Source organism: Dermacentor variabilis, chromosome 2 (assembly GCF_050947875.1).
Source record: "Dermacentor variabilis isolate Ectoservices chromosome 2, ASM5094787v1, whole genome shotgun sequence".
Lineage (NCBI taxonomy): Eukaryota > Metazoa > Arthropoda > Arachnida > Ixodida > Ixodidae > Dermacentor > Dermacentor variabilis.
The window spans coordinates 162830702-162891649 of NC_134569.1; the positions used below are offsets into that span (position 1 = coordinate 162830702).

The following is a 60948-nucleotide window of genomic DNA, read 5'->3' on the forward strand; positions in this document are numbered from 1 at the left end:
GTGTGGCCTCGGGATACGGTGCACGCCGCTTTCCTTTGTAGTTGAGGTCATCGCGGCTTGCGTTTTAAATACCCTATGAATGTGTCGCTTCCTGGTAACTTCAACTTTCACTTGTCTAACTTTTGTTCTGTTGGGGTTTTAGAGATCACACGAAGTGCAATAGATGAAGGGTACTCATAGTCGAATAGTGAAAATACTGTAGGCGGCTCGAAGGTCATTTGTTCTTTTGACTGCTTAAACTCTTCTTCGCAGCTCTCTTTCTCAAAATGGTCTCACGCCAGAATCGATCGTAAGAGCAAATCACAATCAATACAGTTCTCTGGACATATTAATAAGCAAGGCGACCGACAACTAGACAAGATCACCTGCGAACGAAAACCTTCGTAAATTCTGCCTCATATCAAGAAAATTCAAATACTTTACTCTCCTCACAAACAGTAGTGCTACACATCAGCGTTGCAATAATACTACAGGCAACATCCTGTGGGCAAAGCGTAATTGTAATAAAAAGATGAGCTGGGTATCACGGTGCACGTTTTCGCCCACAGCTTCCTCTTCCGTGCTGGAGAAGAATGAGCCGGCATTGGACGTCGTAATAGACCAGCAGTCGCGTAGCGTGGGCGTGGAAGCTATCCAAGTAGGCGAAGTGCTCCGTGCCATTTCCCAAGGACTGCGGGACACTGCGCAGCCGTCAAAGCAAGTGGAACATGAGGTAAACTGCGGCATAATACTGAAACTCATATTTGTTTTCGTTTTCTAAGATCCGGCCAGTGCAATTGCGCTTACAGCTGTAGAAAGATGAGCTGGGCAAGACGGTAAAGGAATTTGTGTTAGGCAATGACGAGCCTGCCATACACGGACCGAAGTAGAACAAGATCCGTAGAAGGGCGTCTGTGTGCCATACTTCTCTTTCCTCTGGTTTTCAACTTTTTCCCAGACACCCTTCTTCTACCATGTCACTGGAGCCTTGACAGAGTGGATACCGAAATATTTACATCAAGCGGAACTCCACACTTGCGTGAAAAGCGTGCAGAATTGACGTAGTAGTTCTGCCGAAACCCCCAAGGTGGAGAGACGTAATTACTAAAGGAAAAATCAGACATTACCTTTTTTCCTTTATTAAGCGTACAGAAGTGATCATACTACTGTGTTTAACTTTTTGATGCTAGTTCTTACTTTTGTTTGCCATTTAGTTAACGCCATCATTTCGTTATTCAGGCCTCATTCAAGGCAAAGGTGATCGCCTTCGTGTGTTACTTTTGCGTGCCAGAGCTTTTAAACAGACCGGCACACCAACTCAATCAACGGGCAATAGCTAACAGCGATATAAGACTGAAAGTTTCGTCAAGGGGAGTATGGTAGCGCGATTAAAAGACAGGACAAAAGGAGAAGCATAGTTACACACACAGCGATAACTTCCAACAATGTTTATTATCGAAAACCAGGTCGTACTGATACACTCAGACAACATGACTCACAGCCACATGAACAGATTAACAATCAGAGCGATACATTTTGTGATATGTTAAGCCATGCGCAAAAATTTCAGTTCTTTTTCAGAGAGAGCCAATGATGGTTTGCTGATACATGAATGCCCTAGGGCATCAGTCTGCTCGGCTTCTATTATAACTCTAGTGAGTTCGCACTTATTTCTACCGGTAATGATTGTTGATTCGAAGAGAGGGGAGCACTTATGTTGCTTACAATGAAGAGAGAGAAACCCATCTGATACAAGTTTGTCGACTTTATTTTTATGTTCTCGCAGTCTGTCATTAATGCATCTGCCCGACTGTACGACGTAATACTTCCCACACGATAAGGGTATACGATATATAATTGAAGTCTTACATTCTCTAAACTTCTTCCTGTGTTTAACTTGGCAGCTAGGGGCACTTTCTTTCTTTTCTGGTCTTGTTTGCCTGCACAGGCTGATCAGTTTGTTGGGTGCTGAAAAAAACCACATCAGTGTTACGTCGGCGGGCAATTTTCTTTAGGTTGTGCGACAACCGGTGGATATAAGGTATCACTGTTGGTCTCTTTTTCTCTCGGTTATTATTTCCTTCCGCTCGTTCAGCAGTCCCTGATTGCTGCACTTGCCTAAGTATTCCCTGTGCAACGGATGCCAGTACATGATTGGGATAACCTGCTTCCTGTAGCCGCATGGCCTGTTGTGTGAATGCTTCGTCAGTGCAATGATGGCATGATATAATAAGTGCGTTAGTAAAACACATTTTCGCAAATCCTCTTTTTTACCAGTTTAGAATGGGCTGAATGATATGACAACAACGGTTTATTTGTCCTAGGACTGTAACACCAGCAAGTTAGATCATCACCGAAGGTAAATTTAACATCCAGAAATTTCATCTTTCTTTCTATAAGCACTTCGAACGTAACTTCTAGTGGACAAAGGCACTCGCGTATAATATTACTAATAGCTGAACACTCTGTGTCATAGTTGTCTAGATTAACATTGACAAACACCAAAAAACATCACAAATCTAAATATTTTAACAACTTTTGTATCATTGATGCGTGAGCACAGGTCTCTGTCTAGCTTGGCTAAGTACAGGTTGCTTAAAAGAGGCGCTAAGTAGGATCCTATACAGGTCCCTTGTTTTTGAAGGTACGCAGTGTCATTTCTGCGCACAAATGCTTACTTCATGTACAAGTCTAAAAGTTCTAAAAAATATTCAACGGTTGTGCCCGCCTTCGTACTAAATCTTACTGCCCCAAATTCATCTGTACATGATTGAACACAACCGAACAATTCATTCTGCGGCAAAGAATAATGCAGGTCCTTCACATCTGCTGAGACAGCCTTTAGTCCCGCGTTACAATTGGCCTCTACAAAGGCTAAAACTTCCTCGGAATTTTCGTGATGAACGGATCTTTAATATCGAGTAGGTTAAGTTTGTCTAATAAATAGACTGCAATAGATTTCTGCCACGTGCCTTTCTCAGATACTGTTACCCTGAACGGGACACCTTCTTTCTCTAAAATCTAAAATATGTAGATTTGTTGATGATATTATGGTGTTTGTCAATGTTAAGCTAGACAACTTTGACACAGAGTGTTCAGCTATCAGTAATATTATACGGGAGTGCCTTTGTCAACTAGAAGTTACGTTCGAAGTGACTATAGAATAAAAGATCAAAGTTCTGGATGTTCGATTTACCTTCGACGATGATCTAACTTGCTGGTGTTACAGTCCCAGGACAAATAATCCGTTGTTGTCATATAATTAAGCCCATTCTAAACTGGTAAAAAGAGGAATTTCGAAAATGTGTTTTAATAACGCACTCACTAAATCATGCCATCATTGTACTGACGAAGTCTTCACACAACAGGCCAAGCGCCTACATGAAGCAGGTTATCCCAATCATGTGCTGGCATCAGTTGCAGAGGCAGTAGTTAGGCATGTGCAGCAATCCGGGACTGCTGAATAAGCGGAAGGAAATAGTAACCGAGAGAAAAAAAACTAACAGTGATACCTTATATCCACCGTTTGTAGCACAACCTAAAGAAAATTGCCCGCCGAGGTAACACTGATGTGGTTTTTTTCAGAACCGAACAAACTAATCAGCCTGTGCAAGAAACAAGACCAGAAAAGAAGGAAAGTGCCCCTAGCTGCCAAGTTAAGCACAGGAAGAGGTTTAGAGAATGTAAGACTTCAATTATATTTTGTATACCCTTATCGTGTGGGAAGTATTACGTCGGACAGTCGGGCGGATGCATTATGATGGACTGCGCGAACACAAAAATAAAGTCGACAAATTGTACCAGATGGGTTTCGCTCCCTTCACTGTAAGCAACATAAGTGCTCCCCTCTCTTAGAATCAACAATCATTATCGGTAGAAATAAGTGCGAACTCACTAGACTTATAGTAGAAGCCGAGCAGATTGATGCCCTAGGGGATTCATGTATCAGCAACCCATCATTGGCTATCTCTGAAAAAGAACTGAAATTTTTGTGCATGGCTTAAGATATCACAAAATGTATGGCTCTGATTGTTAATCTGTTCACGTGGCTGTGACTCATGTTGTCTGAGTGTATAAGTACGACGTGGTTTTCGATAGTATACATTGTTGGAAGTTAGCGCTGTGTGTGTCCCTATGTGTCTTCTTATGTCCCGTCTTTTAATCGTGCTACCGTACTCCCCTTGAAGATGCGTTACCAACGAGCCCATATTGCAACCCTCGTGAACGTTTCACTGCGTTTTTTGCGCGCTGCTTTAGTACTTGGCGTAACCGACGTACACATGTATGTAGAATGCGGTCAGCCTTTACAGTTGTTTTTTTACGCAGCACTTTTTTAAAGAACTTCCCGAGCTACAAAATGCAAATTTACAGTGCTGGTATGTGGGCAGGCGGATATATCTTTACAAATAAAGCACAGTGTTCATTTCTTTATTTGATCAGACAGCCCAGGGCGACTGTCTCATTACTGCATTTTGAGCCTAAGTTTTCGTTACATACTAAATGTGTAGGGCCGCATTGCCAAGGGGGGTCTATTTCATAAGTGTTCATTTCCTGTTATATTTCTCGCCGGGTGCCCAATCCCGGCGATAGCCCGAGGTGTGGATTCTTACAAGCCAAAAGCGATGAAAAAATTTAATGAAGAAGATATTTCGTGTGACGTCCCTTTTGTTAAGGAGCAAAAGTAAAGAGCACCTGTTTATCGCGTGAGAGCACTCCTGTCGCATTATATATTATTTTTATTTTGTATAGATATTTAGTTTTAATACTTACGATAACAGTAACACAACTTAATATATCACCTTGGAACATTGTCTTCCTCTCATCGCCGTGAGAAGTGATAGCAAATGAATAACTCGCCGTTTGGTCTCCAACTCATCACTACATTGTGCGCTTTAGCTACTCCGTCCCCGGTCATTGCCCTTATTCTTGCGGAGATACTGAAATGTGTTCACTTGATGCCGGTAGTTGAAGCACTTCAGCTTTCCTCAGCAGCATGTGAAAACCATAAAACCAACGCCAGTATTGCATATTTGCGGAATGCGGATGGTAGCCTAGGCTCAATATATAACGTTGCAATAAGACTTTTTTAAAAGACAGCTTCCTAAATCGAAATCCTTTCTGAGAATGGTAAATACCTGCTAAGCAAAGCAAAACTCCCACATGAAGATCTCTTCTATCAGTGAAGTGAAGACATAACGTTCGTATTTGCTTGTATAGTTGTTTGATAACTACCGGGCTCCTTTCTCTATTGTGATATACCCTGGCTTTTCAGCTGTCGGTTACCTTATTTGTTGCATAAAAGAGGCCATTGGCCATATTGCTTTGGCAGCCATGACCAGTGAGCGCGTTCTGTTACAATACAATATTGAATACTGCCTACTTGACCCAACATGAATTGATAAATTGTCTCACTTGGGCTGAATGTTCAATGTTCATGTCCTGCGAGCATCACAGTTATTCAGTGTGTACAAGTAGTTTAACGTGTGACCAGTGTGCAAAATAACTCGACAGAAGTCCCTCGAAAAGGTATTTAGGTTTTGAGAAATACTTGCGTCCCCGCAAGCAGTTCGCTTGGGGTATTTCTGGCGAATTCGTAAGACGCAAAGTGCGTTTCTTTATCTTTGGGCGACGAGATTCGGGGAGTCCAAACACAACGGACGAGCCTTTGCTTTTTATCTGGTGTGTCTTTCAGGGTGAAGAGTATTTTATTAAGAAGCTCTGGAAGAAGGCAAAGAACGCAGTGAAGCAAGTCGGAAAGGGTATTGAGAAAGGTGTGAAGGGCGTGGTCACCTCCAAGGCAGCTGACATCGTGAAGAAGTTTCTCGAGGAGAAGCTCGGCGTATACGCCCTAGAAGACGACAAGACATACAATGATTTCCGCCATGACCTGGCCGAAGATCTCGAGCGCGTAGGAAGTGCCCTGATTGAAAAAGGAACACAGCTGTGCGCATGTCGGGGCCGTAGGTTTCTAGACGACAAGGAGAGGAAATTCGTCCAGGGAGTCGTCGAAGCACTTTAATAAAAATATATCCTGACAAGTAATCAAAATAATATTGCGCCTTCTTTATTAAAGATCTACTATATTTGAACGGTACCTTTCATTTTACTTTAGCTCAAGGCAGCTGCGAACGTTTGATTACTGCAAGCTGCCTTTCTATACCTATATGCATGGTGTGCCATCATTATGAGTTGTTCGCCGTGCCGTTAATAACCTGTCTATAAGCCATATGATGTGACAATTTAGTCAATAAAAATGTTCAGGTGCGTTTCAAATATCCAAAATCCTAAATCTCTCGTTACTAATTTTGGGCTAAAAAAATTCCACAAATATTATCTTATTTTCGCATGTTACACGCATCAAGCAATGTAAAGTAGATGGTACTTTTGTTATTTCTAATTCTGCGGATGTCTACACTGAAATAAATAACTTTAGGAAAACACTCCATATAAAAATAGCACTGCTCTAGTATTTTAGACCAGTTTCCACACCTGAAGATATCCTACTTTGATGCAAACAAAGACTTGGAATTGATGATGACGATCATGATATTTGTGATTTCGAATAGCATCCACTTTGAAAAGTGGCGACGCCCACCTGCTTTCACCGCGCTTAGAATACTTATTGCGGTCTAACCCATTGCCCATAATAACTCGATATGTAAGATTACCTATGCCTGCCAGAACACCGGACCTCTTCTGCCTGCTTTTGTCCCACCAATAACCTAAACGTCTCTTCTCTGTCTGTACCACTGAACCGTTAACGTTCCTATCATCTTTGAACCGTGTAACGTTCACAAGGTGCGCGTTCCCTACAGTTCTGGCTAGCTGAAAATCTTGGCATTTGATTACAATGTGAGTAAAATACAGAGTACAATACTTGCGCTCTTCCTAACAGCTCGGAATCTGCCCCAAATTACTAAAAATAACTATACCAGCGATATCTCGCATTTTCGCCGCTCTTTTTCAACAATCTATTGATTCTTGATGCGTTCTTGAAGAATGTGAAATAGCTAAAATAATTCCAATCTTTAAGTCCGGTGACCCATCATCTGTTTCTTAACTACAGACCTATTTCACTGACGAGTATATCATGTAATCTATTACAAGACAATAAATGATCAGCGATTATGAAATACCTAATGGAGCACAATCTTCTCTTCATGAACGAACACTGGTTCCAACAGGGTCGCTCATTTGAGACGCAGTTATTCGAGCTAGTCGCTGACCTGCACCAAGCTATTAACGACTCATCACAAATACACGCAATCTTTATTGATTTTGCGAAGGCTTTTGACAAGGTAGCTCATAACGGTTTATTAGTGAAACCGTTATTTTAATATAGGTAGTAGGACTACAAATTCGATTAGTACATTTTTAACTAACCGGTACCAATTTGTAACTACTAACCAGTTTTCTTCGCTGCGATCACTAGTAAAATTTGCGGTGCCGCAGGTCTCGGTATTGGGACCAATCTTATTCCTGCTATATGTCAGCGCCATCAGCAGCAGTATTAAATGTACAATAAGACTATTTGCAGATGATTGCATATTTGCAGATGATTGCAGACGAATATTTAACTCTTCTGACATTCACACTGTGCAATGTGGCCTCACGAAAATTACTGCTGGCGTAAACAGTGGCAAATGGAAATAAATGTTTCAAAAAATAAAGCACTATAAAGCATAAACTTTCTATAAAGCTAGTAAACCGAGGTTTACCCATTACTCGATGAATGGCATTAGTATTGCACTTGCACACACAATAAAATACTTGGGAATTCTTTTTTCTTCAAACGTTTTATGGAATCATCCCATCGAAGCGATTGCTACCACTGCTTGCAAAACTCTTGGCTACATAAGGCGGAACCTTTACCCAGCGAACAAGCCCACTAAATTACTCGGTTATAGGGCACTGGGTCGTTTGAAAATGGAGCACGCGTCTTTTATTTGGAAGCCACATTAGTCGTACCTCAGCAACAAGCTCGTCAATCCAAAACAAAGCAGCCCACTGCATTACGAAAAATTACTCACGAACGTCTAGCATCGCTAACATTAAGATATTTCTAAATCTCCACTAATCGAAGACTGACAGGGCTTTCCCATTTTCAAAAGCTATGTACTACAGGCCGTCTTTCAGCGCATGCCACAACAGTCCCGCCCATCGTATCTTCCCGCGCCTTGATCATTCCTTTAAAGTGCAGCTAGTTCTTACGCGCACTGAGTTCTTGAGTTACTCGCCCCTCTTTCTCGAGATATATCACTGGAGTTTGTTACAAAATGAAATGGTATCCGCTCTAAGTCTTGATGATTTCCTAGCAAAACCAAAACATTATTTTAACGCACTCACGTAGGATTCTCTCGCTAATTCGTTATAAACATCACTGTGTTCTTGTGCTCTTTTTCTTACTGTAATTTTTCCCTCACCACATTTTGATGTTCCTTGCGCAAATGTTTTGGTATAGGCTAGCACCGACTTCCTTGTACTGCATACAGTTTTTTCTGCTTGTGTTTCTTTCATTGTTACAAGCGGTATCAGCTGGTATGTGTACCTTTTTTAGTAAGCATTTGCTTGTATGAAGTAAGCAAGTAACGTTGATAGTGTGTAACACGGATTTTAATCCTATAGATATCTTCAATGTTTACAATGAGACTTTGTATGCTCTTACGGTTTATTTTTCTTCCCTCTTTATTCGCTTGTGTCCTTTTTATTCTAGCACGCAATATCTGTTTAAATGCGTATACTGTAAGTTACACTGATTTATTGTAAAAACCCTGTGTAATGCCCGTATGTTCCTCTAAGGTACTTGAATAAAAAAAAAGTGCGCTCAATCGTCCCCAAAGTTCTCCTGCAACAGCCACATGTCGCATCCTGTTGTAAATATTGGCCACTGTATGCTTTTCCTCTCTGGCAGCCAGCTTGGGCATCGAAGGACAAGCCACTTCCCATTCTCCTGTCGTGCCAATTTTCTTTTCCTAGTTTCTTGGGTATGCAGTCTTTTTAAATCTTCGTGGACTTTTTTTTGTTTCCGTCCTTGCATTCAATTTTACCTCCCGTGTTTCTATTACTTTCTTTTTATAATTGCGGGTTGTCGGTTTCGACTTCCGATTACCCCTGTACCTGCTTGCAAAGGTCTTTTATCTCTTCTTCCATTCGCAATCCATGCATTTGAAGCAAATATATTTGTGCACTTTAAAACGCCATTTCATTTCTTCCTTTATTTAGGTTTCACTCAAGACTATTTTGCCTCTGTGACTCACTGAAATCAAAGGAGGCCCAACAACAGTCACCCTTTACTAATTCATTTGTGGCTTTACCATAAGCCGTGAATACCAATCTACATACTTAGAAACAATGGAGTGCACCATTCATGAATAACTTTATGTGAAATATAAGCAAAGCTAGCTAGACCTGCGGCCTCACATAAGAATATACAACACATTTCTAAATGCACTGTACTCAAAGTCAGGAACATCCGTACGCTGTACACGACATTGTTTATAGCACACAAAAAACGTTTCTTGCACAATTTATCTACATTACCAGCCCCATGCTTAACAGCTCATCTGGTCATCTATAAGTGCACGCGTTTTGTGCCAGAAATGTGTTTGCTGGTCATTATTGTGGAAGGTAGGGCAGGTACATAGGGCACACTTGAGGCAGGTAGTGACCGCGGATCAGGATCATGAGACGGAAATAATCAGAAGAATACGAATGGGCTAGAGTGCGTTTGACAGGCATTCTCAGATCATGAACAGCAGGTTGCCATTATCCCTCAAGAGAAAAGTGTATAACAGCTGTGTCTTACCAGTACTCACGTACTGCTCTTGCCCTGAATGCTGCTCTCACAGGGCAGAAACCTGGAAGCTTATGAAAAGGGTTCTACTTAAATTGAGAATGACGCAACGAGCTATGGAAAGAAGAATGATGGGTTTAGCGTTAACGCACAACAAGAGAGCAGGTTGGGTAAGAACACACGCGAGTTACTGACATCTTAGTTGAGATCAAGAAAAAGAAATGAGGGAGGGGGCATGGGCCGGACATGTAAGGAGGAGTGAAGTTAACTGATGGTCATAAAGGGTTACGAACTCGATTCCAAGGGAAGGGAAGCGCAGCAAGGGGCGGCAGAAAGTGAAGTAGGCGGATTAGAATAAGAAGTTTACAGGGACAACATGGCCACAATTAGTACGTGACCGGGGTAGTTGGAGAAGTATGGGAGAGCCTGGTTACGCCCTGCAATGGGCGCAACCAGGCTGATGATGATGATAATGATAATGATGTTGATGATGAATGCGGCACGTATTTCTCTTCAATCACGGTGCCAATACATTGTAAGTTTCCACACGCTTGTTCTATGTTTAAGTTCCATTGTATACTTTATTTTTGAAAAGACGGAGCCCGTTGAAATTTAAGGATATTTCTACACTGTAATACTGTTGAAACTTCAGACAATATACTTACGTTTTATTACATGATGTGTTCTGCAGTTCATAAGCATCATTGTAATCTGATTTTATGCGTTTGTCAGTATGTTTCTCAAAGTATTATTCAGTTTGTCTTATGACTGATTAATAAAGATTTTGCCCTTTTAAGAGAAAAATGTTTCACTTGAGTTTAAACTCTGCGACTACAGATTACGTCCCATTCACCAAACACAAGTGCAGAAGCTGCTTACGAAGGAATCAAATACTTCCCACATGTAAGTATTGCGAATCCCTTCAAACGTGACCATGGATATTCATCACTTTCACACTATGGGGAAGAGTACTCGCACTCTGTGCTGAAGGGGTACAAGCACCCTGTTTGGGGGAGTACAAACACAGCTTGGACGTGTATAAGTACTCGGTTTACAGGAGTAGAAGCACTCGGCCTGTGTGAATACTATTACCCCAGTGGGCAGAGTATTAGCAGTCTGTGGAAGAGCACTAACACTCCCTGTAGGGAGAGTATTAGCACTCTGCGGAAGAGTACTAGTACTACCTTACGGTGGGGTAACAAAACTCTGTAAGGAGGAGTTGACCTACTCTCTCTCAAAGAAGGTCGTTCTACTCTCGAAAAGTGAGTGAAATATGGGACAAGCAGATACTCCCTCAAAGAGAGTGCCCGGAACTCACCTTGTCTTTAGAGTGTGCCTATGACGTCTGCAGCTTGGTAGGTTTATCATTCTATTTCCGTCGATGTGTCAGGAATGTTGCGTATATTACTTGGCCTCTGCCTGAACTTCTGAAGAAACTCGCCTGCTTTTCAGGGGGCTCTGACCAAGCTGCTGCCTTCCAACGCATTATCGCCCTGCTCACTGCTCCAATTATTGCTCACTTCGACCCATCTGCCCCAACAGAGGTCCGTACATATGCTAGTGGCTATGGATTTGGCGCGGTTTTAACTCAGTGTCAACGTGGCCATGCCAAAGTGATTGCGTACGCATGTCACCTTCTTTCACATGGTGAACGAAATTACTCCGTTTCAGAGCGCGAGTGCCTAGCACTCATGGGCAGTGAGCAAATTGTGGCCGTACTTATACGGTCGACCTTTCACTGTTACCACGGACCATCACGCTCTCTGCTGGCTCTCAACACTTACGGATCCAACGGGCCCTCTAGGTCGCTGGGCATTACGGCTTCAAGAATCCACCTACACAGTGGTTTAAAAGTCAGGTAGGCTACACCAGAATGCCGATTGTTTGTCTCGGCACCCTGTCGACGCTCTTGACTCCAGGGATGCAACTGCTGGAATGAATATTCACGCTCTCCGCCTTCACCACATCAGCTAGGAGAAAGCACGGGCAAGCTCATCAGCCGCCTCCGTTCTGACTTGTCAGACCCCTCGCTTAGCTTGTTCCTTGTTTTGGACGGCATCTTTAGCCGCCGAAATATGCACACAGAAGAACATGAACTGCTGATAGTCGTTCCTTGTCATCTCTGGGAAACTGCACTCGTGCAACTGCATAATATTCCCACGCTGGCCACCTGGGTGTTTCCAGGACCTATGACCATGACAGGCGACGATTCTTCTGGCTTGTGCCCTACGGTAACCACTGCTTGCGAACCATGCCAACGTTGTAAGAAGCCTGCTTCATATGCCCACGCAACCGCTTAAACGTGTTGGCCTCGACCCGTTGGGCCCTTTCCCTACCTCCAGAGCTGACGATAAGTACATCTCCATTGCAACAAATTATTCAACCGGCTATGCCATCACACGAGCCATCCCGACCAGTTGTGCTAACGACGTCGCATACTTACTGTTCTAAGACTTCAGCTTGCACCACGGAGCTCTTCGCCAGCTTCTCACAGACAGAGGCCACCACTTTTCATCTCGGATTATTGAAGAACTACTTCGCTCTTGCACCCCTAAACACAAGTTCACGACAGCATACCACCCTCAAGCCAACGGCCTCACTGAACGAACGCTTAGAGATATGCTCTCGACGCCCGCCGTGGTTGCTCAGTGGCTATGGAGTTGGGCTGCTGAGCACGATGTCGCGAACTCGAATCCCGGCAACGGCGGGCGCATTTCGATGGGAGCGAAATGCGAAAACACCCATGTACATTGATTTAGGAGCACAGTAAAGAACCCCAGGTGGTCGAAATTCAAGGAGTCTTCCACTATGGCGTGCCTTATAAGCAGAAAGTGGTTTTGGCACGTAAAACCCTGTAATGTTTATGCTCTCGACCTATGTCTCCTCCGATCACCTTGACTGGGACGGCGCGCTTTTGTTTGTGAGGTTCGCATACAACTGGTCGTTACGACACTGCTCTCTACTCCCCCTTCTATCTACACTTTGGCCGTGACCCGCCATTGCCTTTCGACACGCTCCTGCCAACTGCTCGTCCCCGTCTGAGTACACTCGCGACGCTATAGCAACAGCCGCGCAGGTATGCCAGATTTCTCACGGTGGCCTTTCTGAGTCGCAGCCACAACAGAAGTCTCTTTATGACGACCGTCATCGTGATGTCCAGTTCTCTGCCGGCAACTTCGTCCTCCTTTGGACTGCTTCACGGTGACGTGGGCCTCTCAGAAAACCTGCTCTCCCGGTACTCTGCCCCTTACCGCGTTGTCCGACAGCTCAGTGATGTGACTTCTGAAGTAGCTCCAGCCGATGCTTCCCCGTCGTCCACGTGAACTGATATCTTCCCCATGGGTCATCTCAAGCGCTATCATCGCATGGCCATACTGGTTCTACGGGCCATATCTTCTGCAGAGTAAACACGGTCCCATTTAACCTTAAATGTCTGCACGTCTCAATACTTTCCTTAGAATTGTTAAGGAGAACGAGGGCGATAGCTACCTGCTCAGCCTTAGTAGGAGTGGCCTTCCTGATAGAAGTGGAGTGGAAAACAGGACCTGTGATGTCAACCCTGACGGCCAAAAAGTTGGCCGATCGACCGTACTGCGCTGCCTCTACGAAACATGCAGGCTGCGGATTTGCATGAACGTCTTTGAGCAAGACTTCACCGCTGGCTCTATGCCGCCCCGCATTGTGCTGCCGGTGCGCGTTGCGGGAAAAATGAGACACCGTAGTGAGAGCCCTTTGCTCTTAGTGAGATTATGTTTGCGTTCCTCTTCTATAGCTGGACTACATCCTGGGACGGCCAGGATGCTCCTGCCCGCGGCCGAGGAGGAGAGCCTGGCCATCTGAGCCGTATGCTGTGCCTCTATTTTCTCTTGCAACGTGTAGTGAATACCCAGTTGCATGAGCCGGTCCCTGCTAGTACGCGAAGTGACCCCTAACGCTCTCTAGATGCTCTTTCGGATCAGGAGATTGAGGTTAGTCTTTTCATGACTCTGCCAGCAGTGCATGGCAGCAACGTAGGTAATGTGGCTCCTTAAAAAGCGCGGAACAACCTTCGTAAATTGCCCTCCCTGAGGCCACCTCGAAAGTTGGCGACTCTAGTGATAAGTCGAACCATGCTTTCCGTTTTATCTGATCTAGTTCATGGTCTCCTCAATAGTGCCCTTGGCCTCTATAAGCATGCCAAGAACTCTGATGACCCCTGCCCATGGGATGAGGTGACCAGAGCTGGCATGAAACTTTATATAGACGTCCGGGAGTGGTACCCAACCTTTGGGTTTCACACTCCTTCTCTTGAGTCTGTAGAGCATAACTTTCGAATTGCTCGGAGTGAGACGGAGTCCAGTTCCTCTGGGGAAGGTCTCGGTGTAACCCACAGCTTGCTGAAATACCTCCTCTACTGTACCCTCACTGCACCACGTCCACCAGACGGTGATGTCTGGTGGCGTGAAGGGTATGATATATGCCCTAGACTTGCGAAAGCCTCTTGTAAAGCTCACTACGAGCAATATTGAATAAAAGCGGTGAGACCACCGAACTTTATTTCGGAGACAAAAACGAGGGGTTCTGATTTGAGACGTATCCTAATTGTAGTCCTTGTGCTTTTGAGGAAGGAGCTGATGAATGCATGGACTCTATGCCCCAAGCCAGAATATGCACATGTGCGCGAGGTTGTCCAAGGCTTTCTCCAGGTCAAATCCCAAGATTTCCCTGACATCTCTCGTCTTAACATGAATAATCTGCTATTTGCTCTCTTTCATGGTGTCCTCGGTCAGGAGTACCGGCCGGAAACCAATCACGTTGTACGGAAAGAGACCGCGTTCTTCAATGTATTTAGAATCGCGGGTGCTAATGACGTGTTCGACAACCATGCAAGTGAGATGGGCCTGAGATCTGTAAGCGATATGGGCCTGACAATAAACATACTCAGGTGATCCCGGATGCGGGAGAAGGATGACTAACGCCAGTTGCCACCATTCCGGGACGGCTCGCTGTTCCTATACCTTGTTGATCTCGTCTGGGAGTGTTTGTGTGTAATCATCGTCCAGATTACGAAGGGGCCTATTAGAGATTCAGTCCGGCACGGGGCCGAGCGCCTATTCAGTCCCATGAGAGCCTCCTTCACTTCAGCCATGCAGAAAGGTTCGTCTAGAAACTCTGCATGCGAGCCTTCTTAAGGAGGAAAGTCGACGTCACATGAGAGATCAACCGGCAGATATGTGTGCGGTATTGTTCGAGTATTTTTTCTTCTGAGTGTTCCTGATTTGCCACATGAAAGATTTTGTGGATCGCCCCCCTGTGGTTGGATTTCGAGTTTGATTTATTGAGCAGGTGCTTGAGCAAGTTCCACTTGCCCCCCGTGCGCATCTGGCTATAAACCGAGCTACAAACCTCGTCCCACTGTTGCCTGGAGAGCGTCTGACAGTGTTTTTCAATGTCGTCATTCAGCTCAGAAATCTTGCGGAGCCTACGTTTGAACTTTTCTCCTTTCCACCTCACTAGAAGGGCGTTTCTAGCTTTGAGCAAGTGTGCTAGAAGGCTTTCCATCCTGTCAACCTCAAGATGAGTAACTAGAAACTAGTTAGATCATTACTAGTTAGATCAGTTAGGTTAATTATATCAGTAACTAGAGATATGGCTGCAGCGACATCCTCTTTGAGTTGTGCTACCCAGTGGTCGAAAGATTCCGGTGACTGGAGGTCCTCAGAGCCCTGCTCACTGATTTTGCGGAAAAGGTCCCAATCCGTGAATTTGAATCCCCTTGAGGGCCCGCTCGGTACTTCCATCGAGGAGGCGAGAATATAGGGATCTCTACTGAGAATTTCATGTGGCTGCAAGTGCGCCCACTGCTATTTCTGCCGCGACGCTGACAAAAAGGCACAGCTTAGAGCCGAAACTTATGCCTTCCCTCCATTCCTGTACGTTGGCAGGATACTGTGCACCATTGCTCCAAGAAGAAGAACGCACACTTTTCCAAGTCAATTTTCTACCTAGATTTTATACTCATGGGCAGTGCGAATGTAAAAATTCTACAGAGTTGTTACCTTATTATTAACACGACTTTACCACAAGGAGGAAAAGCAAGTACCGAACTTGATAGATAACCACAGAAATAAAAATAAAAATTTCTTTACCTCGAGATGTGCTCGCAGAATCACTCCAAGCTATATAAGAAACAGATGTACGGATATGAATTTTAGCAGGTATATTATAACTGCAATTCATTCAGACAATGAAGCATTAAGCCTAAGCCGAGTTTATCTAATTACGCGCATGTGTGTACAGCGTACAAGGGCAAAGCTGTACCGTTGCAGACAGCCCAGCAGCTTTTGCCAGCCATCGGGCCACAATGCACAATGCGTATCATATCTCACTATTTCATGAATATAGCATCTTTGAGCAACGAAATCCTCTTTGAGCAACCTAGAATTCTTTCCTATTATCGCCCACCTAATTACCTTCTATCATTGGCTGCGTTTCGCTTATCCTGGTACGTATTTGTTTTTTCGAGTTTACCACCCGCAGGTACATCCACCAAACTGCATTTTACAGCGAAACTCGTAATCTTTAGTTGGTTGGTATTTATGGCGGCGTCGATCGCGGATTGGTATTTCTCGCAGTGAACAGCGCAAGCATTCTTTGATATCACGCATACAAGATAAAGCAAAGCCTTCTATTAAATAAAGAACAAGCACCAAACAAGCATCCAAAGCGCATAGTGATAAGGCGCTTATGGTAACTATGCGGAGAAGTAAGCGCTCGCCACATACCTTTCCTGGTAAATATTACTATTGCGCAAACTGCCATGACTACTGCACCATGAGAAGTGGAGCGTGACGTCACTAGCCTTTTATATATGAAAGAACTAGCCTAGAAACTCACTTCATTGTTGCTGCAGCACCACTATGGGTTGGCAACGTATAGTTAGGACTCCCGACGAGTAACGTGAATACGGGGAGCGGCAAAGTAAAAATAAATGGCAATACGAACAGTGGCTGCGTGCTGTGGTCGGTCGTGTAGCCGTGGAATTCCAAGACGGCGAAAGTCCGCGCCTCTACATTCTCTTGCTGCTGAATAATGCCCCGTAGAGGGAAGTGAGCAATATAACATTGCATACGCCAATCAGCAGTTGTAGTGGTGGTTTTCAGCAGCTACGCTGGACATCAACTTTCGCGGGGCCGTGATGCCGAGTCCATCTTACTCATAATGTCAACTAAAATATGATATGCGCCCATCACTTGCCAATTGGTGACGCCGACTCTCATCATATTCCATTGCACTGCTAGCTTGCACCATGCATAGGAGCGGTTGTTCCTCTGTTATTGCCTACTTTTTAGCCAGTTTGGTTAGTAGTAGTATAACGCAATAGTTATACGCACATTTTATTTTCAAGGATATATGTAAGCTGTCGTTCCTCATTTCAGTCGGCCTGACCGTACTCGTTCCTCACCATACCCGTTTCCCTGGACATCTGCATCTCATTATGCATCCTCATGATCACCTCCTTTGACGTAATCTACATGTCAATCTGAAAATGCGTGCCCTGATGCAAAATATGTTGGGGCGACCTACCAATGACCTATTGATCTCTTTTTTTATGATTTGTCAGTATCCTCACAACTGGATACTGCATAAAAAACACACGACCCGCCTTGAAATTGACTTCAGTTGCAGATTTGTTGGCTTAATTTAAATGCTGGATTTCTAAATTGCTGATGGCTAACTGAGATCTTGTAAAAATCGATGATGTTTATCAATGCGTAATGAAGCAGGCGCGCCTCGTCTTTTCGGTGACAACTCAATGACGACAATTACGACTCGTGCTGCCATAGCGAGATAGGTTCTGCTCTGCGCTGCTGCTAGCCTGGTCTCCGACGATTATCGTCTTTGTGGTTAAATCTCATTGCATTCAGCTGAGGCGGTGGATATAGATTCGCAGCCACATCCTTGGCTCTAAACTACTTGCGTCGTTCCAAGGCCCTTAGCTTGTCAACGGCGCCACTTCACCTGTGAATTACAGCGTTGAATCGGTCACGAAATCGCAGGAATTTTGCTGTCGTTCGCGCGAGGCAGTGTACGTTAGCGGCCTCAAACCATATTACGACTTCATCCTTTTGTGTGCTCTCTGAGCCGGCAGGATGACTGCTTCTCGCGCCCGGGGCTAATCTAATCGAGCAGACGCGCTTTGTGTCTCCAGCGGAAACTTGAAAAAATTTACGAGAACCCGTGCCATGATGCCGAGAGAGCGCGTGCTGTTCGCTGCTCCTGGAATGTACTGCATAAATTACTGTCTTTTAGTTTAAATCTTATTACACCTTGTATATTTCTTAAGGTTTCTCTTCAAAAATAAAAGAATTAAAGTGAAAACCATTCTTGGAGTAAGTCTTTGCGTCAGAAGTGTTTATGAAAGGTGTGCACAGCGCAAATGTGGGCAAATATTGAGGGCGATGGTATGACGATAACGGTGTGATGACGATAACGGGACGGCAACCTGATGCTGATGCTCGAGTTATGCCGATGGGATGACGATGCTAAATTTACTAAAATTTTATGGCGACAATGGCATCATGACATAGGTAGGATGAGACGATTGTATGCCCACATCCGTTTGTCGACGTTGGCAAGATGAGAATAGTATGATGAAGGTGGAATCACGATGAAGGCGCGATGACAAATGTACGAGGACGATGGGTTCATGACAGTGCATAAACTACGAGAAAATGACAGCAATGTAGCGACTACGGCAGCACAACGTCAACTTTCTGGTGACGACTAGAAGTCGATAATTGGGTGACGGCGATATAATGATAACGACGGCAAGTAGGCGGCTTGATTACAATTGACAACGCAATGGCATCAACACAATAAAAGTGACGTAAAGATTACTATGACATGACTGGAAACGAATCGTCACAATGTCAAGAAGGAAATAAAATTACAGCTCTCTAAATTACAACTACAGCACGAAAACCATGTTATGTTGGTGCTGATGCCGCGGTCAGCCTTAGTTTAATTTGTATCCGGGTTTGCGCGTCTGGCTGTGCGAATTGTAATTTTTAAGACGGAACGGGATAGGAATCGGATAGTGCCAGAAGTAAATCGCATCGAATATAAAATATTGTTTGAGTAGTTTTATGAATAGACGTTATCGCAATGAATATAAACGACGTTCACAACCCAGTACTCTTAACGTTAGCAAGTTTGTCATTACATAGTACGGTATGAAATGTTCTTTAGTAACAGCGCAAATATAGCATAAGAAGCAAGCAAACCGTTACTTTTCATGCACAGGGCTCCTCAGAGGGTTCGAATGATCGCTGTACAGGCTGAAAAATATGGCTACCTAAGTTACGTAGCCCGGTCCACTGCGTAAGTCCTCATGTTTTAACGCGATTGGATTAAGGAGTTCGCGTCGCAGGAAAGCCAGTGTCGTCGGCATCGGCGGCGTTGGCCGTGAGCGAAAGATGGCGGAAGGCCCTAATTCATAAATAAAACCAACTTTCAAGATGGGCTGGCTGGGAATCGAACCAGAGTCTCCCGAGTGTGAGACGGAGACGCTACCAGTCGGCCATGTGTTCGATGCTTCGTGGCGGGCCTTCATGGCGCGTCGCGGCCCGGCTGTGCGTGCCGATCACGACGTTTGGCTCGAGTAGATTGTTTCTCCCTCCGAGACACCGACTTCCTTGGTTCCTTCCGCTTGCTCAGGCGCAAATTTCGTCTTCGTGTGACTCAAGAGCATGCCGAGCGAATGAGTGGGCGGTGTAAACGGGGTGCGATAATGCTATCGCGTTCCACTGTTGAAGGCGAAGCTTAAGCGTCCTACATTATTTATGTCTATACTATGCCCACGGGTGTGAAAACTTACCGTACTTTTTCTCCCATTTTATGTTGATTTGCGCGCACTTAATATTCAAGAATTATTCGAAAATTATATGGATTTATGAATAGGGACTATGCCGAATAGATTAAGGGAATATTTTATTCGTTCTTCAGAATTTTCGAATATTCCCACACCCACAATTACGTTCCCTCTGTTCAGCAGCTTTTGTAGCTACACTATTTGCGGGATCCGCACCATATTTTGCACACAATATGGCCGCGTTATTCCCACTATGTCAAGGACCGCCAAAAAAGCCTCACTTTTTTGGAACAAAGCGTTTCTTCATCGTTCGTTTCAGCACAGAAACGCTGAAAAAAGAACACTTTCACAAACACGTATAGTTGTGATTCTATGCTGTGCAGCCTACAATTCTAGGAGCGACGATGTAAAGAAATTGACAGCAACGTTTTCAAGCGCCCCTCATTGTATGCTTCGGGTTCTGCTTTCAAAGGCAGCACCGCTTTTCAATGTAGTGGAACGCAGGACAACTCTGCGTTTTCGTCTTGAACTGCTCGTGTCTGGGACTCCACGAAGCCTGTGAAACCGCAAAATTGTTGGCGAGGGCTTTGTATTTATCAGACGCTGGCAGCTATGGCTTCTGGTTTGTCTCAGGCACCTGCATCTTCCATTTGCGAATGAAACTGGGCGCGTATTCACGAAAACGTTCTTACGCTAAAGGCGTTCCTGCCAGCCAATAGTGATGTGGAACAAATTATTAGACAAATCTATCGGCACTTACGCAATCAGCAATGACAATCACCACCTAAGAAAGAAAAGCCTTCCGAATTCGGCCCCGCCTTTTAATTTCAGATGTCCATAACAAGTTTCCCAACACGCTCACAAGTGCATGTTTTCTAAAACACAGCTTATGTACGAACATAGGTGAATATCCAAGGAGCCGTGATTGATTCTAACACGCATGTGTCTTGCGAGACTGACTCAGACAGGGTGAACTTTTTCCGATTTATCAGATTGGCATTATTTCATAGAAGACAGCAAATGGTTCACTCCATTTCCTTCGCGCTAACTGTGAAATTATCGTATGCATTGAATGATAAAAAAATTACCGACGATTACGTTACTTCCTAATGCGAAATTTGAGCGCAGCAAATGAGCTGTTTCACCTTTTGGATAGATTGAGGCAAAGAAATCGAGCAACACATGTATGCGCTATCACAGAATTTTTTTTTATTTTTCACACGTATTCCTTTAACAAAGACTCCACTAACAGTTCTTGACAGTCATTAAGGAAGCTTTGTGGTCGGAGAAATAGACTGATATATGTTCGACTTGGTACACCAATGCTTGATTCTCAAAGACGAGATCTATACAAGTGCCTCGCGAGGTTGTCACAGCCGTGGGGGAAGCAGAGGCTAAGCGCCGCCGCCGAGAAGACCCTGCCGTTCGCGCCGCCGAAGCGGAGGCTCATTGCCGCCGTCGAGAGCAACCAGCAGTAAGCGAGGCTGAAGCAGAAGCTCATCGCCGCCGCCGAGAAGACCCTGCAGTTCGCGCCGCCGAAGCGGAGGCTCATCGCCGCCGTCGAGAGCAACCAGCAGTAAGCGGAAGCGGAGGGGGGCGGCGTGTACACCCAGCGGCAAACGATGGGTGCAGAAGCGGACAGCAAGCGGCAGCAAGCGGACAACACGATAAAGGGAGGAGGGAAGAGATAGCAGCGACTGACTGATGCCTTTGACTGATACTCTTTCTGCATGGCGGCGACGGTGTTCTATGCAGTCACGTTATCTTGACTCTCTAGCGGCGTCAGCGGCATCCAGCGGTATCAGTCGGTCGCTGCTAGCGCTGGGGGGATGAAAGGGGGGCGGAGCTGGTTACGAGGCCGACGACGACGACGACGCCGACGACGACGCGAAACCCAGGAACGGACGCCAAAGAGCTGCGCTCTAAAAGTTCAGCAGCATGACACACTCCCGTAACTTGTGAAGAGGAAAGCCTGCTGCACACTTGGTAATGCATTGTCATACGATCAGAGGGGTGAGACTTCTTGCAAGACATTACAAGCCGTAGTGAGAAGTACACGTGTGGCGCTTTAGGTAGACCCCCTCAACGGCGCATATCAGCAATGAATGTCCAACATAAGTGGGCTGCATGCTTGTCGCCAGTAAGTGTTACAAGTCTTTAACACAAGCTGAACACAGCTAAGTTGAGTCCTCTCAACAGGAGAAAGCACCACTCACGGTCGAACGCTTTGCTCCCGCCGTTTCGCGCACCGCACCTTGTTTCACGCTTGGTGAGCATCCGAGGCCTACCGCAGATTCCGCTGGGGCCCGGGTGAGCGTCCTCCATCGCCGTCTCTGTCCCTTCGCAGTAAACTGCCGCCAGGGCCGCAGCTGCCGCACTTGACATAAGCGACGCAAGACTTGCTTGTCTGTCTGCGTGCACCACTCGTTCCCCTCTCCACCCGCCGGTCACTCGAAGGTCACGGACATTTTTTTGTACCACTCGATTAGACGCCGCGTCATTCCCAAGGTCATCACGAAACGAGCTACTAGAGGCTTTTGCCTTAACATTTTACTCAAGGAATAATAAATATAATGTGTTTGTACTTCAGTTTCAAGATTTCTCAAAATTTCCCTTGAGCATGACGTTTTTGCACCTTCGCTGCTTCACATTTAGAGAAATTTTCACAGATTGGCAGAATAGACTAAGTGCTCCGAGATATCGCCTTCATAATAGGTGAATAGTAAACCATGCCGTCTGTGAAATAAATAGAAGCAAACCTCCATCCAAAATTGGTAGCACGAAGCCTCATCAAGATAGCCGAGCGAATTTTATCGCCTGCGCACCTCCATAAGGGTGGAAAAAAGACATTAAACTGTGATCTCAGGATGAACGGTTACACAGGGACGTATATTCACCCCGCCCTCAGCCCGCGCTACCATGATAAAAGGAAGATGGCGACTGTCGCACCATCTAGGCAACGGCGCTCTCTCAAGCTTCGAAATGGTTGAGACGTCAGCGAGACATTAGCCAGTGTACTGTGTGGCGCATGGGTTGATGTTGCTCACAAGCCGCTGTGTACGGTCGGTAGCTTCCTCCTTCGTCTAAAATGGGGAGTTTCTATCGAAAAGACGCAGGCCACTGTGTAGCAGTTGAGCTGTACCGAATGCCCCACATCGTATATTGACGATACTAAAGAAATTGGCTGAAGGCTTAGCTTGGTTAAACCTGGAAGATTGCGAGAGCAATACCCTTGGCTGCGCCTTGGTTCGGCTGATGGTGTGGACATGGTTCCCCTTGGTTAAACTTATGGCTATACATCATGCGACATAGCGCAAGGCAGCGCGCCGACCACTGCGAGGAGCCAAGCTGTAGCCCCATTTATCCTCCTAGCGTGACGTCACACCAGCGAGCGCCCTCCCTCGGTAGCGCCGCAGCAGCGGCGCTTAAGGCTTGGCCTCCACCATCGATGCCGCGTGCTGCGGCCCCGTCTCTCGGTCTGGCGTGACGTCACACCAGCGAGCGCCCTCTCTCGGTAGCGCCGCAGCAGCAGCGCGCAAGGCTTCGCCTCCACCAACGATGTCGCGAGCTGATGCCCCGCCTCGCAGTCTGGCGTGACGTCACAAGGTCACGTGACGTGCTGCTGTATAAGAAGTCGCCACGACCACCGATGGGCCGAAAGTGCGAGCAGTATTGCTTTCGCAATAAAAATTACCGACGATCACGATACTTCCTAACGCGGAATTTGAGCTCAGCTCTATACGCGTTTTCATTTCGTGATATATTTGCTTGCGCGGAAAATCTGTGTCGTGAGGAACGTTGCATACGAAGCGAATTGCGGCGCGACTACCGAGCTAATCTGGAGAGCGTGGGATGCAGTGCGACGGTGACGCGTGGGCGCGATTCACAGCGGTCGCCGCCGACAGACCTCCCAGACGACGTAAGCTCCTGTGCCGCCATCTCGTAGCCATCGTCGCTGTACTAAGTTTTATTCTCATGCTTTTACCGTACCCTCCTCCTCCGCTTTCGTCCTCGCGTCTTTCCACCACTGCTGCGCTCCGCATTCGCTCTTTCAACCTTCGATGTGCTCATTCACTCCGTTACGCGTAAGAGCTGCGCTCTAAAACTTCCAGGAACAAATTCGTCAGCACAAGTAGGACCTTTGCCACCTAAACAGAGAACACAGAGCTGAGGCAAAATGCTGCCAGCTTTTTGATCACCTGATGCCGTCGTCTTGGAGAGACGACAGCACCGTCGTCAAGAACCACCGGCGTCGGCTCCTATTGAATCGTGGCACATTTAGAAGACGCCGGGTGAGTTCAACCTTCCGTCAGAAACCCTTTTCGCCGTTCACGATTTAGGTGTACGAAAAGTACCTGTCCAAGCGCCAAAAAGGCTTATAAGCAGTGCTGCACGTCACACGAAGATGAAGCCGATCGAGCTCAGAAACTTCGGACTTTTAAAATAAATTTTGTTTGAAGCTTTCCTCCTGTCTAATTCAGTTGTCCGCAACCAGGCAGATATCTCCCAAATATTCATATTCGATTCGAAACTTGACAATTCCTATCTTTTACAATTTCGAAGTCTCAAGTTTGATGATAATAACTTTTTCGCTCTATTGAAGCTTTACAAACTTTCCTATCGCTAGAGATACAAAACTGTTAGTGAAAAATATTAGGCAAGATGGTGAACGCGTTTCCTTAGCCAACAACTTTATACGAGAAGACAAAAAGTAGAAAATAGTCGTGGAAGACGTTTCTGGTATGGTTTATTGTCACGTTGGAGTTTGTGCCACTGTGCAAAGATGCCGTTGAAAGGCGAAGAGGAATGAATGAATGTGTGGTTTTTATTGGCGCTAGGGGCAGGTATGGCCCAAGAGCGCCACGCCAGTGTTAGTGATTGTTAGTGATAGGGGAAGAGGAGATTGAAGTGTCTCGAATATTGGTTGATGGTGTTACCCTGGTCACTGAGCTACACCCTTTTAACTGTATACATTGTAAATGCATATATTTTCTTCGCGTAACAGTTTGGTGGACGTGCGGGCTAATCTCGCCATAAGCCGGCCCTACATCTTCGCAGCGGGCGTCACATCGGTTCCGCTGTCATGGCAACTCACGCTGCCTCCTCCGCTCAAACACCAGCGTAATTAGTGCTAACCCAGCTACGTCAAGCGGTAATCTTCATCACCACTGCCAAGGTCGACGTCGAAGACTGGCTGATGTCGTAGGAGCGTGTCCGTAAGCACAACACGTGGGATATACCACACGTTGGCTGGCCAACGTGATACTTTACTTGGGAGGAACCGCGAAGGTATGGTTCGAGACATATGAAGCCGACATTACAAGATGGGACTCCTCCAAGGAAAAGCTGCGCGATCTTTTGGAAGACCTGTCGGACGGCAAATGGAGGCCAAGCAAGAGCTAGCGTCTCAACTAGCCGAGATATCAACTGAATCGTACGACTCGTGTATTCAAGACGTTCTTGCTATCTGCCATAAAGCGGACGTGGACATGCTGAAGGCTGATAAGGTCAAAAACATCTTGAAGGGCAACGCGTACGTTGCCTTCAACCTCTTGTTTTGCAGAAGGAGCTCAACCGTTAAGTCCATCATTAAGGAATGCTGGAATTTTGGGCAAGCGAAGAGCAAACGCATCGTACAACGCGTCGACCGACTTCCCAATACGGCTGCCACTTCCTCCTGCAACGACCTCACGGGTCACATCCGCCTACAACGCCAAGCTTGACACAGGCAGTTTGTCGCGAACTTGAGGCAATGGCTCCAAGTTCTCACTGTCCCCATAGGCATGACAACATGGCCATCTCGCTCATTGAAGCTGTTGTCCTCCGAGAAATTGCAAACATTGACAGTCTGCCGTCCAGTCTGCCGTCGGCCCACGTCCCACCCCTATCGCTCCTGTCATTGCCTCTGCTGCCCTTCGACAGTCGTTCCCGAATCGATATCGGAACCCCTCTGAGTGGCGAACACCAGATGACAGGCTAATTTGCTTTGCGTACTCCCGGGTCGCTCGCATCTCCCGCCACTGCTGTAGTATCCACTGGTACTCCTCGCCTCGACCATATACTGACTGCCGCTTCGACCGAGATCCTCGGCACCTGTCATCATCATCATCATCAGCCTGGTTACGCCGACTGCTGGGCAAAGGCCTCTCCCATACTTCTCCAACTACCCCGGTCATGTACTAATTGTGGCCATGTTGTCCCTGCAAACTTCTTAATCTCGTCCGCCCACCTAACTTTCTGCCGCCCTCTGCTACGCTTCCCTTCCCTTGGAATCCATTCCATAACTCTTAATGACCATCGGTTATCTTCCCTCCTCATTACGTATCCTGCCCATGCCCATTTCTTTTTTTTATTTCAACTAAGATATCGTTAATTCGCGTTTGTGCTCTCACCCAATCTGCTCTTTTCTTATCCCTTAACGTTACACCCATCATTCTTCTTTCCGTAGCTCGTTGCGTCGTCCTCAATTTGTGTAGAACCCTTTTCGTAAGCCTCCAGGTTTCTGCCCCGTACGTGAGTACTGGTAAGACATAGCTGTTATAAACTTTTCTCTTGAAGGATAATGGCAGCCTGCTGTTCATGATCTGAGAATGCTTGCCAAACGCACCCCAGCTCATTCTTATTCTTCTGATTTCTTATTATACAGGTCAGTGAGCATGCATTGCAACTGATCCTCTGGGTTACTAAGCAAGGCAGTATCATCATCGAATCGCAAGTTCCTAAGGTATTCTCCATTAACTCTTATCCCCAATTCTTTCCGACCCAAGTCTCTGAATACCTCCTGTAAACACGCTGTGAATGGCATTGGAGAGATCGCATCTCCCTGCCTGACGCCTTTCTTTATTGGGATTTTGTTGCTTTCTTCATGGAGGACTACGGTGGCTGTGGAGCCGCTATAGCTTTCAGTATTTTTACATACGGCTCGTTTACACCCTGATTCCGCAATGGCTCCATGACTGCGGAGGTTTCGAGTGAATCAAACGCTTTCTCGTAATCGATGAAAGCTATATATAAAGGTTGGTTATATTCCGCACATTTTTCTATCACCTGATTGATAGTGTGAATATGGTCTATTGTTGAGTAGCCTTTACAGAATCCTGCCTGGTCTTTTAGTTGACGGAAGTCTAAGGTGTTCCTGATTCTATTTGCAATTACCTTAGTAAATACTTTGTAGGCAACGGACAGTAAGCTGATCAGTCTATAATTTTTCAAGTCTTTGGAGTCCCCTTTCTTATGGATTAGGATTATGTTTCTCCGAGAGGGAAGGCTGGCATGGTACGTTTTAGAGAGGGGCGACAGATGACTTCGAGCGTACCGGAATCTTGGAAAAACGCTACACTACTGGCCGCTCGCCCTCGCCGCAACGTCGTCAATGCCTTTCGCCTACACCTCGACGTCCCTCGTACCCATCCTACGCGCGCAGCTTCTTGGGAAACTAAACAATGCAGCCCGCGGAGGTGAGTCTGCATTGATGACTCGGACTGCAAAACATCCGCTGACCCCTGCTGCTTGACCGAACCTTGTTCAAATTTTTGTTGATGATGTACCCGTTCAAGCCCTGAGCGATACTGGTGCTTAGGTGTTGGTTATGCGATCAGATCTTCATAGCCATCCGCGTAAAGTCCTCACACCTGCCCAGTAACCTACCATGCGAGTAGCTAATGACAGTACAACAGCCGTGATGGGAATGTGTGCCGCCCATGTTACCTCTGCCGGCCGTCCAGTGTTAGTCCTGTTCACTGTACTGGCCGAGTGTTCACACTAAGTGATTGATTATTGGAACAGACTTTCTGACTACCCATTTAGCACTTATTGACTGTGTAACTGCCACCCTTCCCCTTCAACTGCCCATTACTTTGCCGACCCAACCGACAACCACAAGTCCCGACTTCGTTCTACTGAACTTGTTCGACTACAACCTGCTGCTGCGAGTTACGTCCTCATGTCGCCTTCTCTGCCCCTTTGAGATGGTCTTTACGTGGTGTCCCCACTTTGCGACGCCATCCTGGCACGTCAAATAGCACTGCCAAGCTCAATTGTAACTCTTGCCAGCAATCGAGCGTGGCTTCCTCTTCTGAACTTAGGTTCGTGTATGCAATTGCTTCCTATGTGTGTATCTCTCGCTGTGCTGTACCCTTTGGAAGACTGTGGAATAGCTGCTCTTTCGCCTGAACCACGAGTTGAGCCTGCTGCAGCTTCTACCCCTCCTGGTTCACGCAACGACAAGTTTACGCTAATGATCGCTACTATTCTACGACCTGATTACGCTGACGCCCTTCGCCGCATTCTGTTGTCCTATGAAGGCATCTTTGATTTTCGCAATCGCCCACTAGATCTAACCCGTGCCGTCACCCATCCAATCCACACTAGTGACGATCCTCCTATACACCGAAGGGCGTACCGCGTGTCTGCGGCTGAACGCCAGATCATCCAAACGGTGGTGGACAAATGCTCTCCAAAGATATTATCGAGCCTGCCTGCAGTCCGTCGGCGTCACCTGTGGTTCTGATTAAAAGGAAGGATAACAGCTGGACACTTTGTATCGATTGCTGTCGCCTTAATAACATTACCAAAATGAACTGTATCCGCTTCCATTTATTGATGACGCGCTGGACTGCTTACACGGTGCCAGTTATTTTTCGTCAATTGATTTGCGCTCTGGCTACTGGCAAATCGCAGTGGATGAACGAGATCGCGAAAATACCGCCTTCGTCACCCCAGATGGTCTCTACCAATTTAAAGTGATGCGTTTCGGACTGTGCAATGCCCCTGCTACCTTCGAGCGCATGATTGACTCTCTTCTGCGCGGATTCAAAAGGACCACATGCCTCACCTACCTTGATGATGTCACTGTTTTTTCACCGACGTTTGAGAGCCACCTCCTCCCACTCTCGGCTATTCTTGCTGTTTTTCTACAAGCTGGCTTACAACTCAATGCTACAAAATGCCATTTCGGCCACCGCCAAATACGAGTACTTGGTCACTTGGTTGACGCTGCTGGCGCCCAGCCTGGTCCTGATAAATTTCATGCCGTTGTTGAGTTTCCACTTTCGCTTACTTCTACCGATGTCCGAAGTTTCCTAGGGCTGAATTCCTATTTTCGTCGATTTATGCAGAGCTTTGCCTAAATCGCTCGTCCTCCTCAAAAAGGACGCCACTTTTTGTTGGTGGCCCAACCAAACTGCAGCATTTTCCAAGCTTATCAATCGCCTTATCTATTCACCCGTGTTGGGTCATTTTGGTCCGCATGCCTAGACCGAAGTTCGCACTGATGCAAGAGGCCATGGCATTCGCGTTATCTTGTCCCAACGACAGCGGAACACCAATCGCGTGATCGCGTACGCTAGCCGTCTTCTTTCAGCACCAGAACGCAACTCCATAACAGAACGTGAATGCTTGGCCCTTCTTTGGTCCATTGCTAAGTTCTGCCCTTACCTGCTCGGTGGACATTTCACCGTCGTGACAGATCATCATCCCTTATGTTGGCAGTCCTCACTAAGAGACCCGACAGGCCGTCTTGGCCGCTGGGATTTACGCCTCCAAGAGTACACCTTTTTCATTTCCCACAAATCTGGATGGCTACATAAGGACGCTGACTGCCTCTCCCGCTATCCTGACGGCCCATCCCATGGCACCGAAACCGATGCAGATACCTACGTTTTGTCGATCTCCGACTTCTCCCCCTTCGCCGACGAGCAGCGTTGTGACCATTATTCGCGATCCATCATCGAACGCCTTACCTCGGAGCAACAGGACGTTTCCGTCCATATGTTTCTTCTCCAGCACGGGACTTTATACCGACGCAATATGCATCCACATGGTGCTGAACTGCTTCTCTTCGTTCCCCAGCTTCTGCGTTCGACAATGCTCTCGCAGCTACGCGATGTGCCCACCACTGGTCATTTGGGCGTCTTCCGTATGTACAACCGTGTGCTCAGGCGATTTTTCTGCCCTGGGCTATATCGCTCGGTTCGCAGCTACGTCGCTGCCTGGGAGCTTTGCCAATGCCGCAAGAAGCCTTCATTGTCTCCGGTTGGGCACTTGCAACCTATAGATATCGTCAGTGAGGCATTTTTCCGCGTCGGCCTGGACCTCTTTGGCCCATTTCCAACTTCATCCTCGGGCAACAAGTAGGTGGCCGTTATGCGCAGTACCACGCGTTATGCCATAACGGGAGCCCTCCCTACGAGTTGTGCAACTGATGCGACTGATTTTCTCCTCCATCAAGTGATCCTACATCATGGTGCCCCACGTCAGCTCCTCACTGATAGAGGCTACTGTTTTCTTTCTAAGGTTGTCGACGACGTTCTTCGCTCTTGCTCAACGTCCCGCAAGTTCACAACGGCTTACCACCCACAGACAAACGGACTTACCAAGCGTCTCAACCGTACACTCATGGACATGCCCTCCATGTACGTGTCCGATCATCATCGGGGTTGGGACTACTCCTTATCCTTCGTGACGTTTGCATACAAATCGTCGGGGCACGCTAGTACTGGTTATTCTCCGTTCTATCTAATATGCGCCGTGGCCCACTCCTGCCTCTTGACTCGCTGCTCCTGTCCGATGCCAACACTATCACGTTCTACGCTCGCGACGCCATTGCTCGCGCGGGCACAGCAGGTCACATTGCCCATGATCGTCTTTGGGCGTCTCAGACTATCCAAAAGCATCGTTACGACAGTCGTCGTCGGGATAATCATTTCAGCCCTGGGTCACTTGTCCATCTTTGGTTACCCTCCCGTCGCGCCAGCCTCTGCGAAAAACTGCTGCCGCGATACGTCGCGCCGCACCGTGTTTTTCGCCAAGTCGCCAGCCTCAGATATGAGATATCACCTGTGACTTCGACGTCTTCTACCCCACCAAGAACTGATATCGCGCACGTTTCGCGACTCAAGCCCTATATTTCGCATGCCGATTCGACGCCCTAAAAAGGGTCAAGACGATGCTTTTGCCGCCGCCGGCTGTGACGTACGTGTTTGTGCCGCTTTGAACGAAATGCCGTTGGCAAGTGAAGAGGAATAAATTATTGTGTGGTTTTTATTGGCGCAAACGCTAGGTATTTCCAAAGAACGCCACGCCAGTGCTAGTTATTGTTAGTGATAGGAGAATAGGAGATTGAAGTGTCTCGAAGATCGGTTGATGGTGTTACCCTCGTAGCTGAGCTACACCATTGTAACTGTATATATGGTAAATACATACATTTTCTCTCCGTAACAGTTTGGTGGACGTGCGGGCTAACCTCGCCACAAGCCGGCCCTGAATCTTCGCAGCGGGCATCACATCGGTTCCGCTGTTATGGCTATTGACACTGCTTCCACCGCTCAGACACCAGCGAAAGTTTGACTAGTTTTGCTATATGTTTGACTCTTGCATACTTGACCAAAACAAATAGCCAACAAGGACTTAAAAGGCAGAATTTTATTTTTTTTTCTCTCATCAGCGGAACATATGCCTCGGAAAGTACCTAGAAGGACAATAGTCGGAAAGGACCTAGAAGACTCAGAGGGATGTTTTTTCGCTCAGTGGCGGAACATCCTTGTAGTACTCTATTGGATTTGACCCGTTAAGATGCACTTTATTCTTTCCAGTTTTGCATTGAGCTCAATTTGAAGACGTCGGCGCAGTGCCTAAAGTTGTTGTTCTCAAAGTCTGTCAGCCCATCTTCAATTACAATGTTTCCGCACAGTTGGATGCCTCGGTGGATAAACCCCTGGCCGATGTCAGTGATGTCATCTCCGACAACCTTCATGAAAGCACCGAAAAGGTTCATGTCCTCGAAGGCAGTCCTGTTTTGATTTCTTAGAAGGATGGCTTCTATGGCGTCGCGTGCCTGCTGCATCTTTCCAGGTTCGAAGGGATCGAGGTCTTTCACAGCGTCGAGGGCCTCGGAAATGATGTCCTTATACTTGACACAGAGCTCCTGTAAACACGGTTAATGAAGTTGAGGAGCTGCACGCGAAATAAAGCGAGCAATTATAAATTGAAACCCAAGTCACAATTGCCACTACATTTATTTCCTATAAAACCATCTAAGTAAGTCACTGTAAAAAAGTAATCCTAGCTGTCTGCCCACAGCTCTGCATTCTCACAATATCCTACTTCGAACTGCCAAGCAGTGTATATCGCATCATTTTTAGTAACGTAAGTACTTATCAGCATTGGCAGGAAACAAGCCTCCGTAAATAATGAACGTCTTAAGTGATCAGTTTTGTACCGTGTTGATTACTTTAGCCAAAGGCTCTTGTCGCGTTCATGATTACGCAGTGGGCATGATTGGCTCAGTGGGAAATCAGCCTTTCTCGAGCATCAGGCGTGAAAATGAAGACACCATTTTTAGCGATTCGTTACTACGACCATCTGTTTTTCTGTAAGAGCGTTATCTATTTCTGGCCAATCAAATTCTATTATTGGTGCTAAATTGTTCTAAAGTAATGGTCGTACTTGAAGTAGCTTATGATGTTTTGTGCGCACTAATTTTAAAGCATGCTCTTCGTGGCTTACGCTACCATTTATACATCCAGGAGGGCAACCAGTGAGCAATCGCATCGTCAGTATTGTGGTCGTCATCGTGCTTATTATCATTGCCGTACCTTTATTTCTCGCCATCAATGCTCATAGGGCTGTACGTTGTTCATATGGACTGTAGATGGAACGATTCTTTGATTGCAGCTCGAACAATCCTTAACATTAGCGTTACTCCAACTTCGGATAGAACGCTAAATCATTTAGGCTGATGCAAGCAAAGACATTGTCGATACCATCGCATACGCCTAGAAGGTGACCAAAATGTGGTCCTCCATTCACAAAGCTTCTATGCAAAAGTTCCTTTTCACTGACGAGCGCTAGCATTCCTTCGACTTAGATTACAACTGCTGCCAGCCGTTCACCAGCCGCTTTTTGGAAGGAAACCTCTTCCTGTGTACAAGTCCAAGGAACCAGTGGCTCACGATCGCTATAAGAAGCAGCCAAATAATATATTCAAACACTTCAAAGTGACTCCATATTTTGACGTATATTTGCCCCACTTGCTGCGATTCCTAGGTTTGTGTAGGGGGTAACAAAAAGCGCCGTCTTATTCTGTTCTGATATTTTGTCTGTTTTTATTGCAGTTAACAACCTTCTTAGCCGCAGTAATGGGCGAGTGAATAAGAAAAGCTTATGCTACTATAACACATAGGCTACGCTTGTTAGGTGATTTGGTCGTGTACGACTGTCTAGGTAGATGTCTTCGAACACATGAACAGCGAGTAACCCCCTAAACAACCAAACAATGGCGTACTAATACTAGCTACGGTGGAAATGTTCGCAAGATCTTATGCCACATAGCCGCAGCCGAATCCCCATGCTAAAATCACAAATTGGCCGCTACTTAATGATGCTTGTATTATGGGCGACCTCACTCACCTCATCGTCAACGTTTGACTGGTTTCGAAGGACGACCATCATTCTTCTACTGAACTCCTTCATAACTTGACCAATTTTCTGCGCTTCTTCACCCGTGTCGTAACTCGCCTCAGTGACGTTGGTAACAGTGGTGTGCCCGTGAACACCTGCGTCAGTACAGAGGAGACAATTTATCGGTTTAACCATTACTGATGATTTCGACGATATTTGAACACATCCGCACTTTTCGTTAGCCTAGCATTTGTTTTTAAAGATTGCGTTGTATTTATCATCGTTGAAAGCAAGGCGTTTATAGCGCAGTGTTTTATGGTACTATAGCTCGAAATTCTGACTCACCAATGACGAGAAGAAGAATTGCACACCAAGTAGATCGAAGATGTATTTCGCCTAGACGAGAACAGAAAAAAATTAACATGCCCAAATTTCGAGAGCAGTAACCTAGCTTTATCCACTGCATTAAAATATACCAAACATTTCCAGCTTCCCCTAGAACCGCAGCAATACCTACGCGTAAAACACTGGTAATCTTTACCTAAAATTAAACGCTGCCGCGTTCCTTTAAATGCTTCCTAATGAATGAGGACTTGTTGACAGTGAACGTTACTAGATATCACTTGTAGAGTTGTTCGCTTAAATAATTTTTTGCATTTGACACTTCTCTGATGTCTCGAGAAAACAAGCTAGAACTGGCACCAAAGAGAATTTCCGGTGATCGATTTATAGGTCCCAGACCATCACCCGAGAGAAAAAGAGCATGTGTGCTTTATATCACAAAATATTTATGTACTCTATTTTCATCCGATAAAACGCATTTCGAAACACACCTACGCAAACCCTAGTTTCTTGGCTGTGCAAATTCTCCTTGACCAGCTGATCTGCCAGAGTTGCTTCCGTTTTCTAATCTTGCTGCAAAAACACTCTTTTGCGTCATCGCCTAGAATGTGACATCATGACCGCTGCGTCGCGTGCTCTCTGGACGGCCCTGAGTTGATGTAGAAGGTCTGAGTTCCTGAGCATGGAGCTCCATTCCTCTTCGCTGGTGCGTTGATGACACTGTAATCAGGGACACTTCCAAAACGTGTAATCTAACGTAGAAGCGGAGCCATAATCTGGGCATGTTGGATCAAGGCCTTCGATGAACAGGCTGTATCAAGAAAGACTACCGTATGACGTGTTATGAAACCTGCGCAGGCTCGATGCCTGTGATCTAGAGAGATTCTCATGAGGAAGGTGGAAGACCCTCGTGCCCTACTGATAATGTTTGAGGATCTCATTAAAAGTGAGGAGAACGTCTCTAAGGACCGCTCGATCTTATGCCGAAGATCCTCCAGGCTGCCCATGGCGGTGAGTTAGCTGGGGCACTCAGGCGTGGGCGATCTCGTTCAGGTTGGCCATGGAGACCAGATATGATTTGACGTGAGCGGGAAACAAGATCATTGTGTGAGGAGAAATATCCCTATGACCTAAAATGCGAGTTACTTTAGCTGATACCGATCCGGAATCAAAGGCCCTGACTACTGCTAGTGAGTCTGTAGAAGAGATTGTCACAGTGCCACGTGAGGGACAAAGACGATGGTCACCAAGAAGACAAAAGAGATGATGTAGTGGAGCTAACCTAACGTTCGGCCATACTGGTTGCACCGGCCATACTTTCTGCAGAGTAAAGACGGTCCCATTAAACCCTATATCTCTGCCAGTTTCATTTTTGGTGGAGGTGCGGGGTATTGAAAAATACGGAACTCCGCAGCGGGCTTATCCTCGACCATCCTACCATGCTGACAGGCGACCAGGCCGCTGGGTTAAGCACGGCTTCAGCGCTCGGCACAGCCGGGCCGTCAGCATTCATGACACCGCAACCATCAGTCACCTTGGCCCATCCGCGCGACCCCGCCACCTTCTCTGGTAACGGCACCAACAAAGTCGACATCGAAGAATGGCTTGGCATATACGAACGCGTCGCTGCACAGAACTGATCGGACCCGATAGTGATGCTCGAAAATCTTGTATTCTACCTCCAGGGACCAGCACGCACCTCGTATGACACGCACGAAGGAGAGTTGACCAGCTAGGACGTATTAAAGCAAAAACTTCGCGACCTCTTCGGCAACCTCGCTGGTCGCAAGTGCGCAGCTGCGAAAGACCCATCCTGTCGGGCTCAGACAGCTACCGAGCCGTACATTGCGTACATACTTGACGTCCTAGCTCTTTGCCGCCAAGTCGATGCCAGTGTGCCCAAGGCAGACAAAGTGAGGCACATTCAGAAAGGAATCGCCGACAATGCGTTTAATTTGCTCGTTTTTAAAGACTGCCCGATGGTTGATGAAATTATCCATGAATCCAGATGTTTCGACGACGCAAAGAGCCGTCGTATTGCTAGACAGTTCGTGCGGCTTCCCAACACCGTCGCTACGTCGTCGTGCAAAGACACTCATTCGGCTCTTCAATCGTCATTACAGATAGCGCTCTCCGAACTGTGCGGCGCGAAATCCAGGCTGCGTCGCCATCTTCTTTTGCACGCCCTTCTGAGGATACGCAAGCGACGATCGCCCTCATCCGCGCACTTGTCTGCGAAGAACTGGGCAACGCAGGAATTCAACCTGTGTGCTCCATCACACTCCTTCCGGTTAGCCCTGCACCTCTTCGTCAACCTGTATCGACGTTTAGACGCTATCGAGATCCAGCCCAATGACGAACACCAGACGACAAGCCCATGTGATTCCATTGTAGCGTCGTAGGGCATATTTCTCACTATTTTCGTTATCGTCAGACCTGGTTTTCATGCTCCACGTTCTCCTACCGCCACATCGACAACTAGCGCCAGTCATTTCATGCTCCAAATGACCGGACATACCGCGACCGCGGCCCTTTTGCGTCGCTCAGATGCTCGAGCCATTCGCCGTCACCGCACGATCATAGGTCCTGCTCACCCCTTTCTCGCCGTTTTTGATCGCCTCACCCTTCTGTACGCTCATACCCGGAAAATTGACGGATGCAGCTCCCGGAGGTGACGCTGCATTGGACTCTCGACCGGCAAATCCTCTTCATACCTTGCCGACAGATCAGAACCTAATCGCCGCGGAAGTTGATGCCCTGCCTGTCACTGCCCTTATCGACACCAGCGCACACACCTAGGTCATGAGCGCTGATCTCCGGAAGCGGCTCAAGAAAGTGCTCACTCCTGCCGAGTCTTGCATCGTACAAGTCACTGACGGGGGAACTCCCGCTGCGCTGGGAATGTGTGCCGCTCGTGTCAGCGTCGCCGGTGAGCACATCTTTATTGCTACATGTGTTTGACCAATGCGCGCAAGACGTGATTCTTGGCCTTGATGTTTATTTACCCGCTCAGCTATATTTGACCACTCGCTTGGTGTAGTCAAACTTGATTTCGCTGATGTTACTCACCTTACCGGCACCTAACCGATCCAGTTCTGTTGCGCCGACTGTGTTCGTCTATCCCCGCAGCTACTGACCTGTATCACTACTGCGCCCAACCCCTGTGTTTCGGATGGCGACTATGTCGTCACTCCCTGTGTCAGTGCCTTACTTTCGCACGGCGTATCGTTTCGTCAAACCGTAGTGAGCATGTTAGCTAACAAAACTTACTTTCCGTTCCTGAAATTTGGCTTCTGCCCTGAGGTACTTCCTAAACAATCTCGCTCGCCACACTGTCGACGTCGCACAACTACGACCTTTCTTCCCTCTCGCATATTCCGTCTTCCTGTAACTCTTCCACCTCCTGTAATCCTCATTCCATCACATAGCACGACATTACCAAGATGATAACTCTGGACCTTACCCCCAGACAAACCGACGATGTTCGTCATCTGCTCACATCTTATTCCGACATTTTTGATCATGTAAGTCGGCCTTTGGAACAAACCTCCCTAGTTCAGCATCGCATACACACCAGCGATGCATCGCCTATTCACAGACCGACCTACCGCGTGTCACACGCCGAACGCCGAGTAATACAACAAGATTTCGATAAGATGCTTACCAAGGGCATTATGGAACCATCGTGGAGCCGGTGGGCTGCTCATGTTGTATTTGTAAAAGAAAAGGACAACGCCATGTGATTCTGCACATATTTCCGCCATCTGAACAAAATTACACAGAAGGATGTCTATCCACTGCCACGCATAGACGACGAACTGGATTGCCTACAGGGTGCGGCGTATTTTTAATCGATATACCTGCGCTCCGGTTACTGGCAGAATGTCGTAACCGATTACATGAACCGTGAGAATACCGCATTTGTCCCACCAGATGGCTTTTATCAATTTTGAGCCATGCTATTCGGCTTGTGAAACTCTGCAGCCACCTTCGAGCATGTGATGGACACGCTCTTGCAAAGTTTTAAGTGGTCGATATGCCTTTGTTACCTCGACGACGTCATCGTGTTCTCGCCTACCTTCGCGGCACACCTGGAACGCCTTTCGTCTTTCGCGCTACTGGGCAACAATTAAATTCTTCGAAGTGCCACTTTAGTCGCTGCCAAATTACTATTATCGGTCATCTCGTCGACTCATCTGGCGTCCGCCCCGATCCCGCAAGAGTTCGTGCTGTTGTCGATTTTCCTTTTGCGACCTGCACTCTAAAAACAAGGGCGGGTATCGCAGGAGAGAAGCGGCTGGTGTACTCTTCAAAAAGTTGTTTTACTCTCGCAAAATGTGGAGTGGAGTGAAATGCATTGTTCACTCCGTGACCAAAGAGAGAGTGAAATGTGCTTTTCACTCTGCCCTTCAGAGAGAGAGAGAGAGTTGAATGCCAGTTCTACTCTTGCGCCAATAGAGAACAAAACGTAGCGTAACCTTCCGCTTCAACTGTAGGAGGCTGACCCTGGTGATGTATCACTCAAGCACGCTGAACAATGAACACGCCGTTTTGCTTCTAAGAGAACAACCAGCCACAATTCAAAGCAACGCGCAGCGAGCGCGCTAGTTTTTTACTTGGAGTTGCTCCACCGCATGCGCACTCAACATCGCGGAACAGCACAACACCGGAGAAAGTTGATCCGTTTAGCGAGCACCAACGAAGGCCATCCAAAAGATACCGTGTGTCAGCCATCTCGCGTCACCGCGAAAACACGACAGTCGTTCGTCATCCCTTGGATATAACAACAAATCCTCCATGGTAAATGAATTCTAACTTAGGTGCACATTCTGCTCATATGACATGATATCGCCAGGAAGTCGTCCTGGTGCTTAGCCGACACGATCAACAACAGGCAAGTCAAGCGCGTTGTGTCTCTCGGTTGTCAAACGAAAAAGCCAGTCGTCGCTATAACTGCATGTGATTTTATCACTTGCCGCCATTCGTAAGAGCTTTGAAAATCGCAAACGCTGCCAGATCCACGGTATGTTGAAAAAGACGGGAGGCGAGATGACGCTTAAAATGGTTTGTTCACCAGCCCTTGATTCCCAGCCTATGCGGAGCATGCTTAGCGTGCGTTTTGTGTGTTTCAATTTATTCAGTTTGGCAGTCTACTGTGTACAGAACGCTGTTGAAATAAGGAGTCACATAACAGAATGCGTCATTTCGCTGGCGCCATGCTTTCGTTATAAATAAGCCGCGCGCTTCATGATATCTCGCCCATGGGTAATCTGCGACCACTGAAGTTACGTGCAGCACCAGTGCTAGGTAGGCACATTGCCGCAGGCATTCAGCTGCATGCTGCAAGAGGTCAGTTGGGCGCATTATCTTGAACTTACTGAAAACGCATTAGGAATCCATGTTTTATGCTGAATTAAGTATAAATCCCATATAAGCGATCTTGCGCGCGACAGCTACAAGCGCTGCGATGGAGACGGCTGCCACGTTCGCTCGTCGCCTACAAATCGTACTACGTGCGAGCGACAATCTTGAGTGACGCCTCCCCGGTGTTGCCGGTAAGAGAGCTGCAAACACGCGTCCAAACTGGCGTGACGCGTGCTTAAGGAATATAAGGTGATGTATTTTACTGTAAAAAGTAGCCTAAATATTTCCGAAGGTATTGCGGTAGGTTCTTATCCTTGCGCGTATAAAAGTCAATCGTTTGCCCGTTCCGCGCGACAATGAGTAGTAGTTGAGCGGTGTGCACAGATCCAGTTCCGGCTTCGCGCTATTGGCTAGTCGCTCATAGCACTTCTGGAAGACGAGCGACGATTTCTAGATTTCCAGAACCGGGCGATCTGTTCAAGCGGCAACCCGTTTTGTCGCTCGAAGCCGTCGCTCGTCGCCGTCGCGCACTAAATCGTTCTCATGGTGCTTAGCTCTAAGACTGACCTGTTTTGCTCATGTTTTGAAATGGTCTGATTGTGTGTCTGATTTTATGTCTCCTGTTGCGGTTTTACGAGCACGGTGTGAATCTGAAAGGTTGCTTGTGTCTACGAACTCGGTCAATTGTCAAGCAGCGAGTTATGCATCGGCATCGAATATAACGGCTGCTGTGTGGAATTACAATTGCAGGGGTGCTTTGCATAAACTTATTGTTTTGGACATGCCTGTGCATTTGGTAATATGAGTTGGCGTTTCAGACTTGTGTCATATGAACAGCTAAATCACCCTTCATCTGATGCTTACAAGCGTAAGGCTTGTAAGAGTGCTAATGCTCTCCCTGTGGGGAGAGCATTAGCACTCTTGATACTGCATGGCAGGTCAAAATGTGTTCATCGCTTTAATATTTTTAGCAGAGAAATGAAGTTTAAAAATAAGACGTTGCTTTTGTGTCATGTTACCAGTCGTCGGTCGTACACAAAAGAAAGAGTTGGTCTAATAACGGCGCTCTAACTGCAACTTTTACATGCCTTCAAGAATGTAGAATGCTACATTTCAAACTGGTGCAGTAGTCGCGTCTGTAAAAAACGAACTCCATTGCGCACCTCATAAATGAAAATAAGTTCATGCCTTTTCGTAGGCTTAGATGCAGGCCGCAGTGAACTTTCTTGTTATTACTGAATTGTCGGTAAGCTTACCATAACAAGCTTTGTTGCCCTTTCTTATAGGCACATCCAGTCATATCCATTGAACTGGAGGACCAAAATTTCTCAAATTATTATTCAGTTTGTATTACGACTAGTCAATAAAGATTTTGTCCTTTTAATAGAGAAAATGTTTCATTTGAGTAACTCGGCAACCACAGATTACATGCCGTTCACGAAGCATAAGCGCAGCAGACGCTTCTTATGAAGGAATCAAATACTTCCCACATTTAAGTATTGCGAATCTCTTCAAACGTGACCATGGATCTACATCGTGCTTTCATACTACTGGGAAGAGTACTAGCACTCTGTTCTGAAGGAGTACAAGCACTCTATTTGGAGGAGTAGAAACACTCGTCTTGCAGCTGTAGACGCACTCGGTTTGGAGGAGTAGAAGCGCTCGGTCTGGGGTTGTACTCCTGTGGGCAGAGTATTACCCCTGTTGGGAGAGTATTCGCACTCTGCGGAATAGTGCTAGCACTCCCTGTGGGGAGAGCATTAGCACTCTGCGAAAGAGTACTAGCACACTCTTGCGATGGAGTAACGAAACTCCGTAAGGAAGAGTTTACCTAGTCTCTTTCTCAAAGAGAGTCGTTCTACTCTCGAAAAGTGAGTGAAATATGGGACAAGCAGATACTCCCTCAAAGAGAGTGCCCGGAACATTGTTTTTAGAGTGTATGCTAAAAACGTCTGCAGCTTCGTAGGCTTATGCTGTTATTTCCGCCGACTTGCCAGAAATTTTGCGTACATTGCTCGGCCTCTGCCTGAACTTCTGAAGAAATGCGTCCGCTTTTCAGGGGGCTCTGACCAGCTGGTGCCTTCCAACGCCTTATCGCTGTGCTCACTACACCAATTCTTGCTTATTTGGACCCATCTGGCCCAACAGAGGTCCGTACCGATGCTAGTGACTATGGAATTCACGCGGTTTTAGCCCAGTGTCAACATGGCCTTGACAAAGTTATTGCTTACGCAAGTCACTTTCTTTCACACGGTGAAAAAATTACTCCGTTTCAGAGCGCGAGTGCCTCGCACTCATGGGCAGTGAGAAAACTGCGGCCGTACTTATACGGTCGACCTTTCAACGTTACCACGGAACATCACGCTCTCGGTTGGCTCTCTACACTCAAGGATCCAACGGGTCGTCAAGGTCGCTGGGCACTACGTCTTCAAGAATCTACCTACACAATGGTGTACAAATTGGGGTAGGCTACACCAGAATGCCGATCGTCTGTCTCGGCACCCCGTCGACGCTCCTTACTCCAGGCATGCAACTGCTGGAATTATTTTCACGCCCTCCTCCTTCCACCACATCGACTAGGAGCAAGCACGTGATACATCCTTGCGCGACCTCATCAACTGCCTCCGTTCTGACCTGTCAGATCCCTCGCTTAGCTTGTTCCTCGTTTTGGACGGCATCTTTACCCGCCGGAATATGCGCACAGAAGAACATGAACTGCTGATAGTCGTTCCTTGTCATCTCTGGGCAACTGCACTCGTGCAACTGCATGATATCCCCACAGTGGCCACCTGGGTGTTTCCAGCACCTATGACCATGAGAGGTGACGATTCTTCTGGCCTGGACTGCACGGTACGATACGATGTTGTGTCGCTGCTTGCGAACCATACCAACGTCGTAAGAAGCCTGCTTTCCTTCAGTCTGAAACCCACCAGCCACTTGATATACCCATCGAACGATTTTAACGTGTTGGCCTCGACCTGCTGGGCCCTGTCCCGCCTCCAGAGTTGACAATAACTACATTGCCATTGCAACGGATTATTCAACCCGCTATGCCGTCACACAAGCCACTACGACCAGTTGTGCTACCGACGTCGCAGACTTCCTGCTCCAAGACTTCAGCTTGCACCACGGAGCTCTTCGCCAGCTTATCACAGACAGGGGCCGCTACTTTTTATCTTGGGGGATTGAAAAACTTCTTCACTTTTGCGCCAGGAAACACAAGTTCACGACAGCATAACAGCCTCAACCGAACGGCCTCAATGAACGCATGAACGGAACACTCACAGATATGCTCTCGAAGTATGTCTCCTCAGATTATCGCGACTAGGACGGTGCGCTTCGGTTTGTCACGTTCGCATACAACTCGTCAAGTCACGACAGCGCTCTCTACTCCCCCTTCTATCTCCTCTTTCGTCATGACCCTGCATTGCCTTTAGACACGGTCCTTCCAACTGCTCTCGAGTCCCCGTCTGAGTACGCTCGCGACGCCATAGCTACATCCACGCAGGCATGCCAGATTTCCCACTGAGGCATTTCTGAGTCGCAGCCAAGACAGAAGTCTCTTTATGACGACCGTCATCGTGATGTCCAGTTCTCTGCCCGCGACCTCGCCTTCCTTTGGACTCCTTAACGGCGACGTGGGCCTTTGGGAAAAACTGCTCTCTCGGTGATCTGCCCCTTACCGCGTCGTCTGACAGCTCAGTGATGTGACTTATGAAGAAGCTCCAGCCGATGCTGCCCCGTCGTCCACGTGAACTGATATCGTGCACATGGGTCCCCTGAAGCCCAATCATTTGGTCGCAATCTAGAAGGCGCCGGGTCGGCGCTTTCGCCGCCGGCGGTTATGCCACGGTGCCGCGAGTGGGACAAAGACGACGATGAACAAGACGAAAGGGACGACGTAGAGGAGCTAAACCACCGTATGGCCATACTGGTTGTACCGGCCATATTTTCTGCAGACAAAACACGGTCTCATTTAACCTTAAATATCTGCCCGTTTCAATGCTTTCCTTAGAATCGTCAAGAAGAGCGAGAGCGATAGCTACCTGCTCAACCTTAGTGGGCACCACTTCTATCAGCCTTCCTGATAGAAGTCGAGTGGAGAAAATGACTTATGTGATCAACCCTGGCGACCGACAAGTTGGCCGATCGACCGTACTGCGCTGAGCCTAAGAAACATGCGGACTCCGGGTTTGCATGAACGGCTTTGAGCAGGAATTCAACGACGGCTTTCCGCCTCCCCGCATTGTGCTGCCGGTAAACGTTGCGGGTAAAATGACACACCGTAATGAGAGCCCTTTGCTCCTAAGTGAGATTATGTTGGCGTTCCTCTTCTAAAGCTGTACTACACCCTAGGATGCCCAGGATGCTCCTGCCCGCGGCCGAGGCCTGGCCATTTGAGCCGTATGCTGTGCCTCGATTATCTCTTCCAACGTGTTGTGAATACCCAGTTGCATGAGTCGGTCCGTGCTAATACGCGAAGGGACCCCTAACACTCTCTTGATACTCTTTCGGATCACGGGTTTGAGCTTAGTCTTTTCATGACTATGGCAGTAGCGCATGGCAGCAACGTAGGTCATCATCATCATCATCATCATCAGCCTGGTTACGCCCACTGCAGGGCAAAGGCCTCTCCTATACTTCTCCAACAACCCCGGTCATGTACTAATTGTGGCCATGCCGTCCCTGCAAACTTCTTAATCTCATCCGCCCACCTAACCTTCTGCCGCCCCCTGCTACGCTTCCCTTCCCTTGGGATCCAGTCCGTAACCCTTAATGACCATCGGTTATCTTCCCTCCTCATTACATGTCCTGCCCATGCCCATTTCTTTTTCTTGATTTCAACTAAGATGTCATTAACTCGCGTTTGTTCCCTCACCCAATCTGCTCTTTTCTTATGCCTTAACGTAGGTAATGGCGTAGGTAAAGGCAACGTAGGTTATGTGGCTCATTAAAAAAGCGTGGAACAACCTTAGTAAATTGAGACTCAAGTGATATGTCGAACCATGCTTTTCATTTTATCTGTGATTAGCCTCAATAAGAATGCCAAGAACTCTGATGACCCCTACCATAGGGATGAGATGACCAGAGCTGGCGCGAAGCTTTATATTGACGTCCGTGAGGGGGACATAGCCCTTATGTTGCATACCCGTTCTTTTGGGTCTGTTAAGCAAAATTTCCGACTTGCTTGGAAAGAGTCAGAGTCCGGTTACCCTTAGGAAGGCCTCGGTGTAATCCACAGCCTGCTGGAGTGCCTCCTCTACCCTCGCTGCCGCACCTACACCAGATGATGTCGTCAGGGTAAAGGGCGAAAGCCTCTTGTAACGCCCCCTAAGAGCAATATTGTCACGTGGTGGTGACGTTGAAGAACACAGTAGTAATACTGTGAAAGACAAAACTAACTTTTATTGGGCGAACCTGTGCCCACAAAAACAGGCTACACTTATAGCACAACGATAGCGGCGAACACTTTCGGTGATCGTCGAAAATCTGATCAGCGGGTCAAGCGCGTCGGCTTTTATAGAGCAGTCGTCGAATGTTCCAGACTAATCGTTCGGACCCGCGTGCCTTCCACAAAGTTCTACACCATTCGAGTCACGCGATGAAATCAGATAATAAAAGGTTCGGCGACAACAGACAGCGGATAGAAGCATCGATAACTTTCCAGAAACTTCGGATACATGCAGGCGCATCCCGCGCTGTGCGATAACATTTGTTGGGTGGCGAAACGTGGTCGCCCGATAAAGATAAGTACACGTGTCAATATTTAGTAAAAGTGGTGAGACCACCGAACCTTGTTTCGGAGACAAGAACGACGGGTTGTGAATTGAGATCTCATATCTTAATTGTGACCCTTCTGCTTTTAATGAAGGAGCTGATGAGTGCACAGAATCTATGCCCCAAGCCAAAACTATAGATTGATTTGAGGATATGCACATGAGCGAGAGGTTGTCAAAGGCTTTCTCCAGATAAGTTCCAAGATTTTCCTAACATCTCTCGTCTTAACATCTATAATGTGATGTTTGCTCTCCTTCATGGTGTCCCGGGTCAAGAGTGCCAGCCGGAAACCAATCACGTTGTACGCAAAGAGACCGGGTTCTTCAATGTGTTTCGAAATACGTGTGTTAATGACGTGTTCGGCCACCTTGTAAGCGATATGGGCCTGAGATATGTAAGCGATATGGGCCTGACAATATAACAGACTCAGGGGGCGTCCCTGATTCAGGATAAGGATGACTACCCTTAAGAAAATGAACAATAAGTCTGTAGAGAACGTCATGTGTTCCTAATGTTGCATCAGACATTCATAAGAAATGCATCGTCTGATGTTTTTTGGCTTCAAAAGTACATCACAGAGTCTAATGACAATGCACCTTAAGATTTCTGATGAGAAGAGTATACAGCTTTTTTGTGTTATTGCTAATGTCAAAGTACATTGTATACGAATGTGTACGATGTCAAGTCGTGAAAAATTCTGTCTAATGCGATAGCATTAATGGCTCATGAGGCGGAAAATCGGGCATTGTCGGCGGGAGCACACGATGTACATCAATGATGTCAGAAACTCTAAACTTTTAATGGAAGTCGAACCCGCTATCTATGGTGGTAATTAAAGCTATGAACCCACGACCTTTGGTGTTGATTGAGGCACAATTTATTAAGATAGAGTTCACAAAGGGACTGGAACACACAACCTTTGGTGGGAGTCGAGCCCACGACCTTAGATGTTAATGAAGGCAATGTTAATTAAAATACAGTTAGTTATTATATAGTTAATAAAAGCCCTTGAACCCAGGACCTTTTGTGGTAATGAAGGCCATGTTAATTAAGGCACAGTTCAGATGCACTTATTTAAGGCACTCGAACTCACGACCCTTGTTAAGGAATGCAATGATAATTAAGGAACTCGAACCCATGACCTTGGGTAGGAATCGAACTCACGACCTTTGTCGTTAATGAAGGCGAAGTTAATTAATGTACTGTTAATTAAGATATAGTCAGTTGAGGCACTCGAACCAACGACCTTTGTTAAATGTGATGGTAATTAAGGCACTCACCTGTGATCTTCTGTGGGAGTCGTGCCAACGAACTTTGGTGTTAATTAAGGCGTTGTTAATAATGTGCAGTTAATTCAGATATTGTTAAGGCACACGGACACATGACTTTTGGTGGGAGTCGAACCCATGACGATTGGTGTTAATGAAGGTTATGTTAATAGGCACCGTTAATTGGAATATAGTTAAGCAAAGTAACTTTAATCAACACATTGTTAGTTAAAGTATTCGATCTCATGACCTTGGGCGGAAGCCGAACCACGAACCTTGGTGTTAATGAAGGCGATGTTAATGTGCAGTTAAATAGGATATAGTTAATTAAAGCACTCGGACCCATGACTATTGGTGGGAGTTGAACTTATGACCATTGGTGTTAATGAGGACGATGTTAATTAAGGTGCCGTTAATTGGCATATAATTAATTCAGGAATTCGGACGCATGACCTGGGGTGGGAATCAAACCCTAGGCCTTTGGTGGGAGTGGTTTAGATTCATCGTTGGGGGCAGTCTAAGAGACCAAAATGAAGAAAACGATATAACACAGCGTGAGTGCCGAGTACTCTGGAAACGATTGCGATGTATCAGGGCTAGGCACAAAACAGCGACGTCATTTTCTTTTCTTTTTAAAGAGCACTGTGAGTTTGTGTTACCCCGTTATTACTTTTGGTAAACAGTGCAAACCTATAGCGTAAGCCTTGTTCTGTGTAGTTTGTTTTGTCGGCTGTGTTACTTGTCTTTAAGTGGCACCCGACAATTGTGCACACTGACCTGATCATGACAAAGAAAACTGCGCGTAAGCGGCAGCGTCTATTTGCCGGAAAGTACTGCAGTACTTGGTTGCAAGCACATCGTAAACGAGCGCACATTTCTGGCACATACCACATAGGACAAATGCACGCTGTCGAGACATGTGGATTGTTTGAGGAATGTTCGTGGGTCGCACGATCAACACAGAAGGCACGGACGACAGGAGTGAAACCCGCGCACATTAAACACACCAACACGAAAGCATGATACGGACGACAGGGGTGCAAGTTGCGCCACACGAGCTGATTCGATGCTTTCCGTCTGACACTATTGCAACGGGTACTGAAACATCGCACACTGCACATATGTCCCTCGGAGATCGCGTCAACGACGTCTGAGGCTATACAATTGATGTTAACGGCAGCAGGAAGTTATTTAAAATGAAGTTAAGGGGCAGGTAACACGGGGAAGAGCTAAATGCGTAATTGACGGGCTTTACGAGAGGTGACCGAAGTACAAATCGTTCGAATAACGCCACAGCGATGGCTTCCTATAGAGATAACATTTTCTGATCTCGAAGGCCATGCTTTTGCTGGCTGCAGATAGCAGAAGCAATTCAATGTTGAAAATGCGCCATAGAATTTCTTTCTATGTCAAGGTATAGCTTAAAATATAGACTTATCTGTGGTTCTCTTTTTCTTGCAACATCTATGCGCTGTTAGGCACCCGCACAAGTCCTCAGATGACGCTGGTCTAAGCATTGGCTAAGCCCATGCGACCTGCTGGTGGCGCCACCGACAGCCCGGTTTCAAAAGGGACGCTCATAGCATCCATCCAACAAGCTTGCCGCTCTGTTTGCAACGCAACGAGTCGGTCGGGTGTGCGAGGTCCAACGATGTGCTTGTTGAATCGTTTGTGTTTGCGTTTGCTGTAATGAAATGTGACAGTTCGCGTGCGCGTAAGTGCCACAGACAGCTTGTGTCTCGCTGCTTACTCGCCGTATGCCTGGGGCGCCAGCCAAATGTGGACCAACGATGCTCATGCCGTGGAGTGCGTTCCCTTTGTCTGGTTGTCCAGGAATGTTAGGCGGACGTTGCAAAGAAATAATGCGTATTGTTAGCGTGCCACTGCTCTTCCACTATGCACCGGCATGTCTGCTGGGAGTAACATCGCAGCACCAGCAACTTGGAGGGCGCTTTTCGACCTTGTCGTACCATTCAAAAGGTGAGTAACCGTGTTTGCTAACTACACACGTGTTGTGCGTGCTTCTCGTGTCGGTGTGAACGTAGGCCTTATGAATGTGCCTTGCGAACATAGGAAAGAGAACTCCCACAACAACAGACAGTGAAACCTATGCTGATGCTTGCTGGTTGTCAGACTTTAGTTGCGCAAATGTATTGCCATAATGCGGAATTCAAAATCTTGATAAGCGTTCTTTTCCGCTGAGATAGATTACGTTTGGAAATTATCGTGTTTATTATGCGCGCTTGTGCGTGAGCTCCCACTTTTCTGCTGAAGTCCTATGATGACCACTCATCTGCATCTTGACAGATACTTACTCCAATGACGCTTCCTCGCATATAAATGGTTGGACCTTGTAAATAATCTCTGCTTACAAGGTTTTCGGATTACGAGCAGTATTAGGGAAAAATGCAAGCAGTCGCAGCGTGCTGCTGGTACAGGTTTGTTTTCAAGGGATGTTGCCATAACTTCGACGTAACTAAACATTACAGGGAAAAGTTGGGTAATGTCATGAAAGAAACTCTAGAATTGTTATGTAAACAAACATTCATATAATGCGCTGTTGCTGCTGCGTGCGTGTTCCACATTTTGCTTTGTTGATGGGGTACCTGATACGACATTCATCAGTGACTTCGACTTTGTGCTCTGTTGCCTCCCTGCACCAGTGCAGGCCATACACCATGACCTCGGGTAACAACTGACCGTTTAAAGTTATGGAAGGATAAACAAATATAGCACTGGTTAATTTGAGAGGGAAGGCAGAAGTGGTAATAAGAAGGCATAAAATCACAATGAACAGTGTTTGCTTAAAAAAGAGTAAGTAAATAGGCACAGAATAATTTCTATCCCTTTAATCTAGAAAGGACTCCCTTCTTCATGCGTTGATAATGGGTGCTGGCTTACACTTATTGTTATTTATGGGGTGTGCATGACTGAGTTCTCTTGCCAATTTTCAATCATGGGTGAAAAGAGATAAACAATCCTAATCCGTAGAACGACAGAAAGCTGAGATAGTTGGTAAGGATTCATTATGCAAAAAAGAAGTGAGGCGTGCAGACAGGACACAAGAGTAGAGAAGTGCTGTCCACTTCTCTACACTTGTGTCCTGTCTGCACGCCTCACTTCTTTTCTTGCATAATGAATCCTAATCCGGCCTGAAGCACCATTGCGGATATGTGTGGCCGAGTCGGACGAGCATACTGGTATTTTAAGTGAAATATGGTGATCTCATAGGTACATATTTAGGCACCAGCCAGTCTGCCGTGTGTACATTTGACCCCATGTGAAAGGAATACAGTACACTGCCTCTAACACGTACTGGACAAATTTGGCGCTATCTTTAACCAAGCAAGCCTCGCTTACCTCGTTGCCTTTCTCAATTCATTTGTGAACTGTTGTGCATATGCTGACTTACTTATTTTTTCCTGGAAATATATGAGCATAGCAGACCACAAGTGAATTGAGAAAGGCACCCAGGCATAGGAGGCTTCCTTAGTTAAATATACCCAAAATTTGTCTCGTATCTGTCAGGGGTAGTGTAGTCTATCCTTTTCATCACGTGTATATTTGGTCCAATGCACATTGGGCATGCAGACCGGCCGGTGCCTCAGCATGCGCCTAGGAGAGCAACATAATTCACTCAAAGTAGCAGTGTGCTCATCCCACTTGACCACATTGACCCGATGAGCTGGGAATACCACATCCAAAAATGGGGCGCGTGTCAGGCAATGGTCATTTTGATCGCGTGACAAAGAGAAACTCTCTAATGACAGGAATAGCAATCACTAGGCTTATTTGTTCATTTTTATGCAAGTTTGTTTATCATGCTTTTATACATTTGCTTTTCAACTTGTGTCCTCCCTCAGAAGAAGCGCTCGGGTGTAAATTATAAATAACGCCAGACATGGTGTGGTGTATTTCTTGATTGGGATATATGCCATCGTACCGGACGCCAATACATGCATGACACAGTAGGCTTCAAATGTACGAGAACTATGCCGGTAGCTCATGCAAATATTCTTTAACTACTGGTACTTGGATGTCTCAAGGATGCATTGGGTTGCCCGTACCCGGGCACTCCTATGTTTATTTCCATGCCAAGTAATCCGATTATGAGAAGATTTTGCAATTCACGCTAGCAATCAACAGACACTGCTGTCCTTTCTCAAGTATAAACCGATACATCCAAGTAGTTCACAACATTTACACACGCCACAGCTGATCCACGTTGCACGTTTGCACAGCCAAGAGCGATTTCTGCTTCCTGTAGTTATTGCTGCACCCAAAGGCCATACAATGGTTCCTCAACAACTTTGTGTGCACCGACATCGCTTAAATTTTTCACCCAGAACAAGCTGTAGCATCTCCAAATCGTCCTTCAACAAGTGACACAGTGTGTACTTCTGTGGTTGATTGCCAAGTTTTGTTAATTTTCTGCCCTTTCTACCGTGCAGGGTACACGTGCATTCCACTTCAATACGACACTCTACCTCAAGACAGACTCTCCTCAGTGATAACTAGTGAAAATATATCAAAGGAAAATGTCGCATCTGTAACCAGAGGGATATTATTCTTTTTTTTCTTTTCATTTAACCTCCTCCTGCATTTAAGGAAGCATTGATATGCCCAATAAATGTTTTTGCTAACTTTGTTTCGTTGAGTAATCTCTAACATGCAGCGTATGTATGGACCCACGTATGTGTCGTAAAAAGTGGTGTAAGTCAACTGCGTCTTAATTATCATTGCCTTCATTAACAATAAAGGTCGTGGGCTCGACTCCCACCTAAAGTCGTGTGTTGCAGTGCCTTTATTAACTATATCTTAATTACCGGGGCATTAATCAACACCAAAGGTCGTGTGTTCGTAGCCTTAATTACCACCATAGGTAGTGGATTCGACTCCCATGAAAGGTTCAGAGTCTGTAACCTCTTTGTATATCGTGTGCTTACGCCGACAAAGCCAGATTTTCCGCCTCATGAGCCATTTAATGCTATCGTGTTACAGATAATTTTTCACGATTTGGCATCGTAGACATGCACATGTGATGTACTTTGACATTAGCAATAACATAAAAAAGCCGTATAGTCTTCTCATCAGAAATCATAAGTGGCGTTGCCATTTGAGTCTCTGATGTATTTGTGATGCCAAAGGACATTAGATGATACATTTCTTATAGATGTTTGATGTCACATTAGGAACACGCAACGTCCTCTACAGAAACTCATTTTTCCTTTTTATAAGGGTTCTCCTCGTAAATATTAAGGTTGCACAAGCTGCCATGGCGACGGCACTTTGCGACGTGGAGCGTGACGTCACTAGCATTTCACATATAGAAATGTCACTTGCAACTCACTTCATTGTTGCTGCAGCACCGTTATGGTTTGGAAACGTATAGTTAGGGCTTCGCCGAGTGACGTGAATACGAGGAGCGGCCAAGCAAAAACAAACGGCAATACGACCAGCGGCTGCGTGCTGTGGCTGGTCGTGTACCATGGGGAAAGTCCGCGCCTCCACATTTTCTTACTGCTGAATAATGCCCCGAGTAGGGAACTGAGCAATACAGCATTGCATACGCCAATCAGCAGTAGTAGTGGTGGTTTTCAGCAGCCACGCTGGACATCAGCTTTCGCGGGGCCATGAGGCCGAGTCCATTTTTCTTACTGGTAATCTCAACTAAAATCTAGTATACACCCATCACTTTCCAATTGGTGACGCCGACGCTTATCATATTCCATTGCACTGTTAGCTTGCACCATGCATAGGAGCTGTTGTTCCTGTGTTAATGCTTACTTTTTAGCCCTTTTGGTTAGTAGTACTATAACGAAATAATTATACGTACAGTTTATTTTTTAACGATATATGTAAGCTGTCGTTCCTCATTTGAGTCGGCCTGACCGTACTCGTTCCTATCCATTCTCGTTTCCCTGGACATCTGCATCTCATGATGTATCATCATGATCACCTTCTTTGACGTCATCAAAATTTAATATGAAAATATGTGCCCTTATGGAAAATATGCTGCGGCGACCTACCGATAACCTAAGCACCCCTTTTTTATAATTTGTCAATATCCTCAGAATAGGAGACTGCACAGAAAACGCGCGACTCGTCCTAAAATATGACTTCAGTTGTAGATTTATTGGCATAATTTAAATGTACTGGATTTTATAAATTGCTGATTGCTAACTGAGATCGTGTACAGCAATCGAAGATGTTTATCAATGCGTACACTGTTAACGAAACTGCCGTTATATTACGGTAAAACAACCTGCTAACTCTTGATGCCAGAGAGTTCCCGTAACGTTACATGATACTACTGCAGCCATAGTTACCAACCAACATTATCAATGCCGTAACTCAAGAAACTACCTTTGAAGCCTTAGTGTTCTTTAACATTACCAATCCCGTACCACAAGAAACTACCATTAAAGCCGTAGTACCTCCCAACGTTGCCGATGCCGTACCAGGAATGAAAACTTCTAAAGCCGTAGTTACCTACCAACATTGTCAATGCCGCACCACGAGCGAACGGTTATGTAACTGTAACATGCAAGTTCAGGCTCGGAACCGCAACTGGCGCACGAGGGATCTCACCTGTGAGATATTGTGGCTCTAATGACACCGTAATGAATTTGTACGGTTGCTGTGCTGTTGTGCAGGTTTCATGAATAAGGTAAATACTATCATAAAACAATGCAACATAAGTAGGCGGAAGAAAAGGAATCACAACACCAGCGATTGCTACAGGTGCTCGTGTGTCGCTCCTTTCCTTCTGTCTTGTGCAGCATTCCCCATTGTTGTAGCCATCTGTTATGTACTCTAATTAAAGTGGAACTCGCACAGTCGAGTCCACTAGGAAATCAAGATGTTATCCAGGATAATCAACAAAGCGACCTTTTGGTGGTTGTATGGGAATTAGGAGCTGAACTTTCGTTGGTGAGCTTTCTCCTTTTCTAACACCACCAAATGTCTTTCATGCAGTAATAATAGTTCCTCCATGAGGTTTACGTGAATACTCGGGATAGTCTTTGGAAAAAATAGAAACACAAGAAGGTGAATTTTCAATTGTGTATTCAAAGAACATGAACGTCAGCCAAAACATCAGCCTGTCTTTGGCCATCAGAGGAGCTGAGAATGAAAAGCAGGAAATGCAAGTCAGTACCGGAAGTCAACCAAGCAATAATGACAGACTCACAGAGCTCCACTTCTTCTTGAATGACGCAATCTCTGCGCACGCCGCCAGTGTTTCGAGCGGGCACCTTTGCTCCTTTTAATTTCCTGGCGTGTGCCCTCCTTTTCTGATATGCCGACGAGGTATCTGGAATGATTAAGAGATAAGCAGGCACAAATGCAATTAAAAACAGCTATGCAAAAACCATTGTGGTAACTAAATTAATTTCGCAGGTTGGTGCTGCATCCTCTACTAAGCTTGGCACGTAATTTCAGCCCCTACCAGTAGATAGACACAGATCTCCGCAGCTAGAGACAATGATCTATTCAAATCTTGGCACTCATGCTAGGCTATTCCACGCTGCAATGGAAATATGTGCAGCCATGACAGTATCCATGCAATGAACAGCTTGTATATGTATATCTGTTCCTGCATTCTTAACAGGCCTAATCAGTGATGGACCAACTGAAACCTTTGTTCTTATATATACAAGTAATAATATGATAACTTTTAGCTTAAAACTTCCAAACCTCAGCAAAGAAAAAGTGATACTTTCAATGTAAACAATGAAGAAATGGAAGATGCCATGTCTTCCTGATAGAGCAATCAAAATCAGTATAATGAAATGAAAACCCAAGGACACCAGTCCAATAAACCCTCCTTGTGTTTATTTTGTTTAGTAATATTGTCGACAGGCAATGCTATCTGTACAAGTGTAAGGGAGATTAAACACACCAATACATGTCACTGTAACTTGCAGATACAACTTTCAAAGTATACTGCCTAGCCTCACATGCTTCCTTCAGACCATCATTACCTGCTTTTGGTGGTTAAGCTGTAAATATGGCAGGGCATAACAGAGAAGGTAATACCATGCAGTGTTACCTTGGCCAGTCTCGGCTAGAAGGAACTTTTACAGAAAAAAAATGTTAAGAACTGCCAACTGTAGCACACATTTTACAGCCAGTAGGTAACCTATATTCACCCTTCTTTTTAGTGCTAATAGCACGTGTTATAAAAAGCAAGGCGATTAAACAAGCTACTAAAGTCTATCTATCGCGATACATAGCTGTGTGCCATGTTATCTCTGTGGAATACCCACTATCTGCTGTGTACAAATAATTTAATAATTCTTCAAACACCTCTGTTAGAGTATTCCATTACAGGCAGGCTTCTGTTCGATAAAGAAAAAATTCTTCTATAGTGGCTTTAAAATGGTACAGTTTGATCGGCGGCCGTCTGAACGAAGGATTTCGGGTACAAAGAAGTACGTGCAGGCGGCAGATACATGGTTTTATGCTGGATGAGCAATGGCGCAGTTGCAATGTACAGGCGATATTGCAGTTAAGAGAGGAAGAACTCTAAATACAAAAAAATTTGAATGTTGTGGCTCATTTTAACGTCGTGAAAGTTAGCCTGTGAGGGCATGCTACAGCAGTAGAAATACTCGTAATAAACAAATTACAAACACCAACAGCCGCTTTTATACCTGATTACAAATATTTGGATTGCTTAAAATTCAGTTTAATTTTGACTACCGTACAATCCAAAGCAGATACACATTTCTTTTTTCAATAGACTCAGCTTTGATTTATGTGTATCAGTTTATACCATTCATAGAAGTGTTTCACCTTGTTGAATGCTAATGTCTTGAGTGCTTGTCTAGACTAAGGTTGTGTGCTGTCTTGAAGAGAGTTGCTTTGTTATTGGAACATTCTTTTCTCCAAATGTCTCAAGAATTGATTGATTGATTAGCAGAGTTTATGGGCGCGAGGGCCAGATGGGGCCAAAGAGCGCCAAGTCGATGATCCGTGCTTCTCAATAACTTATGGGTATTAATTGCGGGGATTAATGATACACAGCTGTATAGTGGCGTAAAATATTCACTAAAAAGTGCAAAATGTGCATGTGGTGCAATGTGGCTGTAAAAGGACCTAAAATTTATTCGCTCTAAAGTGCATAAAATACAAGTATCTACATAATAAAAATGACAGTGATTGATCGTTTCTCCGATGACAATAGATGTTTCACGACATAGGGAAGATCAGTAAGATATGTAGTATCTGTAGCACTAGTGCCTCACGAAGGCCTTGAAAGCAAGGGCTGGGAGGCACGTGCTCCAGAAAATGGTTTCTTTGCAGCTACGACCGTGGAGGCCGTGCTACAAGTAGCCTGCCCAAATTACATTTAAGGTGTGAGTTTCAGTTAAAAAGTTTAATACTGTTTGAGAACTAAAAAGGGGTTCATTGCTCAGAAAAAATGCTGGGTGTAACGGTATGTGTTGGAGATAAGCAGAGGGGAAGTACTTTTTCCTTTCTGCCTCTATTTCAGTGCATTGGATACGAACATGAATAACTGTAAGCCTGTTGCCACATTTGGTACATGCCGGAGGTTCGCTTCCCGTCAAAAGGTAGGAGTGAGTGGCGTACGTATGTCCTATTCTTAATCTACACAGAAGCACTTCTATATGTCTTGGCGTTCTTTCAGATATACAGTTCCCTAATTGGGGTTTGATAACGGGTACCTTATTCCCTACTGCATTATCCCATTGATCCCGCCAGTACTTCCTCAGTTTATGGCGTAAGAAGGGCTTAAGTTCTGTTGCTGCTATGGGTTTATTCACATTCGTTTCATTAAAGGCGACTGGCGTTGCTCTTTCGTCAGCAGCTACATTACCTTTAAGCCCCTATGGCCAGGTACCCAACATAGGACGATGTTTTGGTTGTACATTAAGGCTAGGCATAGTTGTGTGTATAGTTCATTAAAAGCAGGGTTCTTATGTTTTGGAAAACTCATTAAGGCCCTTATTACGCTTAATGAATCTGTGAAAATGATGGCCTTATTGAGATTTCTTTGTCTGATATGTTCTACAGCTGAGAGTATCGCGTACGCTTCAGCTGTGAAAATACTTGTGTTGGGATGTAGAGCACCGGAGGTGCAAAAGAGTGGCCCAAGAGCTGCTTAAGCGACACCAGCAGATGATCTGGAAGCATCTGCATAAAGCTCGGCACAGCAGTACTTCGCTTGGAGTTCGAGGAAGTGTGCTAGTGTGTGTGCCTCAGGTGCATGTTTCGTTATTGCAAGAAAAGAGATATCGCACTCCATGGTGTGGAGTGCGATATACATTACATACATACATTAGTGTAGTATGATAAACTTAGGAATGTTCTGCGTAGATGTAAGGACCATTCGTTGGACTCGACATAGAGACTTTCAACATGGCTCGTTCTAAAGGCGCCTCTTGCCAGTCGCATACCGAGGCGGTAGATTGGGTCGAGAATCTTTAGCGCAGTCTCTGTTGCGGAGAGGTACACCACGGCTCCGTAGTCGAGGCGTGATTTTACGAGACCCTTATACAGGCTAAGCAGACACTTCCTGTCACTGCCCCAAGTTGTTCGAGAGAGCAGCTTGAGGAGGTTCATGGTCTTCAGGCATTCTTCTTTAAGATATTTTAAGTGGGGAATGAAGTTAAGCTTTGTGTCCAGGATAACGCCTAAGAACTTGTGTTCAGGACTGACAGTTAGTCTTTCTCCATGAAGGTTAATGTCTGGTTGTGGTAGTACACCTCTCCTGTTTTAAAATAGGACACATCTGCTTTTTGGGGGGTTCAACTTAAAACCATTCTCGTCAGCCGACCTTGAGAATCTATTCAAGCCATGCTGTAGCTGCCTCTCGTAAATGCTAACATCGTATGACCTGAACCCTACCTGTACATCGTCCACATAGACGGAGTAGAAGAGTGTGCGAGGTAATACGGTGTGGAGCGAGTTCATTTTAACAATAAATAACGTACAGCTCAGTACTCCACCCTGCGGTACACCTGTCTCCTGCATGAATGGCCGAGACTGTACGTTGCCAACTTTAACACGAAATGTCCTGTCAGAGAGATAACTTTGAATTATTCTCAGCAGGTTGCCGCGAATGCCCATTGCAGAAAGATCCCGAAGGATCCCGAAGCGCCACGTAGTATCATACGCCTTCTACATGTCAAGAAACACTGATAACACAAGCTGTTTGCGGACAAACGCATCCCTGATGTACATTTCCGTGCATACAAGCTGATGTGTCGTCGATCTGCCTTCTCTGAAGGCACATTGATATGGATCTAATTTCTTGTTTATTTCTAGATAATGTACCAGGCGACTGTTTACCATCTTCTCAAAAACTTTGCATAAACACCTCGTGAATGCTATAGGCCTATAACTATTTGCCAAAGAAGGGTCCTTACACGGTTTCAAAATAGGAATTATGATGGCCCCTTTCCATGCAGAGGGAATGTTGCCGGACGACCATATAAAATTGTAAAGGCAAAGAAGTGTTTTTTGTGTTTGAGATGGCAGGTGTTTTAGCATTTCATATAGGATGCTGTCAGAAACGGGGGCAGATTTGTTGCAGCTGTTTAGGGCTGCCTGAAACTCTGCCGTGCAAAAAGGCTTATTGTATGCCTCGCATTTTGTGATTTTCTGGTCTAGTGGTTTTCCTTCTATTTGCCTTTTGAACCTATGGAATGTTTCAGAGTAGTGTGACGTGCGGGATATCTGTTCGAAATGTGCGCCAAGAAAGTTCGCCTGATCTTCCATGCTGTCCCCTTGAGTATTCACCAAAGGCAGCAAGTAAGGCTGTCAACCCTTTATTCTATTCACTCTATTCCAAACCTTTGTTTCATCAGTGTAAGAGTTTGTGCCCGATATATACTTTCTCCAACTCTCTCTTCTAGCTTGTCGCCGCGTTCTCCGACCCTGGGATTTGACCTGCTTGAAATTGACAAGGTTTTCTGCTGTCGGAGAATCCCGAAGTAAACCCCATGCCTTGTCTTGCTCCTTACGCGCTATTCAACACTCATCGTTCCACCACGGAAGACTGCGTTTTGTGGACAATCCACTTGTTACAGGGACACAGTTGCAGGAGGTGTCAAGGAGAAAAACCGTAAAATATTTAACCACAGCCTCTATGCTTAAAGCACACATGTCGTCCCAGGATAAAGAAGCAAGATTTTTGAACTTTTCCCAGTCAGCAGAGTCAGTTCTCCAGCGATGTAATTGTGGAAGGCCTTCATTACACATTGGTTTGCTTAGAACTACAGGGAAATCGTCACTCCCGTATGGGTTTTTCATGACGTTCCATTTAAGGTATGGTAGAAGAATAGGAGATGCAATGCTAAGATCTATTGAGGAGTATGTTTTGTTTGCCAGATTATAATCGGTGGTCTCCTTCCCATTCAAAAGAGATGCACCTGAAAAAAAAGGAACTGTTCAATCAAGCGACCTCCCGCGTCGCAGCGCGGGTCGCCCCATAGGTTGCTGTGTGCATTTAAATCTCCAAGCACAAGATATGGTTCTGGTAACTGATCTATTATTGTTTCGAATTCTTGTTTGTGAAGCTGAAAATGCGGCGGTATATGTAAATAGCAGATGGTTATCAGTTTATTTAAAAGTACAGCTCGAACAGCCATTGCCTCAAGGGGTGTTTGTAGCTGCAAGTATTGACAGGCTATAGATTTGTCAGCTATGATGGCTACGCCGCCGTATGATGCGAGGACATCATCGCGATTCTTCCGAAATATCACATAGCGACGAAGGAAGTGTTTATGTTTAGATTTCAAGAGAGTCTCTTGGACACGCAGCACTTTTGGAATTAATTCATTGAGGAGTTCTTGGGCATCATCGAGGTTGCAAAGCAGGCCTCTGATACTCCACTGAATAATCAGTGTATCCATATTAAAATAAATGTTGTGCTATGTGTCAAAGAGAATGAACTTGGTTTAGCTTACAGTGCCCTTTTGGGGCCCTGTGATTTCAGTTTTGTCTTTTTTAGAGCGGTCGACAAGATCGCGCCGCTCCTTAGGCGTCAACTGCGCCTTCTGACTGGGTGTTGTGTCCATGGCCTCTTGAGAGGCACTGGACACGCGCTCTTGCGAGCGGTGTGTTTTCCGTGAAAGCCTTGTCTCGGAAGACAAGGCCTTGGAGCCCACCGTCCTGGTGATTGGTGGGTTTTTCTTGACCTCTGAGCTGGGCTGACTGGTGCCAGCACTAGCAGAGGCCTCCACTGTGGTCAAATTCGGGAGAGGTAGGGCAGCCTTCGCTGCTCCCACCATGGGGGCGGGTGGCGTCGCCACACGCTCGCTACGCGTGGTGCTGGTGTCCGCCAAGTGCCGTTGTGGTACTGCCCCCCGTCGTACCACTTCGGCAAAAGATGTGCTCTGTGAAAATGTTGGGAGGATGCGTTGTCTTGCTTCTCTGAAAGTTATGTTTTTTTTTACCTTTATCGCAATTATTCCCTTTTTTTCCAGACTGCGCATGTTCTAGAATATGCAGGGTGGCCACCATTAGAATTGCTACAACGGGGCTAAGCCTTACAGTCAAGTGCAGAGTGATCATTTATGCCGCATTTCGCACATGTTTCCCAGAGCCGCCTTCGGCAGCTCTGGGAAGCGTGGCCAAATTTCTGGCATTTGAAATAACGTCGCGGGTGGAGGATGTACGGTCGTACTCTGATTTCCAGTTCCTGTCTCTGGTAACGTGCTAGAGCCAAAGGTAACTATAAGGGGCTTAGTTGTCCTTGTTGCCTTTGTTGTCCCGTCTGATCTTTATTCTTTGTACGCTTATTACGTTTTCATCCTTCCATCCTTGCAGGAGTTTTTCTTCGGTCAAGTCCATCAAGTGAATGTCAGAAATTACGCCTTTGTCCGTATTCATGGTTCGGTGTGCTGTTACACTGACGGGATGCCTCCAAGTTCTACAAGGTTCGTTAGCTTGCCGTGTTGTGCTTTGTCTTTCAGTTCTAGTAATAAGTCGCCACTGGCCAGCTTGGTGATTTTAGAGCCGCCTCCAATGGTCTCTGTGAGATACTTCGCCACAATGAATGGTGAAATCGTTCTTGCCTTCTTGTCAGGTTTATCACTGTGAACAACGTGAAATTTCGGGAAAGTCCGAGTGGCTTTGAGAGAAAACTGAAATGTAGCATCGGTGCGCCCCCTTTTAGAGGGATGATCAGTTGAGCAGGGGTTGGAAGTTCCCATGAAATATGTTGAGTATTCAGCGACGAGGCCAGTCACCCACCACCAAGCCCAACAAGGACACAAAGCAGGGTATGTGTTGAAACAAGCCCTACCATGCCAACTGTACATCGTCGCTATAACCACATATGTTATAACCAAGGTAGGTCATACCACACCAGGTTAGCCCTCGCTGCCAGGAATGTTGGAAGTTATCAGAAGAGCAAAAGACAGGAAAGACTGAAAGTGAGAGGGAAAGACGAAGGTGTGCGAAGAAAGGGACAGGAAAAGGCGACTGCGGATTTCCCCCGGGTGGGTCAGTCCGGGGGTGCCATCTACGGGAAGCAGAGGCCAAAGAGGTGTGTTGCCTCCGCCGGGGGGCCTCACATGTCCGAACACCCGGCATCAGCTCAACCCCCTTGACCCTCTTTTTCCCGGACACGGCTAAGCCGAGCACGGCTACACGCGGGAGGGGCCAACCCTCGTGTGCTCGGGTCCGTGGTGTCGCAACACACCAAACGCCTGCTGATGCAGACGACCCTGCGGGGAAATGTCTCAAGAAGCAATTTGTGCTTACCTCTGAAGAAATTCAAGAGTTGCCCCTGCACGTGCATCATACTTGATGTTCAAGCAGTAGTGGACAGCAAACAGGTACTCAATAGCCAGCTTCAAGCCGATGTTTGGTATTATGAGCTCCGTATCCACAAACAGATGGCAGGTGCATTGAAAGATGGACTGATCTGGAAAAAAAGGAGACAATGAGAAACGTATATATTTATGGTAATACACGCTGAGCAGTATTATTCACTTATGCTCCAGTGGTTAATAAAGAAGGAGTTGACCTGAACCAGGCTATTTCAGTAAAATCTGGCTGTATCATATTACAGGCAGATAACAAATTACTCAACCTGGAAGTAGGGGTGTGCGAATAAAAAAAATGAATACAACTGTTTCGCTAAAAGCGCTCAGAACATTTAAAACCCTCTCCAAGTTCCCAGTTATCTGCCCTCA

The 60948-nt window shown here is 46.2% G+C and overlaps 2 protein-coding genes across 2 annotated transcripts in view; one reads left to right on the forward strand and one right to left on the reverse strand.

The window, feature by feature from the left end:
• Positions 1 to 6068, forward strand: part of LOC142572905 (uncharacterized) — a 6732-nt gene extending 664 nt beyond the window's left edge. The window contains exons 3-4 of the mRNA XM_075682348.1: positions 549 to 712; positions 5672 to 6068. Coding sequence (XP_075538463.1) covers positions 549 to 712; positions 5672 to 5998 — 491 coding nt within the window. The 3' untranslated portion in view covers positions 5999 to 6068. The remainder of the gene's footprint in view (positions 1 to 548; positions 713 to 5671) is intronic.
• A 24958-nt stretch (positions 6069 to 31026) lies between these two features.
• LOC142572906 (uncharacterized) lies at positions 31027 to 60673 on the reverse strand. The gene is made up of 4 exons (XM_075682349.1): positions 60515 to 60673; positions 33369 to 33419; positions 33033 to 33178; positions 31027 to 31548 (listed from the first exon to the last, which is right to left on the reverse strand). The coding sequence occupies exons 1-4, from the start codon at positions 60552 to 60554 to the stop codon at positions 31204 to 31206; spliced, it is 582 nt and encodes a 193-aa protein (XP_075538464.1). The 5' UTR covers positions 60555 to 60673; the 3' UTR covers positions 31027 to 31203.
• Positions 60674 to 60948: the final 275 nt, after the last annotated feature.

Coding starts and splice junctions, on each gene's coding strand:
- LOC142572906 (XM_075682349.1), bottom strand. CDS start 60,554: ATGATGCACGTGCAGGGGCAACTCTTGAATTTCTTCAGAG. Junction 33,179..33,368: donor AATTCTTCTTCTCGTCATTG/GTGAGTCAGAAT, acceptor GTACTGACGCAG/GTGTTCACGGGCACACCACT. Junction 31,549..33,032: donor AGTCAAACGTTGACGATGAG/GTGAGTGAGGTC, acceptor CCGTGTTTACAG/GAGCTCTGTGTCAAGTATAA.